General features: G+C 29.9%; 5 protein-coding genes and 3 non-coding genes across 9 annotated transcripts in view; 3 read left to right on the plus strand and 5 right to left on the minus strand.

Moving 5' to 3' along the window:
• The first annotated feature begins 5450 nt into the window (after positions 1–5450).
• Positions 5451–14319, plus strand: LOC119669406 (probable chitinase 10). The gene is made up of 9 exons (XM_038079288.1): positions 5451–5533; positions 9423–9934; positions 10007–10508; positions 10571–10779; positions 11157–11402; positions 11478–11589; positions 11648–12618; positions 12718–12919; positions 13417–14319. The coding sequence occupies exons 1-9, from the start codon at positions 5467–5469 to the stop codon at positions 13620–13622; spliced, it is 3027 nt and encodes a 1008-aa protein (XP_037935216.1). The 5' UTR covers positions 5451–5466; the 3' UTR covers positions 13623–14319.
• On the minus strand, positions 5576–5647 carry Trnac-gca. The gene has a single exon. It is a non-coding gene; the product is annotated as a tRNA-Cys (tRNA).
• Positions 14320–18441: 4122 nt separating the features above from the next.
• LOC119673576 lies at positions 18442–18562 on the minus strand. The gene has a single exon (XR_005252094.1). It is a non-coding gene; the product is annotated as a U5 spliceosomal RNA (small nuclear RNA).
• Positions 18563–21370: 2808 nt separating this feature from the next.
• Positions 21371–21567, plus strand: LOC119673644. The gene has a single exon (XR_005252158.1). It is a non-coding gene; the product is annotated as a U2 spliceosomal RNA (small nuclear RNA).
• A 2515-nt stretch (positions 21568–24082) lies between these two features.
• LOC119670080 lies at positions 24083–25626 on the minus strand. Its single transcript, XM_038080193.1, has one exon. It carries the CDS (start codon positions 25361–25363, stop codon positions 24251–24253), a length of 1113 nt encoding a protein of 370 aa, XP_037936121.1. The 5' UTR covers positions 25364–25626; the 3' UTR covers positions 24083–24250.
• Positions 25627–27010: 1384 nt separating this feature from the next.
• LOC119669329 (signal recognition particle 19 kDa protein-like) lies at positions 27011–27761 on the minus strand. Its single transcript, XM_038079170.1, has 3 exons — positions 27621–27761; positions 27387–27564; positions 27011–27321 (listed from the first exon to the last, which is right to left on the minus strand). Exons 1-3 carry the CDS (start codon positions 27683–27685, stop codon positions 27091–27093), a joined length of 474 nt encoding a protein of 157 aa, XP_037935098.1. The 5' UTR covers positions 27686–27761; the 3' UTR covers positions 27011–27090.
• Positions 27762–29649: 1888 nt separating this feature from the next.
• LOC119672663 (geranylgeranyl pyrophosphate synthase) lies at positions 29650–43420 on the plus strand. 2 transcript variants are annotated; one of them, XM_038083770.1, is made up of 7 exons: positions 29650–30051; positions 30152–30306; positions 40150–40294; positions 40368–40628; positions 40695–40797; positions 41076–41203; positions 42970–43420. In XM_038083770.1, exons 1-7 carry the CDS (start codon positions 29986–29988, stop codon positions 43096–43098), a joined length of 987 nt encoding a protein of 328 aa, XP_037939698.1. In that variant the 5' UTR covers positions 29650–29985; the 3' UTR covers positions 43099–43420. The 2 variants fall into 2 exon arrangements, with proteins under 2 accessions (XP_037939698.1, XP_037939699.1); XM_038083771.1 differs by having other exon boundaries at positions 40186–40294.
• A 5615-nt stretch (positions 43421–49035) lies between these two features.
• Positions 49036–72089, minus strand: part of LOC119670944 (tensin-3-like) — a 34373-nt gene continuing 11319 nt past the window's right edge. Inside the window, exons 2-6 of the mRNA XM_038081401.1 lie at positions 56332–56510; positions 56123–56243; positions 49693–49978; positions 49342–49622; positions 49036–49270 (exon numbers count right to left, since the gene is read on the minus strand). Coding sequence (XP_037937329.1) covers positions 49055–49270; positions 49342–49622; positions 49693–49978; positions 56123–56243; positions 56332–56429 — 1002 coding nt within the window. The 5' untranslated portion in view covers positions 56430–56510 and the 3' untranslated portion in view covers positions 49036–49054. The remainder of the gene's footprint in view (positions 49271–49341; positions 49623–49692; positions 49979–56122; positions 56244–56331; positions 56511–72089) is intronic.

A 72089-nucleotide genomic window follows, 5' to 3' on the forward strand; every position in this document is an offset into this window, starting at 1 on the left:
CATTATATACAAAATGTATATTTGCCTCATGGATATAAGATAACAGATACATGTTTTAGATATACAAATATTTGTTGATAAAATCAACAAAAAAAAAACAACGATTTTTGTTTGTTTTCTTAAGAAAAACGTTTACAGTTTTAGCGACAAAATCTTAAAAAAAAAAAGTTAACAAACAAACGAGATTTTGTTGTCATTTAAACAGAAACGCCGGATTGTGTAAACCTTAAGTTGCCAATAATTCACGTTCTGCATGTTAAGTAATTTGTCTGCCTTGGATTGAACGATTCTGCGCAAAATCGTAAGCCTAGAATATTGCGGTATTTTATTACGGTCCAGGAAATTTTTATTTATGTCGAATTATTTAATTTGTAAGCAACTCACTTATGTAATTTTTCGTTAAATAGTTTTCGTGGTAACAAAAAATATTCCAAAAATTGCATATAACAGTAAATTTTGGTTAATTTTACTAATTTACATTCTAAACGGCTATTGCAAAGATCTAATGGTGTTCTAAATTACTTTTGTTTATTAGTCTGTTGAGTAGAATATTTAAATTATATATATAAATATTATATTTTGTGTCAGGGAGAGGAGTTTTGTTAGTCTCAGGGAGTGAGTATACAACATGTCTGATCACATTCAATAAAACTTGAAAGTATCATTAATAATATAAAGTGGGTGAGTTGGCCATATGTGGTTTAACGTCACACATTTTTAAAATTTTTAGGTGTAATTAGCATTTCTTAAGAGCCCACGTAAAATAGAATGTTTAGAAGCTAAGATTGCTAGTAGAAAAAAGCATTAAAATCTCGTAGATCTATTATAACGCTCTTACAAACTTATTACATGAGAAATATTATTCTCAAATATTTAAATTTTAAAGAAATATTATTTCTTTTCTGATTTCCGAATTGTAAAATGATTTTAATGGGAAGTGCAAAATTTAATTAATTTACTTAACTTTAATTAAATACTTATATCTAATTTTAAACTCATAAATATAGAAAGCAGTACATTCCTTTGTAGAAAGCATTACATAGCACACGCAAAAACAATTATAATAATATTATAATCGCCAGATAAACTACGATAAAGATATAGCTATAGGAATAAACGGGGTAACAGCTCCCAACAGAGCGGAGCACGACCATGGTTGATCTTTCGAAACTTAAAATTGCAAATATTAGATACATTAAAGCTTAAAGTGTTAGCATATCAGTAAAATCAAGATATTACCTGTTACAAAACAACAAATCTTGGCAAGATGGAACCAACAAATATAGAAATAGCAAGTCCGAGATAGTAAAGTTCTACAAATACTTAAGATTTATCATTAGTAAGAGCTATAACATAAAGAAATCATAAGAAAATTTTGTCTATTCATCATGCGAATTACAGCATAAACAAATAGTTATATAGAAAGTTCTGTTTATAAGATCTTTGTATAAGCAGTTGTCATTAAAGCACATATATATATGCAGAAATAATCTGAAATTGCAGAAACAAATTTAGTCTAACATACCAAAACACTGAGTGGTGTGAATGTAGCAATGACAACATTTTTTAGTTATACGATAAAGCATTACAGTAACACACATTAAAACCTCTTGATTGAAACAGGTAGGGCCTATACTCACAGCCGATTAAGACTATACATTTATTAAAATACGAAAAGCGTAACCCTTAGAAATCAGAAGTCTAGGAACACCACGACAATGTTCTACGAACAACAACTAATGATCAACAGGAAAGGAAAAAAGTATTTGGAGAAAATTATTTAAAGGATTCGACCCTTAGTAACCACTGTTGGTGATTCATTAAAAGCATAAAATGGTTACTGAATTAGGTGACCATTTTATTAGATATAGTTTTAAACGGCATATTTTATTACAAAGTGCCACATAGCCCATGTGTTTTTGTTTTCTAGAATTCAAATCTAATTTAGTTTATATCATATATGATGCTATATTATAACTTTTAAGACGAAAGCTGTGAACAAACAAGTCTTGTGAGATTAGGAATGTTAATAAATCTTAATGCTATAAAAAAAAAAACAAATAAATTGCATAATTTTAAAATGACCCCATAAGTTTATATAAGTAGATATTTTTGTAGTTCTAGTAACAATTAAAGGCTTCGTTGAACTTGACATTTGAGGTACACTTCACTTGAATGCATCTCAAGTAGTTATGACGCTCTGCTTTTGATGCAATTAAAAGCACTTAAACTCTAAACTTTAAAGCTGAGATTGTTTTGAAGTATTTCGCACTTATCTGCCCGCTTTCGGAGTTACTTTAATTAAACTTGTGAATTTTTATTTGTTTTAAGTTACAACGTAAAATTGAATGCCTCTTGCGTCTCAGCAATTTTAATTAGTTGAACCGTCAGACTACGACGTTAAACGTAAATTTGCTACCAACTAAATTTTGCTGAGACCGACAATAAAAGCAGCAGCAACAGGTTGGGTGATGGTCGTGAACTGGGTCAATGTCAAGTCGAAATAATGTATACAAATTAGTAAAAACACTAAAACAACTTACACAATACCAAAAGCAATAATATATCTAATTTGTTTTACTGATTTTTGTATCTTGTATCTTTGTACAATTTTATGCTACACAAAGAGTCCGAATCAAAGGGCTACGCCAAACACTCCACAATTATTATGAGTTATGTAGAGCTTTTATTGCTTTTCATAATTTAAATTTATTATTATTTATGTTTTCTTATTTTGTGATTTTATTAAATTATAAAGTTTCCATTATTCTGATATCATTGTTTTTGTTTTGATTAAGATCTTTGAGATATATCAATCGGATTTGTGTTTTGTTAAGCAAATAAAACTGACCTTTGTAACCAAGGCTGACGACGTCTTAAACAAAAGTGTGTCTCACAAAAGTCACACTTATTAAAAATATGAAAAGTTATAATAATTATAATGGAAGTGATAATTAAAAATTTAAAAGCAATAACGAAGTCAGCGGAAGGAAGTGCTCCATTTGAAGGCTTTTACACTTTATATGCAAATAAACAGATTTATAATTCTTTTGAGAAAAACGCTTGGGAAAAAAATTTTAGTTATTCACAAGTTTGCAAAATACATTCTATAAGAATACACATTATATGGTGTATTTTATATAATAAGTATAAGTTATATTAATAGCTGACAATTTTTTATATAAAATAATCTATAATAATTACGATTACAATTTTGATGCAATATATCAGAGAAACATAAATAGTTTAAAGTGCTCCATTGGATACACAACTTTATCATACGCAGCTTGATCACAATTTTTGCAGATTAGATCACTGCTGGCTGCAGTGCATAAAGGACTAACTCTAACCTATAATCTATTACCATTACTATCATCATAGCTTGCTATATATTAATAACCCTGTCCCCCTAACAATTCTGACAAGGCTACATCTCAAACTACAGTGCTGTCCCCTTTCCAAAAATAAGCACCGTGACGCCTTAGAGAAGAATACAAAATAAATTTCAGGAAGCAAAATGTTCCATGTCTAACACTCATTGACTTACGTTAATGATTATCACATAATTAGATGATTCTGCAGGTATTCCAATAAAGATTTTTATAATTATTATACCGAATTTCGGGTATTTATTTTCTGAGCAAATTTTTCCACTACGCTATATGTCGTTCTCGTTTTTTACCTTACCTTACTACCATATCTCGGGTGAATTAACTTTAATCTTTATAACATTTATTACTATTTTTGGTATCTCCAGAAATCTGTAATTGGCACAAACGGTTGGGTATACTAAGCTTTCTTATGGCTTGACTGCAGAATATTGTTTCTGTATAATCATACTTAGTTTTCAATTCTAGAGATATACTATATATATGTGAGCCTTGTATTCACTCATCTTTTCTAAATTCTGTCAAAAAAAAGTCCACTCTAATTATCGATTATAAAAGACACTAACGACAATTTTAAAGTCGTTATTGAGAAGATTTATAACACTCTAATTTTTTTTTAATCGTGTTCAAAACCAGGGTCAGTTTCATGTCAATTTCTTGAGGGAATCTTGTTTTAGATTATTGTTCTAACATTGAAAACCATGCCTTCGAGCCGAACAGATGTATTTGTATTATATATTTTTATTATATTATTATAATATTTTCAATTGAATAGGAATGAAGAAATGTCCTGTTCGAAGCATTATTAAAAATGGAAGGTTGCATAGATTGCAGCTATTAATTCTCTCATAAGTATACTCCTAGATATCCTATTTGCTTCTCAATATGCTAATTATTATTTTTCCTTTTTTAATCACTGATGCTGTTATTGTTGTGTTTATTGTATTTTAAATTAAATTTGATCTATTAATTACAAATAGGATCATACGCAAGTATTAATTTAATTGAGTTCAAATTAAGTATGGCTACGGGATTCTAAGAAAAACAGAAATAAGGACAAATCAATAGTTTAAGTCCTTAATAGAAGGCTTAAACTTAATAAGCCCTTAACAGAGGGCTTAAACAATTGGTTTGTCTTTATTTCTGTTTTTCCTAGAATCTCGTACCAAAACTTCATTTACTATAAAGATGCATAAATGTTTTCTAGCCTTCAGAAGTAAATTCCAGGACTGTTTCAATAATTTCTTCTAAGGTCTGCATAGAATGTGATCAATTTACTTAAATTTCTAAATCAATACTTATGTATATATATAGATATATATAGTATATTTATATATGTATATAGATATATATAGCATAGTTCAGAATATTAACATTAAAGTTTCATACATTCAAAAAATAATTAATAATTAATAAAAAATAATTGTTTTCAAATATAATTTCTATTTATTTAATAATGATAGTTCAGACCCGGTTTTTACTAACAAAATGAGAAGAAGATATGTACAACTTAGGATTAACTTTTACTTTATTATTTTATGAAAAAAATGCATTGTCGTATGTCCATTTACTTTTTGTTTTTATACTTTCCATCACACGAGTATAACGGCAAATCCTCTCAAAACTTTACAAATTGAGTTCATGGACCTCTCCGTATTGTAAAAATAAAAATATTGTTATAAAAATATTTACATAAGCAAATGTAAATAAATTATTATTTCGAAAATATATTAAAAATGTCATTTAATATAAAACAATGAAATATTAATATTAATTTATGGCTTTTATCACAATTCATTGTAAATAACTAATTAATTAATTAATTCAATTAATTAAAATGTTTCAATTGTCTATCATTAATAGAAATAAAAACACATAATTCATTGCTACGTCATTAATTAATATTAATAAGTGAAACCAGCATTTGATTGTTATATGCAATATATGTAATTCAATTTCATGTAATAATTTTTTTTTAATTATTTTAATATTATTTATATAAAATATATTATGCAAAAACAAAATTTTATAAAAAGCTTTTCTTCTTCTCTCTCTCTTGCAGTTGCCGCCACGGTTAATGAAAATAGCATTCATAGTTTGTCTGATTGTGGTACTCCTTTCACACACCAGCGACAGTGCACAGAGTAAGTAATATTTTCCCCTACTAAAAAACATACAAAAAACTTAGGGGGCACCCGGATTTGAACCAGGGACCCTTCGAACTGCAGTCGAATGCTCTACCCCTGAGCTATACCCCCTGCTTATAAGCTGTAGACAAAATATGATATATAAGTATAAGTTACGAAGATGCAAGATCAGCTTAAGGACTTATGGGGCTCCATTAATGAATAAAAAAGAATTTAAAAATTTAATTAAATCCATTAGATAATGTACATATAAAACATAGCCAATTCAGTTGAAACAAATTTTTTTTTTTGTATATTTTATGGAGAAAAAAGCATTAAAGCGTGGGTGTTGCAAGTTAGTAGCTTTTTTACAATTTGAAAAGGCCAAAGTTTATCACAAACCGAGCGATCATACGCAGAGTCGAGGCTTTAAAAATATTATTGTTAATCGCATTAAAAAATCAATATTCAAAAGAAATATTATTTTATTGCTTTAATGCAAAATGTTTTGCAATTTATGTGATTTACATTACTCATTTGTATTTTTAGCAATAAAAAAATAGAAATCATTGAAGACATGGGATTACTATTGGAAATGTACTTCCAACAATAACATTGCTAAAAGTATAAATACAACCAAGTATTAATTGTTTTTAAAATAAATTTATCAGTTAGATACAGTGAACATAGAACAAGTGTATAATATACAACATATACGTATGTATCTTTTTTCCATTGTGCCTATCAGTAAAACATTCAATGTACAAATGAGTTGAGATAAATTGATATTCATTCAGTGAAATTATTGTATATCAATATATATCAAAGATAAAAATTAAAAAAAAAAATAAGAAAACAAAACGTTTAGATCAGTGTTTCCCAACCATTTTTGTGGTACACGTATGCACCACCTATGAGCTTTTCCAGACGTCTTGTCTCTTACCGTATTTTAATATGATAACAGCTAACATGGCAACAGAAGTTATAGCTTCTATATTTTTTGTTGTATGCACTCATAAAGTTTTGCTATAACACAGTTCAAAGGTTCAAGTCTCACTGCGCCCTTAGCATATTTTGATGAAATATCGATTAACATGGCAACAGAAGCTCTGACTTTCTTTACTTGTAAAATATATTTCTTACAATCTTGTCAAAACTAAATCCGAACATCATAGAACCTTTATCCATCCGTGAATATTTTTCCCATAGATCATAGATGAAACAGTTGAAGGACACAAGAAATTAACATAGTTATATTATAGCAATTTCGGACTGTCCAATAAGGAACCTAATTAACTCCTTTCAAAAAAAGCTGATTAAGCCTGAAAATAAAAAATACTTGAAAATTGAAAAAATCTGATGGAAGTAATTATGAAGGATGTTTCTAATTTATTTTACTGGAAGGAAATTCTGTTATGACTGAGACAGTTCTTGGGCTGCTTCGGATATTGGATATCAAATATCCATCGACAGTGGGCTTAGAAAACATCTACTATTGATCCCTATTGAACCCACCGTTTACTTAATTTGCCATCAACAAAATTAAGACTTCTGTTGTTTATTTATATATAATCATAAACATTTGATATGTTATTAATTGTAATGAACCTATAAACGACAGCTAGAAACTCACTTCTTGAAGGCTATAAGAATCGTTTTCATCCTTAACGTTTTTATAGACTACTACTCGGTGTGGGTCAAATTAATATTTACAATAATTCTCCAATATGCACTGTGAATGCACTTGTTTAAGAAATTCGATAAATTCAGCATTCTTGAGTCCGCTTCTTCTGTGTGTGATCTATCGATTCTCCGGTTCTTTTTTCATTCTACCGTTTTGCGTAAGAAATCCCATTCATTAGGCGGGCTCCAAACAACTTAGTCAAGCTATACAGTACATTGTACTCTGATAAACAGATGTGAGTCCCATTGTGGAATAACTGCTAACTAAAGCAGCGCTATAGTAAACGAACTCTAAAATTGTCATGATCGAGTTTTAAGGGACCCATAAACTTTTCTAAGTATTTTTCATTCAAAACTGCATACCTGATAACAGTCTGGAAAATAGAACATTGATATATTGCATATCAACGTTTTATATATTTTAAATTTAATATCTCTTGTTAATAGATTTTTCTTTAAAAGCTTAAGATTTGTATAGTACGTTTATTAAGTTGAAGTAATCAAATCAAATTTATGCGGATGATTCATTGTGCAAGAGAATGAGACGTCTTAACACCTGTATTCTTGTAGTTATTAAGAAGTATATTTACTTTTCATACAAGTTTATGTTTATTCCACAAAACGTGACTTGAGGCAATACGTTGGATTGTTGTAGATTTGCCATCTTGGAAGCCACATCACATTTATTCAAAATCAATAAATAGATAAAATTATTGTATAGTGAAAATGAAAGTGTTCATCTAAAAATTTGATTGTAGTAAATTTATCGAATGTCTTGATAATTCACTAAATCATCTACGCCAAACTGTCGATTCATTCAAACACAATATTGGTGAAATGTTTATACACAATATATTAGTGGTTTATCATATTTTCCATATACGAGGGACCATCATCAGTACCTTTCAATCGAATCTACTGACTTCTGTCAGAATTTTATAATAAAGAATGCTTATTATAACAAAAAGTTATTTTTGTTAGCAAATGTAGATCATATAAATAGAACACAAGCAAGCCTATGAATAACCTGCTAAGCAAATATAAGCTCATTAGCTTGCTGAAGATCCCTGAACTTTACATAAAAAAATAATGTAGAATACTGACATTAAAACATAATTCCTAAAACAAAATCTCTAGAATAACATCCATTTTTTCCGTTCAGTTACTCTTTGATAGGTTAACGTAGAATTTTTTTAAAAATTCTATTCTATATCTAAAATGACTTTTAGATATATAAAATCATTAATCAAAGCAAAAGTTGCTTTTCAAATCTAATTGTTAATGTTTTAACAGTTGTTATGGTGATGATGCATTGAAGATAATCATTATGATATTGTAGGTGTCTGCGTCATGATGACCTAAATATTTTTACATTTGCATGATTAAAGTATCAATCACGTTTTTTATTTTTATTTTTTTCTACTTAAAATGTTAATTATATCTTCCAAAGAAGATCGAACAACAAAGAAACTTGAAGTGAGGCATCTGTGACAGCATTTAAATGCCAATTTTCAGGCAACAAAAAAGGAAAAATTAATTTCAATTTTACTTAAAAAATCATCTTCATTATGTTTTTTAAGAAATAATAAAAAATCGTGCAAGCAATTACTTGGTTAAAAGGCTTCTAGTCATTGCCGTTGCAGTTGCATTTCCATTCCGAACCACAATTACAGCTGCCAATTACTGGAGAGGCTTCAGAGAACACCACAGCAACGTGAAGCTCATAAATTGAGCATATCTAAGTATTTTAATCACAAATTGCGGCACGTTTCGGTTTGATAGCCTAATTTGTCAATACAATAAAAAATAATAAAATATATTCAAATAATAACAAAAAAACGTTTAAGCAAATTTATTATCTTAATCCCGCCAATCACTTACATTTCGACGGCTCAATATCGATTTGAGTCGGTTTATGTTGAAGTTTGATTAATGATGTTACCCAAAACTGCTGATGGCAGTGAAAAATTGCGGAAGTTGTTGATTTATCTTGTTATTTCCATAAAAAAAATTCGAACATTTTGATATCCATTAAAAATCTCAAATAATTTTGCAATTACAACCAGTAATAATGAAGGTTAAGTGGCAGCTGTTCGGTGTTAATGTTACTAGGGCGTTGGCATTACTTACTGCATTACTCTCTTCCTTAAATAAATAGAATATCAATATTTATTGGTTTTATTGTTCTTAATTATAGTAATGAAAATATTTTAATAAATTATAGCAAAAACGCGCAGAAGATTACGTCGTCCTACCACAGCGCCTGCGACTAGCGAATCAGGGTCGAGCACAAACTTAGTTGCAGCAAAAAGGGCCAAATCCACAGAGGCACCTGCCAATGATGTCGTAGATCAACAGCCACAATCTTCTACAAGAAGTGTCACACGTACGCGTTTGCGGTCTAAGTCAAAGTTACGTGGTAGTGCTGCAGCAGCAGCTGGCGGTACTGCTTTGATAGCCAGTGGTTCATCGTTGAAAGGCAAAAAAACTAAAATAGACGATGGTGGCAAAAAAATTGTCTGCTATTACACGAATTGGTCACAATATCGCCCGAAGATCGGCAAATTTATCCCTGAAGATATACCAGCTGATCTCTGTACACACATAATCTTTGCTTTCGGTTGGTTGAAGAAGGGTAAATTGAGCTCTTATGAATCGAACGATGAAACTAAAGACACTGTACCCGGTCTATATGAACGTATAATGACACTGAAAAAAGTCAATCCTAAATTGAAGGTAATTGCTTCTACATTTTATTTTAATAGGAAATATTCAATTTTATTTTCTCTTTCCACTAATTCCTGACAGATCTTACTTGCTTTGGGTGGCTGGTCATTTGGCACACAAAAGTTCAAGGAATTGTCTGCTACACGTTATACACGTCAGACCTTCATTTACTCCGCCATACCATTCTTGCGTAAACGTGGTTTTGATGGTCTTGATTTGGATTGGGAATATCCTAAGGGCTCTGATGACAAAAAGAACTTCGTACTTTTACTTAAAGAATTGCGTGAAGCATTTGAAGCTGAAGCTCAAGAATTGAAAACGACACGTTTGCTCTTGTCTGCTGCTGTCCCAGTAGGTCCGGACAATGTACGCGGTGGTTATGATGTACCAGCTGTAGCTAGTTATCTTGATTTCATTAATTTGATGGCATACGATTTTCATGGAAAATGGGAACGTGAAACAGGACACAATGCACCACTGTATGCACCATCAACTGATTCCGAATGGCGTAAACAATTGTCTGTAGATAATGCAGCTAGCATGTGGGTTAAAATGGGCGCACCAAAGGAGAAGTTGATTATTGGTATGTATGGTATATAGTTTCTGTCATATAACAAACCAAATAACCAATTATTTACTTTATAGGTATGCCAACATATGGACGTTCATTTACTTTGGCAAACACTGAAAAACATGGTCCCAACGCTCCTGCTACTGGTGGTGGTCGTGAAGGTATTTACACTAAAGAAGGCGGATTTTTGGCGTATTACGAAATTTGTGAAATGTTGTTGAATGGCGCTGTCTATGTATGGGATGATGAAATGAAAGTACCGTACATGGTTGATGGAGATCAGGTAACTTCAACTCAATATATTACATATGCATATTTTTGGAATATGATATATATATATATGTTCTTGAAATCATTTTATTTAATTATTCTACTCTGAGTGATTATTTCCACTTACTCAAACATCTCCCTGTATTCTTTAAATCATTTAAATTTTTAAAATGGTGTTTACTAATCCGTCCATAAAATTTCAATTTCTTCAACTATCTCCATATGTAGTTCCCTAACAACTTGACATAAAAGTGGGAGATAATTATTTGTTTAAATATTCAAAAAATAATCTGAGAATATTATTATATTAATCCAGCTACAGTATAATTTAAAAACCCTCTATTTTTCCTGAAATTATACATATGTAACTAATAATAATAATTCTTTTAGTGGGTCGGTTTCGATGATGAACGCGCCATACGTTACAAAATGAACTGGATTAAAACAAATGGCTTCGGTGGTGCCATGGTGTGGACCATTGATATGGACGATTTCAAAGGCGAGGTTTGCGGTGGAAAAGTTAAATATCCCTTAATTGGTGCTATGCGCGAAGAATTATTAGGTATTTCTCGAGGCAAGGAAGCTAAGGATGTGAACTGGACCGCAGTAGCTGCTACATTTGAAGATTTGGAAGAAGTATGTTTCTTCTCAATGAAAATATAAATTCAATTTTCTAATTGTTCACATATTACTTTATATTCTTTTTAATAGGTTGAGAAACCGGAACCAATCAAAATTTCTGTTGAAGAAATCCTTAACAAAGTACGCAAACCATCGAAAAAACAGAAAATCAAACATGGCTTGCTTGCTACAGAACAAAATTGTAAGTTATTGGCAACTGTAACTCATTACATACATTACTAATGAAAAATTCTTTATAGCACGTCCTGCACAAGTTTTCTGCTACCTTACAAGCTGGTCAGCTAAACGGCCCGGTGCTGGTAAATTTGATGCTTCAAACATCAATCCAAAACTATGCACACATTTAGTCTATGCCTTTGCAACGTTAAAGGATCACAAGTTAACGGAAGCTTCTGATGACGATCCAGAGAACTATGAAGCCCTCATAGCGTTACGTGAAGAAAACCCAGACTTGCAAATCTTATTGGCTATTGGTGGTTGGGCATTTGGCTCAACACCGTTCAAAGAGTTGACATCAAATGTCTTCCGCATGAATCAGTTTGTTTATGAGGCAATTGACTTTTTGCGTGATTATAAATTCAATGGATTAGATGTTGACTGGGAGTATCCAAGAGGTGCAGACGATCGTGCTGCATATGTTAATTTATTACGTGAATTGCGTGTAGCTTTTGAGGGTGAGGCAAAATCATCAGGACAACCACGTTTATTATTAACAGCCGCTGTACCAGCATCATTTGAAGCAATCGCTGCTGGCTATGATGTACCTGAAATATCGAAATACCTTGATTTTATTAATGTTATGACCTATGACTTCCATGGTCAATGGGAACGTACAGTTGGACACAATTCTCCGCTTTTCTCTTTAGAAACCACAACAAGTTATCAAAAGAAATTGACAGTGGATTACAGCGCACGTGAATGGGTTAAACAAGGTGCACCAAAAGAGAAGCTTCTCATTGGTATGCCCACTTATGGACGAACATTCGAATTGGTTAATGAAACACAGTTTGATATTGGGGCGCCAGCATCAGATGGTGGTAGACCAGGCAAATTTACAAATGAATCAGGTTTCTTAAGTTATTATGAAGTGTGTACTTTCCTTGCTGCTGAGAATACTACTCTGGTATGGGATTCCGAACAACAAGTACCATTCGCTTATAGAGCAAATCAATGGGTTGGTTTTGATGATGAACGTTCACTGAAAACAAAGGTTAGATATAAATTCATAAAAATCATATATTTATATATTAACTAATGAAACTATATATTTTGAATAATTTTTTGAATAACAATTTTATATTTCGCTTAGATGGAATGGCTTAAAGAACAAGGATTTGGTGGAATTATGGTTTGGTCCATTGATATGGATGATTTTTCAGGACGTTGTGGTGGTGGCAAATATCCACTGTTGAATTCGCTAAACGATGAGTTGAAAGGATATAAAGTGGAATTAGAATTTGATGGACCTTATGAAACGCGTGGACCACGTGGTGCTTATACTACTAAAAATCGTAAGTAAAATACATATACATAGATCTTATATATGGAAAATGTATTAACGTTCTTAATACGACATATTCCATTAATTAATTATAGCGTAGGATAAAGTCGTATTAGTAGGAAAGAATCGACAAGTACTCTTTGACCTTTTGTAGCTATCCTATAAGTTGTCAAAATTTTAGTTTTTTGATTAAAAAATGTTGAAAAGTAAAAATTGTGTAAACATTGCTTCATCTATCCAAACAGTAAATATTGTACGATCCCAATTCCTAGATATTGGGTCTAGATATTAGGTTAGTTTCTGTTAACCTGGCTGATTATTAACCACAAATCAGCCTACTGATGATACCAGATGGAGCAAGACCTCTATATAGATTTGTAGTAGTCAATATGTGGGATATCTTGCATATTTTAAGTACTTTAGTTGGTACTTCAATCTAGCTTTCCTAGTATTTTTTACAGCATCCATATATACTACTTTTATTAATGATAAAATTTTTAATTTTAGCTCACGAGGTTACTTGCGAAGAGGAAGACGGTCATATAAGCTATCACAAGGATTGGAATGACTGCACACATTACTTCATGTGCGAAGGAGAACGTAAACACCACATGCCATGTCCCGCCAACTTAGTGTTCAATCCAAAGGAAAATGTGTGCGATTGGCCCGAAAACGTAGAGGGTTGCCACGAACCAACAGAAGCTCCAGCCTAAGCTTAAACTTATCTTACAAATTTAATTTAAAAATTGTTAAATTTTTTCTTTTCGTAGTTTTTAAAATTCCCTAACTCTTAAGTTTCAGAACTATTGACAAAACGAAACTGCCAATTAACTAATTTTAAATTCGCATAGGCACTTCAAAAGTGTTTTTGAAAAATACTCACAATCGTACGTTAAAAGGATTTTTGTCTTCTTTTTATGCAGAAAAATATCTTTTTAAGTTCTTAGCTTGTTAAGTAGTTTTACGTTTACAGTTAAACCTAACAAGGCGTTGTTACTGAAATATTTTTTTACGTTTACTGCCAATTTGATGCCTTAACGAAATATTTTGAAAAATTTTACTACTCATCCTTCGACTCTAAAATTCAAAAAGGCTATTTTTTCCGAGCTATTTTGCTATTTTCCTTAAAATTTCTTGCTCAAACAAAAAATATATGAAATCAATTTATTGTACTTTTATATATGAAACTGTGATAATCATTAAAGAATAACAAAATTACTTTGTTCAACTTTGAAAATTAAAATTCCTCCTGCATTTCGCTCCTCTCATGCACTGCCTCCTTCCTCTTTCAAAGTTTATAAACTTTCTTACTTTGTAATTTTTCAAAAACAATTTTATATCGAATTATCTTTTTTAATATTAAAAATTGTATTGTATTATAGAATTATGTATAGTTAATAAATAAATAAATAAAAACTAATTAAAATTTACTGTGCGTCTTCATTTCGATATGGGAATCAGGGAATTAACGGAAGACTACATAGATAAAGTTGGGTATAATAGGGTTACTTTTTATATTTTGAACCTTGGCAACACTGATTGTTGTCAGAGTAAAACTAAATAAAATGGTCAATTCCGAATGATATACAAACATTTTTTTACCCGAAGTCTTTAGTGAAATACGGAAAAAAACAAGCGCCGTCAGATCATTCTCTATCTCCAACAAGGCAATGCGAGTGTTTACATATCTCATCTAACGGTCTAACAACTGACTATCTGACTATTTGAACAATCATATAGTTATTCATGAATAATGAATCTGCATCGAATTCTACACAGACCACCAACAGACACAGTCGTATTTCTCTAAGGCTTTTGTTTTTATATGTACCTTTCATAATCATTTATAAATTTACATAGTAAGGGTTGCTTTCACACTTGCATTCCTGATTCAAAATTAATCCACATCACTTTAATCATTTGTTTTTCTTACACTCTTTTATGAACCTTTCAATATCAGTTCTGATAGATTTACAGGGTCTATCCACTTAGTAATAATTGCTTTCATATATGCATTCCTGATTCGAGATTAATTCACATCACTTTAATCAATTTTTTTATTCTCTTCTATGAACTTTCCAATATCAGTTGAACTATAATATATGAACTATATGAATATATGAACTATGAATGTAGATTTTTTATACTATTAAAAATAAAGAGAAATTATTATTTGATTAGTTCATGTTCACGTTGAGTCCTTTTCGAGTTAGTGCATCTGGGCACTTTTACTCATTGATAGTTGGGGAATTTCTGCAGACTCCCAACCTTCTCACTGACTAATTTATGTATGCTTCAAAAGCTTCGTGATTATTCTATGACTGATCTGCGTACTCTTTTGATTATTTATTTAGACAATTTATTATAATATTTATAGCTTTAAGAACCGAAATTATCACGAAGTTACTTCCAACCAAGCGCAATGCCATTGTATATGCAAAAACTCCAAATATGAGGAAATCAATGAATATACAGTTGTATGTGTATGTATATCAATTACACTTCCCAGAGTAAGCAAAGCTTAAAGATTTTTTTTATTTATCGGGATAAAAGCTTTTAGTTTGAAATTGTTGGCAGTATTTTGATATTGCTCTGAGAATGATCAAAAGTAGGACAGACACAATTTACTGTTTATTGCAAAAGTGGTTGGTAATTTTATAAGTACATGCATGTGAAAAAAGCAAATATAATTCTCATGAACTTATAAGTCGCTCATATTTATAATGAAACATAAAACCGCATTTGTTATCGTTGATCTCTCCTCAGTCGTTGAGTTACACTTTTTTCTTTTACTAAAAGTTTCCGCAGGGAGGGTCAACGTGAAGTCTATATCCGAGGCTTATAATTTTTTGAGATGTCTGATCGTAAGATTGGGCTGAAATTAATACATCAATTTTATTTTTGATAAGTCATAGATGCAATAAATGTCTAATGTTACCGTTTATTTTTTAACAGTCAGAAATCTGTAGACGCATTATCGGAACCCATATGCATCCTTACTGCGTAATGCATTTTCGGGGTCATTCATTAATTATTTATTAAAAATTCTAAAAGGCTTTATCGAACTCCATAGTTCAAAAAGGGTCTCAAATACATTATTAATATAATTGTGCACACAAACTTATCAGAACATTTCTCTGAAACGTATCCCAAAAGCTCTATGGTATATCAGAAATGAAGACTTGAGAGTTTGGTTGAACTGGAATTTGTTGATTCTTTGAATGGTCTCACTAATTCAGAATTACATCAAGGAAATATGTATGCTCAGTTTTGAACTATACTACTGTAAATTATCCTGAATAACTTTTTATTAGAATTCAACGGAGCTCTTGTTGCAATGGATCAGCCAAGTGGCTACAGACACTATTGTGTAAAAGTGATGTAGACAATAACTCGCGTTACATCGAAGACGAGAAGCACACATACTTATGTGTAAATATTTAATTAATATTTTAAATATATAAAGAAGTAGTGATATGTTGTTAAAAAACAACATATTAAAATCTTAATCAACTCTAAAGTTAACTGTGCTTTGACCACAATAGATCTTTTGTACATATGCCTTTGCAATATTGATATACTATATGTTAGCAAAGTCTGATGCTTGAAATTCCAGAGCTTATATGCAGACATAACTATGGCACCTAAGTAGTAAAGATAGTTATAAAGATATTATATCTAACTTTAAACTATCGACTACATGTGTATGACATTGAAAATTTCTGGACACCTTTTAAATGTCTGCAATACGTCCAAAAAGATATATAAGCGGTGTTTTCTCTTCTGAACTACAAATGGATTTTTTCAATCCATATTTATCGAATGGTTATTTCTAAATTTAAAGTAGTGATATGATATCATATAATGATGACGTGTTTATATATAATGATGTCTTTAACACAAAGATCATTCACTCTTAAAGAAGAAAAAAATTATATACCACATTAACGATTAGTTAGCTAGAAATATTACCATATTACTTCAAAGAGTGATCAAGCAATCCGACTTTAGAGCAGATCGAATAAAATAGTAGAAATATTTAGTTTAAGTATGCAAGCATTCTTGACAACATTATCACAATGATCAAAAATAGAATAAACACATTTAATACTACTACTTGGTACAAAATTGGTTGGAAGTTCTTCACAAGCATACATAACTGATTATATATAATATCGAATATATTTCCAATGAACTTATAAACTGCTTATGTTCATAATAAAACAGAGAACTAGATAACATTGCTTTGATTCCTCTTCAGACGTTGAATAAGTCTTTTAACTTTTAGCAAAAGTTTCCGCGGAGAGGACCAAAGTCTCCGAGGCTAAGTTTTTGAACTGCCTAGTCGCAAGACTGGGCTATAGTTAATACATCTACTACATCAATGGCAGAAGTTACAGATCATTGTCATAATTCTTCAGTATTAGATTGTAAGAATTACGCTAAGGATATGTATGTGATGTTTTATTATTCAAGTTGTTAATTAAAATTGCTGAAAATCTATTTTTTTGTTGAATAAATTAAAGCTATAGAACATTGGAGATCAGTGTCATGACGTTTTGACTTTTAAATTTCCAGAATTATGATCACGATTATTGGAATATACCTGTAGATCACACTTGCGAAATGCATTTCTTAGGTGTCAAGATGTCAATAACCAGTTTTTGGATACCCAACATTATTATTATTATTACAGACAGTTATTAATTGAAAATTTTCTAAATCTTTTTCGTTCTCCGATTTAATTGAGAAAATACGTCGAACATAGTATTGAAATTAATTTAACTGTGAAGTAAATATAATATAATCTATAGTAAATATCGAATAAATAGAATCCAATATAAAATGAAATGAGAATTGAAATGTTATTTAATAATGCAATATGCAGTAACTATAAGTCTGCAAAATAAACCATTTGAATTCAATTAGACTTTGAGAATTTGAAGTCCAAAAATATAATATATTCAATAAATTATTACTATGTATTTCATATGTTTTATTTAATATGGATTTATTTATAATTTCCAATATCAAAATAAGTAGTGATAAATTATATTAATACATACATATATCTTTAAATATTTTTTTTATAAAATAGCACATTATTTCCTATCTAAAACTAGGAGAAGAACAATTATAGGAAGATGTGATTAAACCTGCTATATAAAACGAAATTAAAATACAGAAACCTCCATATCGTATGCTTGAACAGGTACAAATCGAATCTAACTCTTGATTTATCAATATGTTCTATATTGGCAGAGACAGCGTAAAAACCACCACTACATTTCGAATACATTTCCTCTATCTGCAAAAATCCAAGCATTATTTGTTCAACAATTTCTCCCTATATCACGACAGCAAAACTGCATATAAGCACCCATTATGTTCCCACCAATGAAGTTTTCATTAAGAAAAGATATTATCTTGTTCCCACTACCGACTCAACAGCAACAACTCCCCTCTTACGAGTGATAGATAGAGCGCTTACTAATTACTTATTTACTACTCAGTGAATGTATTCATTTTGGCCCAACCTTTCGGTTAGGCGCAACAAAAAATTCATTTTAGACTCATTAAATTGCTCCTCTCCACGGAAATCTTTAGTAAAAGGCGAAAGATTTATTCGACAACTGAAGAGAAGCCAGAGTAACTACAAACACTTTTCACGTGAATTTTAAACAAACCCAATTAACAAGTCGATGAGAATTATATTTGTGTCTCACTATATATGCTATCTTCAACCACCACATCGTACAAACAACATAATACGTGTACCCTACTTTTAGCAATAACGACATTACTGTAGCATTTAACATAACATATACTTATTTGTACATGGAATGATTATTTATTAATAATAATTATTTACTAATAATGAATACTATTGTTAAATGTATTATATGGAAAATATTTTAAAAATAGAGTAAAACACGAAAAAAATTTGAAATGTTTTTTACGAATTATGATCAATAATGTGTATAAAATATGATGTATTCAGCACATAGTAAGTACTACGTACCAACTTAGATATGCAGTAAATTTGTCAACTGTCATATAAAAACAGTTTAAGTGCAAAAGCCTTAAGCAATAATTGTTTGTCTTTGAGAACCAACGAGGGAGGGGTGGATTATGTGTTTTGTGTTGTTATTTTTTCCGGTGCTGTGATTAGGTTTATCGTATTTTTACAATACTAAAACTAAATTATTTAAGAATTGCGAACTATTTCACATACGAGTATATTGTCTCTGAAGTGTAACATTAACATACATACATATATGTATACAGCAAATAGCTTTATTGTGCAGATAAAGGAAATATATATTTTTAAATTAATCGATCTAATATACACACTTTCATACATCCATATGTATGTGTTGTCAAATATGTATTTATATATTACTTACATTTTAAATCATACATTATACATACATACAGTCAATCTTCCATAATTCGAAGTACCATTTCGCAAAGAAAAGGTTCGATTTATAAAGACTTCAAGTTAAAGAATTTTTTTGTTATTGTGATTTGCTTTCTAAAATCTGTTGCACTCTATTAAGTTCCGAGTTATAGAAGTTTAAGTTATGAAAGCTTGACAGTGTATACATTTTTTTAGTATTCGTATTAAAATTTTATTATTAATGAATGCAATGTTTTGTTTTTAAGAAAATAATAGCATAATCCAATACAAATACATTTTACATTGTTATTGTCAATAATATCAATATATGTAATCTACATAGTACTATTATATACTGCAATTAAGAAAGTAAAACAGTGTAGACTCTATTAAAGTATTTGGAGACAACACCCTTCGCCAAAGACGTTGTGGGATATACTTCATGTGTGAATTGAATATTTACATATGCCAATGTAACTCGTTAGTAGACATTGTTACAACCATTTGACCCAAGAATGAAATTTTTGATATTTTTCAATTTGACCAGTTGTCTGAAAAACATGAAATAGCAGCAGTGCAGTGCTATTCAAAGCTTTGAATACACATACACGTCTATTAAAACACATAAATGTTTGAACTCATATACCGCATCTTTCAGATAGCGCATGAAAAAAGAAGTAATAAGTTCAGAGTTGCCATGGCACTAAAATAATAATTTAAATAACACTTGAAATTCATTAAACTTGCTAGAGTGTACAGTTTATAGTTATTTTTGCAGATATTTTAATAATGTGTATATTATATGTGTACATAAATATCTAAAATTTATGTAGTAAATTTTTTTTTAATTTGAAATTAAATGTATTTCATCATTTTTTTAAATATGTATGTATATTAATTTAGATTTTGTAAATATGACTGATATATAATTAGTTAATACTCGTAGAAATTAATTGATAATTGTTGGCTTATAACGCGTTATAAAAATACTCTAACAGCATATATTATATTATATATATATATTATTACATATATTATTACATATATATATTATTAGAGCACACATACATATCGTGGATATTTTTGTACAGATATGATATGTATAAATAAACACATAGAGATATATAAAATGTAAAATAAAAGTGCTTTTTATTATTGAAGCTTGTAGCATTAATTTAGGTTATTAATATAATAAACAGAATCAGTCTTTTTTCAAATATACCGGAAGATGGCAATCATACAATTTTGACAGAACTCATGGCATGAATTAATATAAAGCATGAGCAAATATTAAATAAATTATTAAACAATTTATATAAACATATGTATGTGCATGTTAATATATAAAATACAAGTTGTTCAAAATGTATAGTAAAAGAAATATGCATAATAATATATTAATAGTTAATAGAATATTAATATGTATTAAATAAATAAACCTCTCTCATTTGTATGCAAAACTATATGAATTTATTATCAAATATTGCAAAACTACCAATATTTATGTTATTAATATTATAAGAGAATTTAATTATAATTATTCTAATATATACATATGTACACATATGTAATTATATAAATATATAAATATTTATACTATTAATAATAAATTGAGTTTCATCAAATTATCAAAAAAATCAATTAAATTAAAACTTTAATACTATTAAATAATAAATAAATTGTGATATTAAACATAACAATTATCACTACTAATTTTTATATATGAAAACTAAATGTTACTAATTAATTTATTTATACATTTGATTAAATGTCAGAACCAACCACAAACAACAACAACAACCATAATATTATAAACAATGAAAATATTTTCTGATTATAAGCATGCATACCTCATCAAACATTCCCGTTTGTACTGTGAAATAAATTTAAAGAGCACACAACATACATAACAACACACATATGAGGAATTGCGGTGGTTGTTTTACTACAGATGTTTGTGTTCTATATGATAGATATTATTTTTGACACAATTTATATTTATAATTCTCAGCGGGTATGAAATATTTTTGAATGACATGTTGTAAATTTGAGTGAATAGTTATCGCTTCTCGGCCTTATGGCTAAGATCAAAGTGTAGTATCTGTTCTTATCAGCTTAACATCTGATAGATCCTCCATCGGAGGACAACAAATGTTAAACTGATTTTTGGAAACAGGCGGAGTGTTTAGGAGCTTGCTCCACCTCTGCCGCGGGTTGGCCCGGTATTGCAGTACCGCCGGGATTTCGGCCCAATTATTAATACATTCAAATTTTAACTTAAGTAGAATAAAAGTGAGATGTGGGGGGGACATCAAAGTGTTAGTGATTTGTGTGTTATCTTTGCATAGTCACGGAAGTATAAGAAAATTAATTTGTATGTGTCTAAAGTTTATGTAAAATTGAGTATTTTTGTTGTAGCAGAATAGGCAGGTTGACAATTTATTTGACACAAATTCGAAGAATGCATTTAATATGTACCCTTAGCATATTTGTTGAACATAAATTATATATAACCCTAAACAAATTTATGCTATATTTCAGCTAAATAAATTTATGAAAGAATACTAAAATTTTCTTATACAGACCGTTGATTATGTGAATATATGCTTTTATTTTATTATCATTTAATTTGCATTTGCGATTAAGCATATTTAGAAGTTAAAAACTATATTCCTTTTTATATTATATTTGATTGTTGGTATGGGAATAATAACTCAAAATGGTTAATAATTTAACCTATTTTCTGTAATCGTAATTAACTCTTATTAAGTTTTATTAATTTCTTCATCTAATTTTAAAATATATGAACTATTAGATTTAACATAATTCAAGTCCTTGTCAGTACCTGGGAAAATATTAGTATATTCTTCCTCAAAACTTGATGGTTCTAAAAGCCCAATGTCATCTTTCAGTAACATGTTTTGGTTTGATCTGCTCTATCAAAAGAAAAAGAGGCTATATATTAAGATAATCCGAGGAATTGATTATTGTTCTGTCAGGCGCCTATAATATTTGTTGCGTACTTTTTAAGACAACCTGATTGGTTCTCTTGAGGGCTCGACCAAAAAAACTTGGGACCTGTCAGGGCTAAAAAAAAATTAAGACTCTGATCTGGCATCGCAATGGACCTTAATGATCTACGCGTGGCCTTTTTGATGTACTAGCATAACCTAATCTTAAAACAACCTATTAGCAGCACTGACGAAGCTTTTATTTGGAAATCGTATCTCGATTCTTTATATAATTGCTGATATGAGTTACTTAGGATATTAAAACACGTACGAGTAGACAGTTTTCTTACAACTGGTGGAATTTAGGAGTAATTCTACAGGAGTATGAAAGCTTTCTAAAGTACGTAAATAAAATCCTGAGTTTTACAAATAGCTTAACGTTTAAATATAGTCTCTAGCGGTGTTCTCATTATTGGTATTTCCGCTCCTATTTGGTATATCTGTTTGATCCACATGTAGACCCATTTACGAATCATAAAATAAATTTTTTACTTCATTCACAAAAGTTTGTAAAAATTTTAGAGTACAAATGTCATAGCCTCATTTCAGGGTTAGAGTTATCGGTTCCTACGACCCAAAAAACGAAAAACTTGTTATATTTGATTCGTCTTATCTTTTTCATAAGAAAGGCCACTGAAATACAAAAACATATATCCCAATATTTGTTGTCTTTATTGAAATTCTGCACAATATCTAAACCACGAACGTGATATTTTGAAGCTACCAACTTAATTCAATATATAGAATAATTTAGTATAAACATATTAACCTTCATATATAATTTATATGTTTAATCACATTCTTAGTAAAGTTTTAACATTGAGATTAAATAAAAATAAACAAAAAAATTTTGTTTTGGCTATACCGAATCTGTATTACCCTTCATACATATATTAGTATTTACTAACTTAATTTTGTCAGTTATGTATTAAAATTAAAATTTTTAATATAAGTACAAAGAAAATTATTATAAACACAACGTACTTTCAGATAATTATTTTTATGGATGTTAAATAATAGAATCAGCCATATTTCGTATCGGTATTGGTACCGACTTGTTGGTCTATGCATGGCATCTTTTTAGCAAGCAGTTTAATCTATCCTATTTTACATGATAGGCTCCATTAATTTTATTTATAATCAAGTTTCGATTAGTTAAAGAGTGAAGTACCGACATCCAGAAAGTCGACTATAACTAAAACGTTTCATCTTGTAATGTAGATAAAAAATCTGTGTGGTTTATACAGTCTCGATATCTTCTTCTATGCTTTAAAAATATTTTGACAAAGTTTATATATAATAATGATAATTCCAAACATTATCGAATCGGGTTGTCTTTCCATACTGATCGAAAATCTATACGGCTTGTATGATCTTCGACGTCTTCTTTGTTGGTCACCAAATATCATAACAAAACTTATATACAATAAAGACAGATAAACATCATTAATCGGCACGTCTAAATTATTTCAAATTAGCATGAAGATTTAAAATCTATATGGTTTATAAGATCGTCTATATCTTCTGATATCGATTGATCTTAACAAATGCTTTATGCTAATTTTAACTACTTAACAAATGTCTTAACAAAACAATACATCGTTAAGTGATTTGTCTTATCATATTGATTAAAAACATATTCAGTCCATCTATGAAGTCTGCTTTATTTACTAGACTGTTAGTGGTATAAAAAAATCTGGAGAAAAATATGTTTTAGTATTGCATCATTTTATTTAAATTTAAAAAGAAATAGAAGTGTGCAACAAAAAATACAATTCTACCTATCCACTATCTAAAGTATAGTTTACAAATATACATATATAGAAAATATATCAATCAATGCATACCTCACAAAACATGAACTAAATTAACTTAAAATGCTACTGTATGAATGTTTAAATACTCGTATTTAATATAAATTACTTAAATCTTATTTGATGGCCTGTTGTACACGATGCAGAAAACGCATAGGACGGAACCAAGGTATGATGTACTTTACCGGTGGCTCGGTAGGTGTTGGAATAGTTGGTTTGGTTTGTCCATCAATGACATTACGAAAGATATTCGAACGCACATTCGAGATAGTATCGACAATATTCTCACCCAAATTGTTTGGTAAAATATTCAAATTATTTCGCTGTAACTGATCCTGAAATATGTCAACCCCTTCTTTGATTCTAGAACGCACAGCTTCAGCAAATTGTTCACTGCGTGCTGTTTCATGTATTGACCGCAACGTATCCTGCAGCATTTTGGGTATCTTCTCACCAGGACTCTCAAAAGATTCATCATCATCATCACTGTTTCGATTTTTAAAAAGCGGCGCTGGTTTCAATAAATTTTTTGTATTTTCTGCAAACCAGGAGGAGTCTAACTTTTCTGTTGAACGTTTTAGCATTGTTTGATCTTCACTCGGTTCCGGTTCTGCTGTTTTCTTCTGTATACCAATAGGCGCAGGTCTTACCAAAGTGTTTGCAAAATCCTGAAACCAATCCAGTCTACCTACACTGCGTTTTTCTCGCATATTCTTCAACTTCTTCTTGACTATTGACTTCTGTGCGCTGTTGTCGTCTAAACTGTTCTGCAACGTTGGCTTGTAAATAACAACGGTGGAACGTTTATTGCGTATACTGTCACGATTTTTGGCGCTGCGTTCTGCATTCTGTTCGTACTGTAAGGCGGTACGTACAAACTTATTTGCTGTAGGTCCTTGTATCAGCAGCTCAAATGGTATATTCAACTTGCGCGCATTCTTCTGCATCGTTACTAAACATTCGGTATCGGAATTGTCTTTGTTGCACTCGCAGATACATTCCTCGCCACAGTAGAAGCCAATACAGCCACAATGTCCGCAGAGTGCTTTGCAATTGCGTGTATTCTTCTGTTCTTTCTCCTTATCGACTATTGCCATGGCTGATTTTGCAGTCTGCGGCTGTGACTCTGCACTTGTGATGACAACAGTCCATAACGCAAGCAGTCCTACTGTTAATATCCAAAAACGTAAGCTGGTCATTGGTGCTGTGTTGGGCGATGATAAAGACATCTCAAATATATTTCTCAGATAGATTGACTTGATCGTTTCATGAGCTTTAATCTGATTACTGGCTTTGCGGTTAGTGGGTTGATTTTTATATAGAAAAAACTGCTGGTTGTTAAATAATTTTCAGTAATGAATTTTTATATGACAGTTATTCTTTTACTTGTTTTTTGTGGTTTAAAACCGTAGTAAGCTTAGATCTTTTTGTGAATATAATAAAGTCAGCAAAATTCTTCAGAAAGTGCTGAACCAGCAACTTTGCCTGCTATCTGGCAGTGGTTGGTGCTCTTGAAAATTATAATGTGTGTTGTAGGTGCTTTTGTAAACAATAAAGATTTACACGTTCTCATTACGAATTTGGTTGCAAAGGTTGAAAATTTGCATAGAGGGACGTGCAAATGCTTAACTAAGTTTATATGGTAAAAGAATTTGCCGGAGTGTTAGCCAGACACTGACAGTCACTAGTCAGAAACACTAGTGTTTCTATAAAATTATATATGAAACATAATGTTTCTTACTATATAAAAACAGAACTATAATCGTTTTCCTTCTTCATAATATTTTATGTGACACTCTCGATTTCTACTGTCCAGTTTCAAGGTGGTTTGTGTTGTACTTATAGCATCTTAAGAATAACTTTTGGAAGTTCTTAATATGGTTTGACTTTTATAAAGCAGTAGTTTAGTAACATCTACGTTTTCACATTTATTACTACAAGCGTTGGTAATAACATGGGCTTTAACTGCCGGAAACGTTAAAACGTTGGACAACTGGTTATTGAAGAACATAAATAAACAAGATCTGGTTTTACAAAGGAAAATTTTATCATAATACTAGCTTAAGTGAAGTCAGCAGCGTTGCACACAACATTCATACTTAAGTCACTTTTAAGATGTGACAGTAAAATTGATCTTAAATTGATCTGCATATACTTGGGTATTATTCATTCACGTTTATAGGAATTGTTTTCAGTTACCATATCACAAGAATGACTAATTTAGAAATCGATGGTGCTAGACGTATACTTGCGGAGAAGGAAGTTATAACTATAAATAATAAACTTTATGATTGATTATACAATTTGAAGTAATTTGGAGAACTCACAAGTAATGATACGTAGTTGCTAGATAGCAGATATAATGTTTTGGATACATTATCTTCCAAGTTACTCTTAACACAATTCAAAGCTTTCTTTAAACAAATCGAAAGTGTATGTCTTTCTATTATACATAAATTTTTTCATAATTTTATCGTATTTTGAAATAATATATGTACCTCTTAATTAGACAAAATACAATCTTAGTGACTTCACTATATTTGAAATGATGAATATCTTTGAGGATATAAACAAATTTTTGGGGAATTTGATAACCCTTTCATAGTGATTGGAATTCAACTACAGTAGATGTCCTGTTATTTTTGAATAATTGTATTTCAAATCTTGTAACATATCATAATCAATTTATAGAGAAGGGAATAATATGCTTCTTATTAGACAATTGCTTCAACTATTTTATATTTATATATTGTGCCTCCTGTCCTTTATAAATTTATGTACTTCTAATTATTGCTATTTATCTGTATTGACTGCCAAAGTATTGACCAATGTACTGACTTCCATATTCTCCTTTACATAATTCAATTTTTATTCAAAATTTTACATTTTCAGCACATCGAAGTATAAAAAGCAATTATAACAAAATCCATTTAACAAAATAAAATTTTCGATAAAATCAACGTTTCTTATTTTTGCCTTTCTTGCCACCACCACCACCACCGCCTCCAGTCTGCTGTGCCTGTGGTTGATGAAAACTATCGGCAGTTTTATTTTGACGCGACTTCAATTGTGGTATCTTGTCAGTAACATAACGCATTATAGCTTCGCGTGATTCGAATTCGGGGTTGCACAAACTTCCATCATCGTTGCGCATTTGAACACGTATGCGACCGCGAAATTGAACTTCCTAAATGGAATATATTGGAGTAGTCATTAATTTTTAATAATAATCTTTATGTATATATGATGTACCCTGCTCTTTTCTCTTGAATATTGTTTATTTTCAACACCAACACGTAAATTAGTTACAGATAGCACATCACGTATTTCAACATACGTTGGATTCTCAACACAATTCTCCTTTGATAAACGTCGACCTTCTTGTCTGGTTTTTTTGCTATTTATATAGGCTGGGTATATGCATATCCAGCTGAAAATGAAAGTTCTTGAATTTGTTGTTGTTATAATTACTGTTAATTTATTTACCGTTCAACGTCGCTATGCTTTTTGTTCGGATGCCAATTCGTGTGCACAGGTAATGATGCTGCCATAATTATTTTAATAAAATATTATTTTAGTTATTATTTAAACTAATACTTATTAAATTTTAACCACGGAATGCACTATTTTGACAAATGTCATCTAGTTTTGACACGTCGTTGAGCTGTGTTTCATAAAACAAAGCATAAACCAATATCATTGCAACTGTTCTAGTGACTGTCAAATTTTGAAATGTGCATGAAAATTGTTATGGAATTTGTACAATACGAAAATAATATAAAATATTTATTAAAAATATAATACAAATTATCTTTAAAATACGTAAACTAAGCTAATTGAATAAAATTTGTTTTTTATATATCATAAAGTTTCTATAATTTTATTTATTTTCGTTGTTGGTTACTTGAGATTAAACAAATCTTGCATTAGTGTTTTGATATACATATTTATAAATTATTTCATAGAAGTATGAAATAAAACTAAATAAAAGTTTTTTTTTTATAAAAATATGTAAAAAAAAGTTATAATAACATATTTGATATACATATTACTATTTTTATGTATACCAGAGTTTATGTATGTATTATGTTTAAAATATTGAACCTTGTAATAAATCACAATTAAATATAAGCGAGAAATTTACTAACATATAATAAAACTATAATCAAAATTGATTATAATAATTATTTATTTTATTTAAAGCATCAATAGTTTTTGTTTCGTACAGTAGCGTCTCCGCTATATATATTTTCCTTTTTTCAATCAATATTTATATATCAGTTCCATCATTAGTGCAAAATAGGACTTAAAAATTTACAGTCTCTTTTCTGAAAGCTTACACACATTGTTCCGGTAGGGTAAAGACACCACAAGGCTATTCACGCTGATAAGACACGGTACGCTGCGGTACACTCAGAAATGTATCCATTTTTCCATCGCTTCCATTTGTATAAACTTTAAGAAAGTCACGAAAAGATCGGAAGAAGCTCAAAACCTGTTCTTATATAGAAATATTCATTCAGATAACCCCTCATTGTTTAACATTCCTATTCATCACAATTTTACACATACTATTGAGATAAAGTTAATTTATTTAACATTTGTTAAAATAATATAATCCTTTTTTGGCAGTAAGTTAGGTAGTTATACAATAACTCAGTTATCTCTGATTACAAAAGTATTGTATTGTAGATATTTTCATCTTTCAATAACATCTAATTTAAGAAAAACCATTCTAATATATAGTTTTTGCACTAAACTTAATAAAAGAATTTGACAGCAAAATTAAAAGAAGACTTATGGCAGAGTTTATGAAGGGTTAAGCGCTAAAGTTTAAGTGCCATTCGAGTTCAACGTCAACTCTCGTGCAGTTTTTAGTAAAAACTTGTTACATTGATGTTTTTTATACATATGTATATAGTTTTTTAAGTATGTAACGCAATTGAGCAGCAAAAAAAAATATAACATATTCGCAATGACAGCAAAAGATTGCTGATTTCGCATTTATTTATATGTATTTATAATTTCTTATATATATTCATATATGCATATTTTTTAATAATTTAATACTGCCACAATAGCTTTTCTTTGTACTATAATATTAGAATCTATCTTATGCCTGAAATAAAGCTTGAAGATCCATATGGGCACACTAACTGCTCGAAAAAGGGCACCAAATGATCCTCAAAGTTAATATTTTGTTGAATTATTTTTTGTGACGGTGTTCCATTATTTTGCTCACATTGCATCTGAATGTTCAGTACAAATAATACAAAGAATTAGCGCCTTCAGTAAATTATTATTTATAAGTGAATATTATTTAGTTTTAAATATTTCTATGTACGTATATTCACATGCATGCATATTTACTGAAAATTTTCCAATCAGCAAAAATCATATGCAATTAGCTTTTAGAGCGAAATGTGTGTTATTGTACGGAATTATAAAGAAATGAGCCGCTGTACTAAGTCAAACCAGCTGTTCTTGACATTGTTTACAATATTGGCCTTACACAGTCAGCATTGTAATTATGGTAGTTGGAGTATTACTTCAGCGACAGTGTATCAGTTTAGTATAGAAGACTGGAACGATAACAGTAAATTGTAGAAAGATCAAGTGCAATACGAAGCTAGTAAATTTTTGTATCAAATTTTGTAAAATTGCTGAACTGCAAGTAAACCGCTGACAATTGTTGCACACATTGCAAATTGCATATGTTTGCCTTAATTAAGCCAAAGGAATTTTAAAGACTGAAAGGAAGAAATATATATATATATATATTAGCATAAAATTATAGTAATTGTGTTTAAAAGTTCTATATTCATAAATAAATAAACGAATTAGTAATATTATGGAGGAACTAAATAGTATACTTGAGAAAACAAAAGATCAATCCACACAGAAAGAACAGGATGAGGTAAACTTTGTCCTTTAATTAAAATATGTGGATTAACTAAATATTTGTATTTTTGTATTTTTTCTTATCAATATGACATTGTTTCAATGTCTATATTTAGATTTTACTGCAGCCGTTTACTTATATACAGCAAATTCCTGGCAAACAATTTCGGTCGCAATTGTCGTTGGCTTTTAACCACTGGCTGCACATACCCACAGAGAAGCTGCATCAGATTGGAGAGATTGTGCAAATGTTACACAACTCTAGTTTATTGTAAGTTAAATAATAAATTAATAGTAATCATCGCTTTTAGCATTAATGTTCATTTTTAATTAATGTATAATATTTATTCATTATAATTTTGAAATACTCATTGACGCCTCACAAGTAACTGCGTCAAATTTTGTCTGTAGATTCTTGTGTAATTTTTTAAATCTCCACAATTAACTTGCCATTGTTTTACTCACTGCTTCCGCTCTGGTTCCTATCATTTCGCACCTAACATTTGCGTTGTAGTTTCTTTAAAAATAAATATTTACTTTATTCGGCACGTCCAGCGCGTTTGTTTACAAAATTCGACAGGGCAGAAAATTAAAAATTTTTTTACAAATTTTTAGTGTTCAAAATTTTTGAAATTTTTACCTTTCAAATCAATAAAATCTTTTGTTTTTATTTCGCAGATTTGTTAAGCATTTTTCTTATTTTTTTAATTTTTTAAATGTTTTGTTTTGTTTTATTTTATGACTCAATATCACTAAATGTAGATAAAATTCTCGCAAATCGTTTGCTAAACCACAAATATTGTTTCGATGTGAATATAATTTTAAACTATAAGCAATAAAAAAAAAAATTAAATATATTAAGAAGAAATTATATATATAAATAAATGAGTTGCTTACAAATTTTGTGTTAACATGTGACATAAATAAATAAGTTGTTCCCTAATTTTGATAGAAATATTTATTATATACACATATTTCCGATGGAAGTAAATATTGTTTATTATTTTTAACAATATGTTCAATAATAAACAATTTAAAAAGTTAAGCTCATAAAGTTCATAAAGTACTTTTAATTATTTTTATCATGTGCTACATTTGCCCATGTCTCTGTTAATTATGCTGCTCTATATCACTTTATTTAAAAGGACCTTTAAAAAATATAAATCTATAAAATTAATAAAAAATATAAGATTTCCTAAGTATCTATTACATTAGATATATTTATTATCCAAAATATAAAACTATAAATTTAATACAATATATAAGATTTTATTAGTTAGTAACTATAATATTTATTTATTTATGAGTTAATATTAAAATTAATTTAAAGTTAACTAAGAATAAGGAACTGGGCTGCTAGATCCTTTGTCCTGAGTATCTATGATATAAATAATGTTATTATTGGTACAACACTTTTCTTATAAGTCTTGGATCAGTGTTTTTTAAGTTGTGCTTGTGCTTAGTCCCACAACAATCGGTCAAAAGTTCCTATGTTTCCCTAAGTAACACATATATGACATACTGTGTTTTTATCTATGGCCCTCGTTTTGCATATAATCCTGCCGACGACATAATGAAACGGAAATCCCTTAAATCAGCATGTCTTTTAACTGTAGCTCCGTTATAAGCATCAATTTTAAGTGTACGCCCAATATAAATTTGTCTCATCGGATATCAGATTACTATCTCTCAGCATAATCTTCAAGCTTACGGGTTCGTTTCATAGAAAAGATCAATCTCAAATTATTTTCCTTTATTCCCTTAAAAACCCTTAATTGGTTCAACAGTTCATTGTTTTCTTAAGACATGCAAATAAATTTAAATATTATATTATAAATATTATAAATCTTCTATTTATTCATTATTATAAATAATATTTATTTGAGAATTGTTTCTATTGTATTGCATAAAAAACTATTGATTCTCTCCGTTTTATTTAGCCATAAGAGCAAAGATTGAATGAATCATCTTTTTCCACTTTAATTATTTAATTTTTTTTGCCGTTACAAATCAGCTTAATTGAATTGTTGATACTATAAATTAAATAAGACTGCTACAAATATATCAAATGATTTATTATAAATATAAACAATTATGTTAATACGGTCAAATAATATTTATTCATTTATTCATTTTTTATACTATTGCTCTATCCATATTGAGATGATTGTTTAGAGTATATAAACTCATTATTTGATTATTATTAATTAATTTCAATTTAATTCATTAGTATTTTTAATTACAATACACATATAGGAAAAATAATTATTATTTTAATTTAAGAATGATTGTAGGATTATGAAAATTTATTATAAAATTTTATTCCGTTTCAAATAAAAATTATAAATTAAATTTAAATTAAATTATAAAATTATAATTATAATTAATTGTATATGCTGATAAATGAGACTAAAAAATTAATTGCGTTTATTGCTATTCTTAGTAGATATTTCCTTGTATGACTATTATTTATAATACTCTTTTATAAAAAAAACTTTATTCAACATAATTTAAATATAATTATATAAATTTTAATTAAATTATAATTATATATGGTAATTAAATTATAATTTGCTGTAATTATATTTATATAATTACAATTATAATAATTGCTGTAATTATATTTATATAATTACAATTATAATTATAATTTAATTATATAATTATAATTTAATTATAATTTATATAATTATATTTAAATTATGTTGAATTATGTTTTTTAAAACAGTATTATAAATAATAGTCATAATAGGAAATATCTACTAAGAATAGCAATAAACGCAATTAATTTTTTAGTCTCATTTATCAGCATATACAATTACTTATGATTATAATTTTATAATTTTTTTAATTTATAATTTTTATTTGAAACGGAATAAAATTTTATAATAAATTTTCATAATCCTACAATCATTCTTAAATTAAAATAATAATTATATTTCCTATATGTATATTGTAATTAAAAATACTAATGAATTAAATTGAAATTAATTAATAATAATCAAATAATGAGTTTATATACTCTAAACAATCATCTCAATACGGACAGATCAATAGTATAAAAAATGAATAAATGAATAAATATTATAGATTAATTTTTTAATTGATATGAATTACAAAGTAAATAATTCATGCCACTTACGGAGACAATTAGTGCTTCAATAATACATTAAAAACAAATCAGTGACAAGTAATAGCTAACAGAATCAAAAAAGTGAAAAAAAGTGCTAGTTGGCTGCACTAAATATGCGGAAATAACTAAAAAAACTAAAACAACATGAAAGAATAATTTCGCAAAAAATGTCTATTGGAATCTTCTTTATATGTTAAAACTTATTCAATAGTAAAAAATTTAATACAAATCTCGTTGAACCCTGTATATAATGTATACATCTATGGATAGATCTATAAAATTCAAAACGCACAGCTAGTCATACAACTATTTATATTATACAAAGATATTAATTTAAAATGTTAAGATTATAACTTAAATATATGTATTACGTATTTCTACTATAATACAACTATTTACTCTATCGTTTAGCTTAACAAGTCTTTACATTTTTTTTACAAATCAAAAATTTTGGTTTTTTAAGTTATTTGTAAAAAATTACTTCGCTGCTGTTATAGTTAAGTTCATAATTAATAGATATAGTTTTAATTGGTTTGGTTTTGAAGTGAGCTAGATATCTGAACATTTCCACAATTGTTACTATACAGCCTGAAAAGTTTACTAACGTTATTTTACGGTCGAGGTATTATTACGACTTGAAGTTGTTAGTAAAATTTTAAGTTAAATGAAACATAAATTAAATCTGAGCTGAAAACTTTAATTACGTTTATCAGTTCGAAACTACTATATAAGATTCAATGAAGTGTCTAGATTTCTTTGTCTTGATTCAGATAAGCATCAATTAAAATCCATTAATTTTTAATTCCTCCTAATCTACTCTTATTCCACTCTTGTTCTCAAACAATCCTTTCTCCTTTCGCACTCCTTTTACACATGTATTTCATGTAATCCATGTCTTCGTATTTATAATCCCTTTCATGTTATCTATCATATACATGTTTAGAGGTTATCTATTGCTGCTGTTGTAGCAATTGAAATAAATTGATCTTAGTGTGATAGATACATGAAGCACTTCTTACTTCTTAAGCGAGGAATAACTAGACGTACGTAGTACAAGCACACTCATGAATTCTGAACATCCGAACGAGGAAATCAAGACTTTCAACTGTATATATAAGAGGTAATTTGTGAAAGAATTAACGATCCTTAAGTAATCAAGTGTTTAAATGTTTATATAGGACAAACAATTACCGGTCAGACACTATTTGTTGAACTGCTGTACAAAAGTCTCTGACCAACACCGGGTTCTAGTAGCTAAGAATTATAAATGGTTAGTCGCTTCTATTAATTGATTTCATGCAAAAATTTCTTCAGGCATTATTTTTATGTTATTTAAGTCATGGGAATGAAGCCTTTTTTCTGCTGGTTCTACACTGCTTTTAAAGAAGGTTCCCACTGGTCATTATGTGGTCATTAAATTCTAATTCCTTTTTATTGTCAACCAAATTTTTTGGTTTTATTTGTAATTTCTTATGTTTAACTTGTCGTATTGTTTAATTGCTTCCATGCATCTGTGGTTGTACTTTCCTATTCACTCCGGTATGCGGGCGCTGCATCAAGTCCAAGCAAAGCAATTCGTTCTTTGTCGCAAGATAGTTACGATGTGGGGCTGGCATGCTTAATTACTTTGCGGAGAAGTCGTAAAATTTATTTAATTGAACGGACGAACTGCTTAATATGCCGCTCGCTCACTGCATTGCTCAATGAAAAAATACTTACATATTGTTTTCTTTTCATAATCACAAAGAAGGGCTTCCAATTTGGGTGTCTTCTGTTTATTAATTATTGTATCTGCTGTGTTGCAATGTGGAGTTATTCTATTGTAATGAGCTGCATGACTTGCATATCAAAAATTATTTTTATTTATTTACTTAAAACTGCTTTGAAGTTCAAAATACAATCGTAAATAAATTTAACACTCATTCAAATTTCCTATAAAGACTACTTCATTTCTGTTTATAAAAAAACATTTTTCAATTGATTTGTAGAATTTTGTTTATATTTCTAAATTGAGAATAAAATTATCTTGTTTGTTTTTTCTAAATTATCGTGCATCTATATTTTTTCATATAAAAATTTAATTGAAAAAAATATGTATTAGAAAATTGAAAAATTATTTAAAGTTAACGCAACATGGTTCCCTCGTTATTTTTATTCAATTTACTGCATATTTTTTTTTTTTGTTAATATTTGCCTTATAGATGCTTTAACTGAAATTCATAGCAATCTTTTGTATCCTGCCAAATAAAATGATAATCTCAATTTAAATGCAAATGGAAAATGTCCTTAATTCTGCTGAAATGCATTTTCTTATTGTGTTGGGTTTCATTACGTTTGCTTGTCTGGCCAACTGCCTACTGCAGATTGCAACTAAGCAAAATGCTTTCATCAAATGCAACATGAAAAGCAAAGGATTTACTTCAAAGCAATGAATAAAAATTGTGCTCTTTACAAAAAAGGAAAAAAATTTAATTCGCTGAGTAAATGCATGCATTAAAAATATAAGAAATCCTTCAGAAATATAAGCCAAGCCACATGAATGCATTACAATTCATTAGTTCTAAGTGATTTTTAGGAAAAGAAAAATTTGGCTTAAGAAAACACAGCACCTCTACTTTTATTTCTTTATACCTGCCTAATAATAATAGCTCGTCCTTTATTGAGTTATCTATAGACTTATGTATATATTCATATAACAAATTGTTGGTGTGCTTTATCAGGTATATATTCTTCGTTATATGCAAAGTCAAACCAAACTCATAACATTTGGTTAGAGGGTTTTGGACCGGTACAGAACTTGTGTTCAACCATATCTGTTTCCTACGTACCATCGCCAGGGTTCCGTACGAAATGGGGTAAATATTCTCTCAATTCCACCAAAGTCACGACTTTTGCGTCTTATATCTTCTACCACCATTAAGAAAACCTATTTTGCCATCGATACCGCTTCAAGTAAATGTCAATATAGTGGTTGTCATGTACACGTACAAATCTGCAGATCTTGCGAATAACTTCTTTTTTTTCAAAAAACTTTACAGTCTATGGTATTAAGGTCTACTTTTATTAAAACGTGCTTGTTTTTGCGTCTAATATAAATATAGAATAAGTACCCTATAGAGTGAACATTTTTCAATCAAGCGAAAAGTATGGTGTCTCATTTTTTTCCTAAACCTATAAAGTTTTTTAAACTGATCTATACGTTAGTTATCATCCATATGTATAGGTCTATGTATCTTCCGAGAAATTTTTCTTCATAACACTTTAGGGTTTTTTTATTCTGTGTTTACGTTCACTTTTCTGCTTCACATTGAAGCACAGGTTAAACAAGTGACCTATGGAGTGTAAGTTTTGTTAGTCCAGAATGAGAGCTCTGTATATTATTTTCGTAGTTATTTGCAACAGTTATTTTTTGCTGATCTTTTAAATAAATCAATGCCATCAATTCAAGATAAAAGAATTTATCTGTCTTTATTCTCATTCACCACTATTTATTTATTGATTACGCATCGCTTCCTATGTCTAATAATGTCGGAGTTGATATATATATTATGTGAATGATTTATAGATAGATAGAACTGAATTTTTTTATTTACTTAATTCGCCTTTGCAAAAGTACATATATCTGTCTCTCCTAATCACTTCGACTGTTTCGACTGTATCGCGAGTTATATAGTACCTCTGATCTTTCTAGCTTAAGGGAGTACTCGTATTTTCATTATTCATGAATTTATATATTATTCCAATTTATATGGATACTATATGGACATAGTTATTAACAATTCTCACAGTATGTCTGAATCAGCGTGACTAATGGATTTTTATTAGATTAACTATGTAAATGTCGTAGTGCAGTTCATACAGCTGGTTGTTTCATCTAGAATTATAGTTCCTTTTAATAAAGGTGGGACTTAAGATTTTGTGGAGATTTTTTCTATTGAGAATTATTAATAAGAAGCCATTTTATTAATAAGCGTGATTGTTCGTTTGCTTTCCAGAATGAAGGTATTGGTGGTGTCAATACCAGTTTCTAGGTAAATATAGTTCTTAACAGCATCCATTGTGTGGTTATAGACAGGAACGTATGGTGTAAAATGCAAGAACGCAGTGTTTAATGCCGTGTGATAAAAGGTACTTTGTTTTGTCCTTAAAAACCCACTCATTTAGTTTGAAGAACGCGGTACATATGGATTGATTGTTATACCTGTCGACATATGGTATGATAAAAGTACTTTAGGTGTTTCTAAATCTATCAGTTAGTTTTCTTTGAAGACTTTTTAGTAAAAAGTAGTTATATTTAATAAAAACACTTTTTGGTTCGAGAAAATCAAAGTTGCGCAAGTTTTAGCTTTGGGGTCACTATAGCGAATAGTGAATAACTGGTCAGATAATTGAAGTCGTAATTCTTATACTAATTTTACTGTGATGTTATGTGAAGTTATATTATGATAATGTTAATTATATGGAAAATGTTTTGCTGTGCAAATATCAAGACTAAGTTCTTATGTGATTAACGCATAAGGATAATGCTAAATGAATTTGTTTTTCAGCCTTCCATACTAAAAAAAAAACATTAATGTTTTAGTGTTCATCACTTTCATTTCGCTGGATTCATTGTCATCCATTGTTGCGTCAGCCGCTTTGTGTGTTATTTGCACCATTCATGCGCAAACATTTTTAATTACAAAAATGTAGATAGTTTCCAAAGTGTTCATTTTTCCGCCTTTCACATCATCTCATAGAGAGAGAAATGTGTACCGCACCGCTTTAAAGGCATTGCGAGTATGTATTAATATTTATAACAGCAGTAGAACATCATCCCATTTGTTGCTATCATCACAATAACATCACACCAACAGTGACTGCAAAGGCGCTGATAAAATTGAACTACTTTTGAATGAAATATTTCGTTGACAGAATTTAATCGAAACATTTGTGTAATTTATAGTCATTGTAGAAAAACTGTATTCAAAACTTTAACATTGTAACTATACGAGTATCACAATGAGATCTGACATTGATAAGTTGTTTCGAAATTCAATTTTGCAAAGCTCTTAAAAACACCAGGAATGAGAAATACAAAACCACTCACAGATATATTTTTCTTAATTTAGTATACGCTGTTTAATATATGTAGATGTTTGTATATCCCTGACTTAATATATAACATATTATTGTGCTTCCCAGGCATAAATTAAACTATTCCGCCATAGTAAAATATTATATAGAAACAGGAGTATGTATGTTGTGACCCTAGGTGTTGTTACCACTATATCTATACTTGACCTGGAATGTCGTGCATTTTTGAGTAAAATATCGGTAAATTTGAAATGAATATCGGTTCATAGGGGATATTTCTGGTATCTGTATAACCGAAAAATAAGTTAAAATTGACCACTAAATACTATAAATCTTAAAAAGCGTACAATCGATGTACGGATATGGTACTTAATGAGTACGCTATTATATAAAACTATAGCTATAGCTACTTAAGAAGTAAAACCAAGGCATTTAGACAGTAGATCATAGTACCCAAACGTAAACGAAGAATATAAAATCTAAAAGATTTGCGTTTACCACGAAATGTATATATTCTCTAAGGATCTTCTTCCAAACTTGTGATCACCTAAATTTAGAAAGAAATTTAGTGTTCGGTTCAATGAAACTAAGTACCCAGGCAGTTGACCATTGTATCCGAACCTAAAAGAACAATTAAATAGCTACTCTAACTCGAATTTCGTAATTGTCTAAGTCCAAGAAGAGGAACTAGAGAAAGAGGGAGAGAGAGAGAGGGAGAGCGCGTGAACGTCATTTATGCTTAAGGTGTTATAACCCAATAATGTCAATTTAGTTTTTGTGAATGCTCTAAAATAACAGTTGAAATGCTTTATATTATCCACATCCTCATGACATGATTTACATGTTGGATGTGTGATCATGCTTTAAGTGGAGACGTGATGTCCACCTATGTTGTGACTTATGATGACTTTGATCAGAACTTTGAGATCCTTTATCTTTAATTGCAAAAAAAGATGTCGCCACTTCTCTATCATGTTGTTTTCAAAAGTGTTTTTTTATTATTATTTTACAAGTTTCTATTTCGGACTAACTTCTTTTGACGGAAGGAAAAATTCTACAGAAATAACTTCGTAAATTTGTTCTAAACGAATAGGTGCCATAGCAGAGGTTTTATTGGCTAATTTAATAGTCAAATTGAAATTAAACTGATTACTCTTGCTCGTTCTTCTTTATCGAATATAGTTGTAGTAACTATAAGACACTATTTATCGAGAGATAAGGATTATATTTAACGGTTTCACGATTATTGTCAGTTTGGATCAGAGCAGGAGAGGGAAGAGGGGGATATTACTCATTTGCGGAAGACGTTTTGTTAGTAGGCGTTTATGCACTCTGTGAATATTCTTTCAAACGCCTCGTCAAGATCACTCGTGTAGGCTTTAAAAACCTTTCCCGTTTCAGTGTCCAATGTTACTTAGCACAGCTAGCGTGCCTTAAAACTGTGGTAACCAGCGCTTCTCTGGAAACTTCTCGTCTTAGAGGAGTTTCTGTTGGTATCTACTATCAAGGTTATGAAAGAAATGATTATATTGAGATATTGTAATGATATACAGAATGTTTATCAAAACTCTTATTTGCAGATATTAGTTAGTAACATAGTAGTAGAAGTTAATGGATAAGGTTTTGTTGAAATTACTCTTATGCGGTGTAGGCGGTTAGTTTTATGAATAGTAACTAGACTTGACAAGCTATACTAACATAGCCACATCCGTGTCTACTTTCTGCATGTTGAGCATCATGAAATTGCAATTCGCTCTCAACAGGCCCTAACAATTACAAATTATTTTATATATTGTATTTTCACACGTAGTAAATTACTAAACATTATTTTGCACACCTCAATGTTGTATATAATAGTAGCATAGTTTTTATCATCTCTTCTCGGGTGCTAACATTATTTTACAGAATTGATGATATTGAAGACAATTCAATACTTCGCAGAGGCGTTCCTGTAGCACATTCGATATATGGAGTTGCCAGCACAATAAACGCAGCAAATTATGTACTATTTCTAACATTGGAAAAAATACAGCAACTAGGACATCCTGAAGTAAGTTATTATGACTTTTTAAGTTATTATATTTTGATTTATCTAATATATTAATATTTAATTTTATTTACAGGCAAATCAAGTTTACACTGAACAGTTGTTAGAGTTACATCGTGGTCAGGGCATGGAAATATATTGGCGGGATAGCTTTATTTGTCCATCGGAATCTGACTATAAGTTGATGACTGTACGTAAGACGGGCGGTTTATTTATGTTGGCAATTCGTTTAATGCAATTGTTCAGTGATAATAAAGAGGATTTTACAAAGTTAACAGCAATATTGGGTTTATACTTCCAAATACGTGATGATTATTGTAATCTAATCTCCAAAGAAGTAAGCAATTATTAAATTCATATTATGTGTTAAAGAATATATCCATTAATTTAAAATGTTTTATAGTACAGTGAAAACAAAAGTTTTGCTGAAGATTTAACAGAGGGTAAATTTGGTTTTCCTGTAATACATGCCGTGAGATCGCAAAAACGTGACAAACAAGTTCTGCGTAAGCTTTTAAATATCTTTTGTTCAATACAATGACATGATGGGTCAAAATTTGTACTTCTTGAATTTTTTATGGAAATGCATCTGTCTGTAGTTTTCTCTTAAAAGTCAGAATGCAATATTTTTAATTTGACTGAATTTCTACTGCAATAAATTGAAATCAAGACAAGACCATGCAATTTTCCGAAAAATTAGGAACATTGAGTTACGATGTTATTGTATTAAATAATCGATACTTTTTTTTTATATTACCTATTTTAATAAACATTTTATTTACAGATATACTACGGCAGCGGACACATGATGTTGAGGTTAAAAAGTATTGCATTAGTTTGCTTGAAAAACTTGGAAGCTTTAAATATACACGTGAGGTACTGGCATCTTTAGATAAAGAAGCCAAAGCGGAAGTAAGTTTAAATAAGATTAAGATTAAGACGCTTTTAATTAAGAGGTATTTTGAACAGATTTAATGTTATTAAATTAATGTTATTATATATTTTTCTCATTGTGCCTACACTGAATTTTTTAACATTGGAAATGTTTTAGTTGTCGTTGCCCACATACATTTTTAGTGGAGTTATTTTTTTGAATTTTTGGTCCAATCAACTGACAATTTGCTCTTTGCTTATTTCAATGTATAAGCACTAATTTCATATGAATTCAATTTATTAAGACAGATACAGATCAGATACATAATTTAACAGATTTTGGCTATAAAAATAACAAAGGATTCAAAGTTTTTATTTAAGTACAGTTTTATGAATAATGATAGATAGCTAAATATCATCAAATATTAATACCTCGTGACTCTCTGGTAATCATGAAGTTTGAAATATTTTTATTAGTATATACTCTGAAAGTAAGTGTAATTCCAATTTTGATTAAGAGTTACAGTTTTATCATACTAGTTTAAGATTGAATATTGAATATATAAGTATCCCCATTACATTTATATTATATTAGTTTATAGGTTAATATTATATCAGTATATTAGAAAAATTTATCTAGTTTCGGTTTAGGTTTAGACTACATTGAGAATAATATTTTTTTTTGATAAGTGATAGCTAATAATCGTCAAATAATAATAACTAGTGGCCAGTTGCTAGTTGGTGACCATGAATATGAAGTTTCTTGTTCTTTTCATTTCCATCTAGTTTCGAACGAATCCCATGCATTTTTTTTATCTTGTTGCAAATTTCAATTTCTTATGATCATTCTCGTTTCTTTACAGCACTTCATATGATCTTTAATATATTTCATCTATTTTACAGCACTGTTTCTTTATATGATTTATCTTACTTACACTTTCTATTTTGTTTTGTCATGTTGAATTTAGTCTAGATTTAGCCACATCTAGCATATTATTCTTGCATCAACTGGAATAATGTATTCCTTTGCATTATAGTAGTTAAGTCTGAAATGGCGTAGTTCATAAAACTCTAAAAAGATTTTTTTCAAGTATTTCGAATCGTGTGGTCTTAAATTAAAAAGGTAAAATTAAGCCCATAGTATTTGATTTATAAATAGTCTAGAATTGTTTTAGTTGGGCATTTAGATACACAATAGATCACAATAGATAGAGGGTAGATTATATATTACTCATCAAGTCTAAAAATATTTTATCGACATTGCATAGAGTATTTTGTGTTTCAATTGAGGGCTTCAGGTGGTAAACTTTTAGTATTTCTTACATATATACTCTGAAGCGGGTAGTCTGATTTTTAATGGTTATAAGTAGCGATTCAAAATATTTCAGAGTTGACTTGCACAAGCAGTTGGAGAATACTCGCATTCGAACATTTAAAATGTTCGAAATCTGTAAGTTGCTTGAAGATATTCGATCTACTATTAATATTTTCGTTTAGTTTTCTAGAAGTACTTATGACTGTATATGCTCGACGATAATATTTTTATATATGAGTTCGAATGAGTTCGAACATCTAGATTCTCGAAGGTTTAAATAGTTAAAGTAGTATTTCAGGCGACAGACTTAAATAATTTTTATGGTTTTTAAAAAAGTGGTTTATTAGCGATGCAATCCTTTCACCTCTTGGTTCTTCTACACTACTTCAGTGTTGACATCTTGTAATTTCTGTAATATATGCATTATAAAAACGTACAATATTATTTTATTTAAAATTGATACAATAATTGGGTTTTTTTAATATTTCAGGTTGCTCGTTTGGGTGAAAATCCTTATATGGAGGTCTTATTGGATAAGTTAAATTCATGGAGAACAATTGATAATCATGTTGACAACATAAACGATGATCTGCAGCAAAATAATCATAACTGCAATTAACAACCAAAGAGGCAAAAGAGGGAATTTTGAATAAATGTAGATTCAACCTCTTTTGCTGTTAAAAATGAGACAAATTTTAAAAATATTTTCCAAAAACTTAAAATATTTTAATTATACTTAATAATATGAGAATATAATTTTCAATATTTTTGGTAGAAATAATATGCAATGCGCTAACACATTAACACTTAAACTTTGCTCTTAGTTCAACCGGTGTGGACAGTTAAATTTACACTTTAAAAAGCCAAGCTTTAGTAAATAATTTTTTAATATCTATGAATTTATTAATATATTATGTTAAAAGGGTTTTTTTTTTGTTATATTCAAAAAGGATAATGATTAAGAATTATGTGTCAATTCGAAAATCGGATTCGGACTGAATTGTAATCAACTTTGATATATGTGTATTAAATATTATTGTATTGAGTATCTTTTCAAATGTGGATTTATTTAATAAATTTCTTATAAGCTCATATTTAAATGTACTTAAAATATTTAAAATTAAATTTAAATCATTTTTTTATAATATTTACTTAAATATTAAATTATAATTAATAGCCAATTTTGAAAAAACGGCATATATTATATTGTTCACTTAGAACCTTCTCAAAATAAAATGTAAACTATAAATAAAACATTCGATAAACATTAACGTTAAATACATATTGTTCCTTTAATGCACATTTTAATCATAATAAATAAAAAATGTTTTTATAATTAATGTATAATTTATGCGATAAAACCAAACCTTCTATTATATTTAAACTTCTTTGATATTAAAATGTTAAATCTCGTACTTCTTGGGAATATATTTACTTTGTATAGAATGTGTCTCGAAATTTGAAACGTTTGTCATTTAATTAATTAAATTTCGATGTATTTAAAAATTGTTATTCTTATTGATGTGTTTTAACATTGTTACATTTGATTGTTACTAACAAAATATTATAAATATATATTTAAGAAAATATAATGATATATATTTATATACATATATATATATATATAAATTGTAAGGGGAAGTATTGAAAAGGAAAATGTTAACTTTTATACAAATGCACTGCAGTTTTTTGCACTTTGCACCACCTAAAGTATATAAATATATTTAAACTCTTTATTAATTAAACTATTACAATATGCATGAAAATAGTTATATTTTATGTATTCATATATTTTTATTATATAGACAACTATTTAATAAAGTTACTATAAGCATTTCGGGTATGTATATAAATAAAATGAATGAAAACAATCAGAAAATATTGTATTATTATTATATATATCATAGAAAATAGAAAACTATTTTGAAATATCATAGAAATAGAAATAAACAGGTTACTGACTCCCAAAGGGGAAAGAGAATGTTACAGCCGCAGTAGATGTTTTGTACTAATGGAAAATATAATACTTTATATATATAAATTTATAAGTCATTACAGTTTTTAAAAATAATAGGTTTTTTCATGATTTTTATTTAAGATGCTAATTTTGTGCTAAATTATTAAAATACCAATGTGTTGAGTGCTCAATAGAAACATCGTCAGTGAACGCTTTGTATGCAAGCTATACTGCAGACTTCGAAGTAAGTCTATATGTATACTGCAGACTTACTTCGAAGTATATAAGGGCGCACTGTGATATGTTAAATTCAAAACATTTTATATAAAATATTTAGTGCAATTTTAACACTCAAAATAAAATTAGCTAATTTGCGTTTGAAATGTTCAACAAAAAACGTGAACATGCCTTCTATGTTTGTTTTTATATTATAATTAAATTTAAAATATAAGAAAATTTTTAAAAATAAAGAATTAATAATTATTTTAAATTTATTTCTCGGGCTCGGGTTCGACTTGCCCGTCGAGTAGCCCGAGTAATGAAGAAGAAAGTAAAAGATGAAGAAGGTAAAAGAGGTGTGAATAAATAAATTCCAGTTATTAAAAGTGCGTCGGAATATTGATACTATTTGCGAATTTACCTAAACTTCGACGTTTAAGCTCATATGAATAACAATAAACTAGTTAATGAGTCCATAAATACTTAGATAAAGAAACAAACTGACCACAAGTTCTGCTATAAGCTATTTTTCTTTGTTTTTTGTCATGTCACAATCTGTCTAAAATATTTAAGTAGATTATCGAAAATTCCGGAAAAACCGATATGTCATTCTGGCGGAAATGAAGAGATAATTTAAAGTGACAGAAATAAGATCCATGCAGAAAGCAGACCCAAAATTGAATAAGACTACGAAAAAGAAGATGTTATTTTTAGTGGAGTATAAAGTTTATGAAAAAAATGTAATATCTTTTTTGGAATATATAGAATATTATATATTATTTCAAATATTAAAATTTTAATTGATATTACATTCATTATATTTTTCTACTATATAGTTTGTGGCTGTATTCACCGACTTAAAAACATTAAGAATATAGAGAAGAGTGAGAAGAGTGACGAAATACGATGTCGAAAAGCGGTTAAGGAGCAGCACTGGTCAACGATGGACTGTCATGTTAAGAGAGATGAATAAAAAAATATTATAAATTATTATTGTTATAAATACTGTTATTGTTAATGTGACTCGAAATGTTTCAAGAGCAGCCGGAGCTTATTAATATTGGCAATTGGGTGTCGTTCATGACTTTCTCCGAATACTCCACAAGCATGAGTTGCCTAATATTTGTGGTCCTAATATATTTTACGAAAATATATATTCTATTAGTTGATTGTTGAAAATAAAAAAAAGCTTTATAAATGTTTATCATTTTATGTATTTAGTTTTAATAATTAAATAAAGACATTTGCAAACATTAAACATTTAATTAAAATTATTAATATATAATTGCAATATAAATTTATTTTAACTAGACATACATAAACATTTCTCTGTATTTAATTTTCTTAATTATTAAAAATAATTTAATTACCAATATTTGAATAATTTTTTAATTTTATCACTTTTACTTAAAATATATATAAAAATGCAAAAACTAAATATATAACGTATATATAAAAACAAATACAACAAATATGTTAAAAATATACTAATACAGTTGACATTTTAAATATATTTAATATTGTTTACATTAATACACAGTATACACATATATATTATTTAATATTATATTTTATAAATATATAAATTCAATATAATTATAATAATTGAGCTGATTTCATACCCACTTTGGATAGAAAATCTTTTTGCTATATAACATAAAACTAATTAATATTTTTTATATTTTTTTTTTGATTTAAAGCTATAAAGTATAAACACATTTATTATTATTTTAATGCATATACCTATTAATTTATTATTTCACTAACATACAATATAAAAAGCTTACAGTAATTACGATATCATTTGCATACGATTAAAGTGAAGCATTTGACATGTATTGTATATTATCAGTATCAGTATTTTTTTATATTCTTTAAGTACCTAACTAATTATGCAAATTTAGCTAAATATAAGTAATATACTTTGTTGTTTGTTATACCACAATTTTATATTAAATATTTTTCATATAATTTTTTTTTTTGTGTAAATTTTTATATATATTGTAAAGAGTTCCTGTATTACGTATACATATTTCACGCAGACTTCTATTTTCTCTAAATTTTTACTAATAAATTATATATGATCCACGAAGTCAAGTGGATTTGCTTGAAATAGAATATATATATTAATATGTTCATATTTATTATATAAATAATTAATATAGAAATTACTTCGTCTTCACTTCAAAGCATTTGATAGATAATGTTTTTAAAAAAATATAAGTAATATATTTTTTATTTAAAATATATAAAATACATTTTTTGAAACATTGTTTTTTTATATTTTAAAATATTTTTTAATATTAAAGTAGGAAGCAACAATTCGGATCATTTAATGAGTGCTCTCTGATGTGAGTTCTTTTTATTTGTGATAATAAGAATATCGTTCAGTATTGAATACGTTAGCTCCACTTATATAATTTAATTTGTCTTGATTATTATTATCAAATCTAGACCATTTTAAATATTCTTCGAATTTCAGATATTATAGCAAGCCATAATTGAAGTCTAAAAACTAAATTTAAGATGCTCGCTGTTTCTCTGTTAAAGTTGGATAAAAAATAGATTTCTTCAAAACAAAATAAATGTTTAGATGAATTCAAATGCTTTGCAAAGGTTTTAAGTAGTCCTTTAAATATTATTTGAACTGTTCGAATTTTCGAGTAATTTTATATTCGAGTATTCTTGTGATCGAGCAATCCGGTCGCTCAAAAGCGACACAGCTAGCCTTTCGATTATGGTTGAACACTTCGAGCAATTTAATGTTTGGGATGGAACACTTAGATCCAGCAAAGTGAGTCAATCGAACAGGGTCAAACGCTATATTGTGTTCGAACATTTAATGTTATTTGTCTTTTTATAAAAGAAAATTAGTATAAAATGTCGCAAAATAGGTTTGCTATTCGAGTAGCTCGAACAATTCGAAAAAAGTCTAGCATTTTCGAACATCTGAAGTGTTCGATTTAATTTATTAAAACTTTAACTTGTGAATTAAGTGAATTTGAATTATCCGAACACCGTAAAGCACTAAACACTATGAAATACTATTATTATATTCTAAAGATGATAGGTCAAAATAAAAAAAATAGGCCTTAGTTAGGAATATGTCTCTAGTATAAGTGTTCTAAAAGGATGCTAGCTTTAATTCTCCAAATATCGCTTGTGAAGCTAGTAAGGTCACTAATAAAAGCAACAAATTTTGATTTAAAGTTGCTCCTCATAGTTCTCGTTCTATGAGAAGCTAACTAACGTTCTATAAAGAGCATATTAAACACAATGCTAAAGTAAATAAAGGGTGTGTTCTTTAGTAAAACCTCCTTTTGGTTATAATCACTATAATCGGTTTTCTAGGCAAAATTTGTTGCTATTGTTATAAAGCGAGGAAGATACAGCTTCATCATATCTACCAACTATATTGATTTGGTAAGTCCACTAGATCAAGTGCACGGGTCAAATCAGTATAAACGTTTAATAAGCCATAGAAAAAAATACAAAAAAAGTGGAGTTTTGCAAGTAGATATATATAGTTTCTTCAAACTATATTAATATAATCAAAATTTAACTTTTCTTGAAATTTATAGCTTTTATTGATTTGAGAATAATGAGTTAAAGGATATGCAGACGGTAAGGTTTAAAGGGTAAATGTCATTTTGCTAAGAAATGCAACGTTTTTTGAGGTCCTGAATAATGTCCAAAATATATCATTAAAGATATTTGTAATCTTATTTGCATTTATTATTTAATTTTCTACTATTGTTTTGTTAATGGTCGTCATGCAGTTCGACATCAGTTTTTCCTTTTATAAAAATATATTGTATGTGTGGGTATATATTTTTAAAGCTTTCAATTTTTTATTTCTATGAGTAAAGTATGGTTCCTACATAACAGTCCTCAAATTATAGTACAGTGGAAGGCATGCTTATCTACATATCCTACCAATATCCTTGTTTGTTTTATGTATTATTTTTGTTGCTGTACTTTTGTATGTTCGTTGCTTTACAATTTATCTTAATTTAAATAAAATTAAAATGTGAGCAAATGCTGAAGTCACGTGTTTGTTAACAATGTCAATGTTAATTAATTAAGCATTTGAACCAATCCGCGTTGGTGTCAACACCTTCATGGATGAAACGTTAGTAGCCATACTTGCACTTGATCCTGTAGTAATTGCAGTTATAGTTGAAGTTGTTGGGAAGTTTGTTGACATTGTTGTTGGAACTGAAAGTGTTGTGTTGCTCACGACATCGGCTATGACAGTTGTTAATAATGTTGTTGTTGTCGTTCTGTTGCTCATGACATCAGTTCCGTCAGTTGTTATTAATGTTGTCACTGCAGCTGAACTTAACGTGTCTGACGTATTCAATACATTGAGTTGTTCAGCTTTTTCATCAAGTAAAAGTCATACATTTAAATCAGACATCATTTTTCGAAAATCATTAAGTGAACCATATGTATCAAAATCATCACCATCCAAACCACTGCCACGTGAGCCGTTTCGACTACTTGCAGCAGGGTTCGTTGGACGTGGTAAAGTCAATGGTACTGGCAGCAGTTCAGGCATAACAGAATGATGTGTTATTAGCGCACGCAATGAAGTAAATTCTTTCGTGAAGCCCTAAAAACAAAATTTTCATATGTCATATGTCATAAGTCATATGTTAAGTAAATCCTATAAGCAACATTTACCTTAATTTTATATCCTCTAGGCGTTTTTAGTATTAAGTAATGCGCAACTTTTGGCGCTGGTGGCGGTACTCTTAGCGATAATGCAAAACAACCGGGTTTTGTGCTACTTTGTCGCACCAAAAATGCACCAGGACTCTGTCGTGATAATACTTCTAATGAGATCTCACGTGGTATGCCCGCTTGAAACCAAGCCGCACCTTTCAGTTCATTCTGTTCAGCTAAGCTAAGACTATCTAAACGTAATGGCGCGCTTGGTGCAAACATCTTTGGACTTGAATTCGCTAAATAATTATATAAATATAATAACTTTTAATATATATTAGTTTATTTTTGAATATTAGATTGACTTACCACTGCAAGTTTCTCGCAGATATTTTTTCTTGTAACTAAATTCGTTATGTTCTTGTAGGCGGTGAGCTGCTTCCATAGAGGGTAACGCGGTTAACGACTGTCGACACGAATCACCAAATTTACTAGATATTATTTTATCAGGTTCACATATCGCCTCGTTCACATAACCATCGGATATTGTCTGTGAGGAGCCAGAGTTGAGAGAGGATGAAGTTGTATGTACGAGCGGTCGACTTTCTAGTTCTGTTGAGCGCAGCAAGCCCATACCCATGGTTAGTCTTTTTACCTAAAAATCACAAACATTATATAAAAAAATTTTAATTAAGAAAATTAATAAAATTAAAAAAATTTCAATAATATACGAATACAATAAATTAAATTGTTATATGTGTACGACAATCAATTATTCACACTCTTAAATTTTTAAAACATGTATCTTTAACCTTTTCTGAGTACAGAATGATGTCAACGGTTGCAAAGACTTCGTGCAGGTTAAAAAGTTTAAATGCAAATCAATTGAAAACGTTGTTCAACAAAAGTTTATCGCAGTTTGGTAAAAAGTATTAACAACTGCAAAACGACGGAGTGCACGTATGCCTTGATTTAGCGAATTGAAGGTGCAAAGTTTGTATCTTTTGCTCTCTGATGGTATATGAAGTTGCTTCCATATATTCGTAGTTTAACAACTCAGACATGTTGAGGTATCATATAACAAAATCCAATATAAAGCAACAAGAGCATTATGAGTGATTCATGTAACTTTATGTTGACCTCATAGGAGTGTACATATAACTGAGTAGGGAAGAAATGAAAGACCACCTTTAAGAATACGTAAACTCTAAGTTTGTTTTGCCCGCTTATCAAACTAGGGTGCATGAATGATAAGATATGTCATAGAATTCATACTCGATAGAAGTAAAAATTCTATTGTAGATTATTGCTGATATAATAAGGGACCAGAAAAGCTAAGTAATAATGCCTGTGTTTGATTTGAGATAGCTTTGTTACTTGTAAAATGGTATTAAGTATAAATTCAGCATAAGCTTTATTAAATATTATTTGTAGATATATAGGTACGTCAAGTGGAAGGAGGTCCTAACTTTTCAGTTAGCTTGGTGAGCTGATTGGTATTTCATAGTCAACCACATGCAATGGTGTACGTAAGAATTGGATATCAAGTGAGTTGTAGAATAAAATACTGGAGGTACCAGTATTTTGTTATTACGGGTAGGCAAATGGTGGCATTATTTTCCCTTTCATTATTTTTTGTAATAATTTGTTTTTTTTTAATAATGAAACTTTAAACATTAATGAATTTCAATGTTTTTTGTGGGCTTGAGAAATATTTAATTTTTTTTCAAAACAAAACACTTTGATTCTCTTTAATTATAAATTTTATTTTTCAATTTATTCAATGCTAGAGACTAATTCTAAAGGGAATTAGGAAGCTGAAATCTTACAATCCAACCAATCTTTTTAATGGGATCTTATTGGGTGATCCCTGAGCATAAATAACACAAATTAGGATAAGGTTATATTGCTGCAAGAATAAGAAACTTAGAGATAATAACGAGGGAATGGAAAGATTGAACCTAATCTGTTTAAAAGTTTAGGAACATTGCCATATATGTGAAAATGATCAAATTATCATATGATGCAATTAGAGAGTTAGACGATCTCAAGAGGTGTGGAATGGCAGTTTAGTAATAGGTGAAGTAATTCGTGTTCTTTGTTGTTATTTGTCTACAGTCAAATGAAAATTCACCAATTCATTTGGTCACAGTCAGATTAGATGTAAAAAAATAAATGTTCTTTCGGAATATAAATATATTGTTGTTAATAACATAATATAACTAATGAAACTGAATTTTTTAAAACTGGAATAATTGAGTTTCTGGTTGGGTTATTACCACTTTCGCAATTTGTAACCTCCACTCTCCAACAATGTACGTATTTTATTATATTGCATGATTAAACAGAACTCGATAACAGTTTATATTTTTTGTAAAGATTCAACGACAAAAAGTTGAGAAGTTTCTCAATCTAAATTCAGATTAATTGTTGTATTCTTAACAGGACAGGCACCTGGTAACTATCATCTTTTAAAAATGACATTATAGGTCACTGGCACATACATTTTCTATAAAGTACTTTAAATCTGCTCGTGTCTTTCGATTATTAAGAAATCAAATGAAGATTTCTATTTCTCATAGAAAGTGTCATCTGTAGTTTTGAACTTAAACATCTTGTTAGATTGATCAATAGTTTCAATTTAGCGTTAACACCATAGATCTCAAATAAGGCTTTGCATAATTGTCCTTTTTAATACAAAATAAATGCCTTTTGTATATTGTACCTTATCTATTTCTCCTGTGGTGAAGGGGTTAGAATAATCCCGCGGTAGGCATGCCTGTCGTAAGACGTGACTAAAACACCTTGCCAATCCGACACTTGTGTAAGAAGTGTGCATGGTAGCCTGCGACATTTGACCAGAGATTACAATATCTGATACTATGGGGGTCAGTGGCTCGCATTTTTGACTGTGCTGACCAGTTAATGTTGGACTCGTAGTGACTGTGATTAATATCAAAATTTACGCGTGGAGAATGTTCATTCATTCGGCGTGGAGTTGCGTATTCACTACCGGGTGCTGAGACCCAAAGATCAGCAGAGGCTTAGATGAGCCTCATATCAAACCAAAGTAGAAGTTATGTCTTACACACATTTCTTCATTGGCACCGGCGGAGTTCTCTGGAGTTCCAATGGGCGCATATACTGATGTATGTGTTAAAAACACTGTGATTTTAAGCCTTCATAGCAGGAAATCACGTTAAATAACTCTGGACTTCTGTACATTATATATGTCCCTTTACATATGGTGCTCTGAACTGATAAAGTATCTAACTTTCCATTTAGTAAAGAGATAATTTTTCTTAGTTTGTAATTTAAATTTTCTGCTTTTAGTTTTTGATGTCGTTTTTGTCTTTCGCTTTATCTTGCAATAGACACGTTCCATAGTTCTCCAGTTAAATGCATTGTTTGCAGTACCTAACAATCTTAAAGTTTTTCATTGCCACATCCATTATCAATGCTACCGAAAAAGGGCGTCTATTGTGTGGCATGCAACACAAAATATAAGCCAAGATTTTATGGAAGTTAACAAAACTATTTCCCATTTTCTGGTTAGTGGCATTTGCAGTGTCTTCCCCCTCTTCCAGCCAGACGTGAAAATTGTGTGCAGTTTGTCATTTGCAGGCGTAACATTTCCATTGTATTTTTCCATTTATCGCCAGGATTTGTGTGTCATAAAGTCAGTAAGTTTGGATTTTCTTCACATTTTTGCATTTTTGTATTTTTGTAATTTTGTATTTTTGTAATATTGTATTTCTCTATTTTTGTTTTTGTATAAGTATACTGTAGCCCGTGTGCATCTGCAGCTGCCGAGTGAAGCTTTACGCTTTGAAAAACTGTGCCTGTTCAGAACGGGGAAGCACAGAAGTACTTAACCAAAAGTGTTGTTAATGCAATTTGAACGCGTTCAGAACGTTGCACATTTTTTGCTTAAATAATTTCTTCAGATTGCAATTGTTGGCGTAGGTTCGAGTTGTTTTGGGGCGTGTTAAAGTGCTCATGTAGAAAATTTGTGGAAAATTAATTTAGTAAAACTACAAACAGCACTTGTCAGAGTTGTCAGAATCAAAATTGCACAAATTAATTTGGGGGACAATTATGTGGCCAAAAGGTGCGGTAGTGTGGCAAGATAATAATAATGGTAAGATAATTTATAAGAGGATAAATTAATTTTATAATTGCAGTTTAAGAACTGCAACCATTTGTCATACCATTTTCTCATTTCTTAATCCATACCTATTTAACATAATATATGGAAATCTTTAAATAGTAAGAAGAGGTTGTCTTAAAAGCTTATATTGTTGGGAATGATTCTGTTTGCAATTCAAAAAGTACTTAAAATTATAAATTGAATTCCTGAAACTGCAGTCAATTCATTCTATCTATATGTCTCTTTGATTGAATTGAAACCCATATATGTTAACATGATTTGTTAGAAGCTTACTGTGATTATTGACAACTGACAGTGTTTGCCGATTGACTTTTAAAACTTCTATAAAAAGGGGACAAGATATTTATTAGGTACTTTCCTTGTAAATTCAATATATTAAGTAGGTGATGATTTAATTATGCGAACATTTTGTCATGGAAAAATTTTTCTTGAGAGAAACAAATTTAATTTTAGTATATCAAAAGATCTTTCAATTATTAATTCCATTATATATTATTTAAATAGGTTATAATGATAATCTCTTTCCGGTTTTCGTTCCTGCAAAAATATCGATTTTTTCGGTTTTTGGTTCGGTTCCATTTCGAAGCCCTGTGTAGAAATACCTTAATCTTTTCATATACATTTACTGTAGAATTAGAGTGTTTATAACTAAATCTGTGATCACACGTTGCATACAAAATGACGAATTTACAACTGGTACTGCAGTACAGATAAATGCCAGGGTAAAATATAGTTCATTGATTTGACTACATAGTAGCTTGCTGGTGATTTACATGTTGAAATACCTTAACCTTTTCATGTAGCATAGCTATGTATTTCCTTATTTCCTGAATTTTCTTTTCTTCCTTTTCTACGAACTTAATAGAGTTCCGGCAATTATCAATGAATCAGCCTATCCTTGAAATAGGCATTTGTAATAGAAACACCACATTAGGTGAATAATATAAAAACATCATAGTCATTTATATATTATATATTGCCCAAAAACGGTTAAGACATTGTTATGACAGTTTGGGCTTTATGTGGAAGAGGTAGTCTGCAGATCATTAATTGAGAAATGCTGATATAAAACATACCAACGAAACAAAACAGAATTGGTGATCAAATTGGCGTGCATTTTATATAATATTTCTCTTTTTTTTTATCTTTTGGAAGTAGTCATAAAAACTTACATTCTATCTGCCTGAAGTTTTTGAACACAATTTCACAATAGCGTAACGAGTTTTTGCCACCAGAAATAGAATAGAATATAATATATATGGGGCATTGGCTGATTTCTTTTACTACTATCCGACCCTAACTGTACAGAACACACTGCAATTCTCATATATATGCCAGTTGTTGATGCCATGCTAGCAATTGACCAGGTAGATATAGAAACTTTTGACTTAGTAAACTCTCTGGCTTGGGATCAAAGTCGAACAAATTTAGCTTTCGAATATTGGTTTATATGTCAGTCGTTGAGAACATCCCAACAATTGACCAAACAGATATAGGAACTTTTGGCTCAGTAATCTCTCTAGTTCAGATCGAAGCCGGACAATCAGACAAAATCAGTCGACATATTTTTCCTTTAGATAACTGAATTTGTTTAGATGATAAAGTAGATCATGATAACCCATCAAATAAACAATGTCAAGTTTATATTACTGAGTGAAGATGCTCTAACGTAATTGTAAGGATGAACTACCTCTTTAGTATGGCAACTATATGAAGTGTTCTGCTAGTAACAATTTCTTTTAGTTACAAACCAGTCAACTTATTTCACATTGAGTATTTAGTCCACAGATTATATAGCTGATAGAATTCTTGCAAGTTTATATGCTGACTCATTATCAGACACTCAACGAAAGCTTCACTCTCTCATTTTCGCTACTTGCGAAAAGCAGATCTTTAATTTCTATTTAAATGCTTATAAATTAATCAATTATTTGCTTTACATTCAATATTATTTTTGCATCTATTAATAAAAAAAGAAATTTAAAAAAATATATATATATCTGTGAGGTAGCTATTCTAGTATTTAAACTGTAAATCCAGTACTTTGATGTAATTCAGGTCGATTGATATTTTAAAAATTTGGGCACAAAACAGTATCATAAAACCCTTCTTGATATTGAACTTATGATGCATTCCAATTCCCCATTCAATAGATCTGCTCTAATTCATTTCATGAACGAAACGCATTAAAAAGCATATGCAACTTCTAATATTCAAAGCTGCTAAATGAAAGATTTGAAAAGTTAGCATCTCCATAGGGAACCAGTGCACATCACAACACATCAATATAACGACTTCATGGAAGAGGCTAAAAGATTTATGTGCTGCTCCAGTGATTGTGCAGTGTGGAGCCGTGCTGTGCTCCTGTATTTATCGTTACAAATGAAGCATCGCTCCGTACACGATTTTAAAATTTATTTGATTACAGTTCTTTTAGCTTTTCTTACAGCATTTGTACCGTTGCTAACTGCTAACTGCTAACTGCTAACTGACTTACAGCAATCTGAGTGAGCAATAAATTTTCAATGGTTAACATGTCGTATACGTAACATTTGCATTTTGCATTTGTTTGCTTTTCGCGTGCTGAAGGGGGAGTGAGGTTGAAAGTCTTTAGTTTCAGTTACTTACGAGTGGCGGTTTATCAACTAAACGTTTGCAATTGTTCATTTCCGTTGGTGAATTGTCTTCCTCTGAACTGGGCGAGCGTGGCACCTGATGTTGATGTTGTTCAATGTTTGTCTCATTGCAACTAAAAATTCAATTTAAATTGTGTTAGAAAATTATATTTAAATCTAATTTGAATATATTTGTATGTATGAGTATTTTAATTAAATTACCTTAAACTTATTTGCGGCAGCAGATGTAAAGGTCGGCTGCCTTGATTAGTGGGCACGTGAGTCATGGGCTGTTCGACACGTATGCGTATATCCTGCATATTTTCCGCTGCTTTACTATTATTTCAATACTTAAATGAACGATTGGAGTTCAACATTTGCTTGTGAGATAATATTTAGACCTAAAATGAAAAAATTTAAAATAAATAAATTTATTTAAATTAAAATTTTTTATTTGTTAATTTTTTGTTAAACAAGGATCATTTTTATTTTGGTATTTTGCGTAAAAAGAGTCCTTTTTGGTTTTCGTTTTTTACTTCTCAACTGAACAGTACTTAAAATTTTAAACTTTTCTATTTTTCAGCACTTAAGCAAACAAAAGTAAACTTCCACAAAACAAAATAAAACTTCTAAAGACTCTAAAGTACTTGAAATTTTCTTATAAACACCAAATTTTACAAAATTATACCCAAAATTTGTGTTGCCTGTCCTTCGTCTGTGCTCATCGTCATCAGTTCAAATTTAAGCAGGCAAAAATTCTGGTAGAGATTTTTGCGGTCTTCGGTGGCAAAGTTTGTGGTTTGTCAAAGTCTTTAAAGTGCCTCGAACGTGTTTTAAAGTTTAAAATTAAGCAAAAACCTACTTCGGCTTCGTCTCTCGCTCAAAATGATTAGAACTTTAGAAAATTTACAGGATATTTGATAGTTTCTTTAAGCTTTAATTAAATGCCATAAGCAATTTAAATACTGCCACAATTGGTATTGCTGCTGCCGCCACTACTAATAGTCAGTGTATACCCAATCCTTCCAATCCTGCCTGCTGATATGGTCTCATTATTTTGTTGGTTATCGGGTTTCTAATAATTTTTGCTGCACTGCCTTTTTTGTTTCTATTAGCACTTGGCCATCAATAGACCGCAAATATTTTGATAATGGCTAAAATTTAAATAACTGATATGTTAATAACTGTTCTTGGTCCTTTGGCTTATTGGCTCTTTTTGCTTTTGTTATTATGACTGCTTCTGCTGTGGTTAGTGTTGGTTGGTTCATGGTGGTTCGTGGTAGATACTCTGCCTTTGGTTTCGGTGCTGATAATAACTTAGCCTTTCTCATTGCGATTAACTCCGTTTCATTCGTTTCATCCGTTTCATCCGTTTCATGTCTGTTTATTTAGTGAAGCGTTATGAGCTTTTTGTTGTTGCTATTTCTACTGCTGCTGTCTGTGCTTAGTTTACGCTTCAATGATTTTTATGTTAGCACATTAGTTTATATATTGCAGATAGTTTGTTTTTCTTGGAATTAGATGCTGCAGATAGATTTATTTTAGCATAAATAAACGCAAAGCAATTTTTCGATTAACTATTAGTAGAGACATAAAAAAATTCCATATATGTACATATGTACACCATAATATTCACTTTATTAATATATTTGTTATTAGAATTTCGTTGAGAATAATAAATTTTTATGATTTCAATAAGCAGTTGATGATATTCAGTGATTTTAGTAAATCTCTGATATTAAAATTGTTGGGAACTTAATAATACTCTAATAATATGTGCAGTAAAAACAGTACTACTTTAAGAATTACACAATTCAGTTTTTTTCTAAGAAATGTAAAAATTTTTAAATTATTTTTTATCACAATACAATCATATAAACAATAATAATCAAGTTAGAAAATAATAAACATATAGCGAAGACATAAGAAATACTAGAATATGGTATCCTAGATTAAGTAAGGTAAGGTGAAGTCGACGGAAGACCAAAACCTCTTTAATTAGCTAAGAAAGCCATTTTGATTCTACAATTCTTCGTAATAGTGGGTAGCGGTCATGTTGGAACGAGCTGGAAGCATTGATAAATGCGGGTATCTAGCCAATGTCAAAGCTGGAGATATCGCCGAGTATGTTAAAGAAGGGGACACACAAAAGCATAAGTCTCAGCACCGGGAGACACTACCGGCTACTACCGTGGGTAGACCGAGCTTGGTTCCATGCCATCCTATATATTAGTACTCTGTTAAAACAGATATTAACATAGATACTTTTGATTTTCCTCTGTGTACCAAGTCAGAGTTTCTATATTTGGAGTAAATTAGCCATGTAACCCTAGCCCTGACTTGTAAGGAAGTATGAGTTAATTTCCTATTTGCCTGTCGCAAAATGTTGTCATAACTGCTAGGACAGGATGTCGTTTCATGAAACTAAAGAATATTCTTTGGGATCCTTTATTCTTCTAATACTATCTATGGAAGCTAAAAACAATTTTTTTTGAAAAGAAACTATCGAAGGATTATAAGTATGTATAAGCGGAAATTTAATCAAGAATAATTATTTAAAAATTTTGAAAACCTAAAATTTAACTATGTTGTCAGCAAAAAGGTTTCCAAAAAAATTATTTTCAATCACACCATATAAGTACAAGGAACTATTAACTATCATATTAAGGAATATTTAATGGACTAAAAAACAATAGATGATCTAAGTTGCTAGATACATGCAGGGTCCTAGTACCTCGTTAAATATATTAAATAGACTCGCAACTCTCGTGCGATTTTTTTTATTCCTTGCACCAAGGAATTAGCTCAGATATCCACTTGGGGAACCGTTGGTGCATAACATGATATTTATAGTCAACATGGGAACTTATTTTTCATAATGTATTGTAATTGTAAAATTTAGTTAGAATGGTAGTGTTTGTTATGTTGTGAATCCAACCTGTCGAAAGCGTGAATGTACTATCGAAAGTATCGATGCTGTTTTTTAAAGAGATGGATAAAATCGAGAACAATACACTTCAATTTCTAACATATGCGGTCCAAAACATATATAAAAAAAATTAAACCAACGAATTTTTCCAAAGATGATGTATGTATATGAGGATGTATACTTAGCGAAATCCGAATTAGCTTTATGGTCAGTGTAAGCCCATAAAGTCCATAAAGTCTATTATTATTTATTTTATTAAAAGAGTAGACGTGAAAATTGCCCAACAGCCGGTACTGCGGCCATAAGAGACCTATTGCGCCAGTTTCACTATTGATTAAACAAAGCCCCTTAAAGCTTTATGAATAAAGTCTAGAACTAAATCTAGAGAAGAGTTCTTTATCTGTTCTGGTGACAGAAATTCTTTATGAAACAGGTTTCTTCTGTGCGTTATTAAAGCTGGACAGTCACAAAGAATGTGCATGGTCGTTTCCTCATCTTCGAGGCATAATCTGCATTCCGAGTTCGCATATAATTGTAGTTTATGAAGGTGATATTACAGACCATAATGACCTGTAATGAAACCCGTTATCAACCTTAAATTATATTTTGAGAATTTAAGAATGTCTTTGTAGGATTACGGTGTTATCAGTGCTTTGCTTTGTCTGAGTCCTGGAAAGTTTACCCAGTACTCCAGCCGCATATGGTTTTCCATTTCCTTGATAATCTGTTTTGTACTGTCCCAGTTTATTTCACAAAAGGGTTGAGGGCCTATAAAAGCAGTTTTGATGCAGTTCTGGCTAGCTCATCAGCTTTTTCATTTCCCAAAACTCCTCTGTGGCTCGGAACCCAGTAAAGGCTTACCTTATTCTTAGCTGCAAGTGATTGCAGAAGCTCGTAACACTCTAGGGCCTGTTTTGATTTGAAAATTCATGAAGTCTAAAGTACAAGTCTCTTCCAAATAGATTGCTTGTCATAGAGCATAAAATTGATAATTTAAATTAAATTATTATTTCTTTAGTAAACAAACTTTCCAATATTCATTTAACATTGAAGTGGTTTACAATATTTTGTTTACCATTTCTAGTTTTTAATGAAAAATATCTAAAATTTAATTAGCTTCCAAAATCCATTTAATCACTTCGAAAGAGCATACCGTTCTGTGGTGCAGAGAAGCTATCGTTGTAGTAGAATTAGAATTGGAATGCTAAGCATATGAAATTGTTTACATGCAGGTAACTTTTATGAATAACAGCAACAGCAACAACAGTAACAGTAACAGCAACATCAACAACAACAACAACATTTGCAACATGTAACAGGCAAACTTTCATGTGATAAACCAAAAAGTTGTGCTTTTCTGGAGGGAAAAACTTTGTATTATTGCAACAAACAATATTCGCTGGCGGCGAAGATACTTAGGTAGCTTCTTACTTGAAATTAGTTTATTTCCAATAAAAAGATTATCGAGGTCTTTGGCTATATTTTTTACCCGTTTCCTCATTTTTCACCCGTTGTTATTCTCATTTTATGGCATATTAATGGGTTATTTGCCAAGGAAAACTTTGTACTGCTGCGCTAAACAAATCGCAGTAAAATGCAATTTTGTTTGGTTGCAGCCAATGTTGCCGGCAAACTTTGCAGTTTCGGTTTTCTTGGTTTTATTGCACAAAACTGAGAATTTATTTATTTAAGCAGCAGACAAAGTTTAAAAGTAGTTACAACTTTTCGTTTTTAAGTGGGCGCCTGACGAATGTCGGAGGAGGATGGGTGCATCGTTAGTGGTTCCCCTCATCCTCAGTTGGTTGGGTGTGCTTTTTGGTGTTGCATTGTTAGTTGCAACTACGAATAAATGCAAATGAATTGGAAATTAGTGATTGTTTCTTGTTATGTGAATAATCGAAAAACTGCAAAATAGCAAGAAATAAATTTCAAATTTACACATTTGTGTTAAGTTTTACGAAAATTGAAGTCATTTCAAGCAAATTTACTGTAACTCTGTAACTTTATAACTCTGTAACTTGGAATTTTGTGTGAATTTCCGCATTATGAGTTGCTGTTATAATATCAACTCATGCTCATACATTTTAATGACTTTTGTTTAACATTCACTCTGCAACACATTTATGAAGTTTCTCAGTGTTGCTGTCAACATTTCATTTCTGCATTACAGAAGATGTCCTTTTTGTGCGGGCAAGTGAAAGCTACTCCGGTATGAAGACATATGCTGCAACAGAATTTATATCTTATTTTGTATTTTTTTTTGTTTATGTCTCTAACAGCAATTACAACTACAATAAGTACAGCTACACAGCTACTACGACGACATCATCAACAGCAACAAGAGCAACAAGAGCAACAAATCCCAACAACACCGACAAGTAACAAGTAATTTAAAATAATCAACAAAATCAGTTTTTGTTGTCGCTTCATTATCATGTTGCATCACATGTGATTACAGGCATACACGGCAAAGATTCTTGCTGTGACACATTATCATTGTTGTCAAACTGTAACAAAAACAAGTAGCACAACAAGGAACACAACAACTGGAACAACATGGCATAAATGGGAGAAAACATGAAGTATACTAGCGTAGTAAGTGGAACAATTGTTACAATTGAAACAGACAACAACTACAACAACCAACAACATCAGCAGCTACAGAAGGAACTGCATCAGCAATAGTTACCAGCAACAAAAATAAAAGCAGTGAAAAGATTTACAAAATGTTAGCTAAATTCTGTTGAATTTTGCGACATGCCAGAGGGGAGAAGGTCATCGATCTTGTAAAGCACAGCTTACATCTAAGATTGTAATAAAACATTTATACAAAATAATAAAATACAATTGTAAATGTTTACAAAACATAAAATTTCATATATATTACTTCAATAATAATAAAGATTTTCCACGAAATAATGATAGTAAGAATATGTGCTTACTATGTCATATTAATATCACATAATATACTCGTATAATGAGTCAACGTCTTTTTATCTTCCTTACTCACATATGTTTTACTTTTCAAGCAATTTCATACTATATCCATAGATAGTTTCTTTTATGACCCAACAAATTTATTTGATGCGCTTTACATGATACGTAGGTGAAGCGCATAGCTCTCCTTTGTCAATCTGCTTCCTTGTAGCGCTTTCGTGGTCTAATTCCTAAAAATACTAACTGCTCAGAGTATAGCGAGAGCAAAGCGCTTACTTACACTAACACATAGTAATGTAAAAAGATGCGTTATCTGTAAGGAAAGTGTTGCGTTTTAGTACTTCTTCGAAATGCATTAATAGCGCCATTAAAGCGCATGATCGACTGCTGGGAATAGATAAAAATAACAAAGATGATTATGAAATACAGGTTCCTGAAATAGTTTCAAACTGATACATTGAGTTATACATTGTTGTGTTGGATCATTATCATTAAATTAAAATGAGTTGTATAATTCTGAGTTTTAGACAGATTTTATTAAGTTGGATGCGATCAGATACTTTGCTTTGTGAAGTTCTAATTAGAGCTTAGGCATATTAACTATGCAATGATAAAATTGTTTACGAGCGGTGAACGAGAGTAATGAGTAATACTCTGAGCTTAAAGTACCAAAGAAGAACTTCAGTAACCACAGTCAACTGGTTACTAATGAGTACATATTGGAATTATCGGGAAACTCTTGGCATTTCCATTAATAACAGCAACAATACTAGCCAGTAGTTGCTCTGGAAACTAAAAATATCCAGCTGCATAATAGCTTGTTTTCTGATATTTACATTATCGAACTATCAATAAACTGTAATGAACAACAACAACGATACAAACTTGTATAGAACATTAGAGTAACCGCAGCCAGTATTCGCTCAGAAGCTAATATTTCTAGTTGTACAAGTATAATAAAACGTTAATTAAGGATTATATTATTAAAATATCGAAAAATTATATCAATATTAACAACAATGATATCAACTTTAAGATCCGATAAAGTATATCTAGCTAATAGTCTCTCCGGGAGTTAACAATATTTAGTTGTACAATTATCTGATTTCTTATGACTACGTTTTCGCACTATTAAAAAAATCTTAGTACAATGATATCAGCTTGAAAAACCGATAAAGAATATAGTAAAACCTATAGGTCAATAGGTGTTACTAACATATAATGTCAGCAGACAGTTAACTTGCAGAGATCCTTATGCTACTCTTTGCATATAGGGTTCAGAATTATAAACGTCATCACTCTTTGTCCTATATTCAGAATAATGGAGGTCATAATTTAATATAACATAAATATGGAGCAATTCTTAAAGTTTTATTCAGAAAAATTTCTCTCCAGATCAACTTTGTGTGGACTGTAAGAACATTATGTGAATGAATTATGTACCGTGTTTGAGTGCCGTTCTTAAAAACATGAACTATTCTTATGATATGATGATGATGAGCTTTACCCCTATGTTCACGTAGTTCGTTGTTATCCAAAGTATATTTGACTATGAATTGACTATGAAGGGAGACTTAAAAACGATGTCTCAATTAAAAACATGTGTAGAGAAGCAGTTCAAAAAAAAAAAGAGAGTAAGTATTTACCGTCGATGAAATTATCAAGTAGAGGGATCATATAGTGAGTAAGAGTATATGTTTTTAAAAGGTGAGTATGTGAATCAAAGGTCCAGGCCGATATACGAAATAAATTGATAGGACTACCAACGCAAGTAAGGTTTTGTCAAAATGATTTTTTTCTATAAATTTGTATGTCTTCTTTTTCTTCTTATTTGGCACTACAGTCCAGTGTGTGTTATTGCAGTAGCTCACGGATACATCCTCTCAGCTTCAATGCATTCCACCACTAAATGCACTACAATTTTAGTCTTAGTATATGGACAATACTACGCGACAATAAAGTAGAAATCTCTTGCTGGCAGCACTGTATGAATAATTGGAGGAAGTAATAGAAGCGATAGTAGATATAGTTTTCGTACTCAGTATATATATCTGAAGAAATTTGTATTTGCACGTACATAATTACAATTTATAATAACAATTATAACAATAATATTATTAATAATAAAATAATAACAATTTTCTATACAATTGACAGAATATTTCTGTCTATATCTCTTCTCTTCTAAATATACCAAGGTGGTGATTAAACATTTCATCTGTGAATTATTTACGTGATGCGATTATTGTAAATAAATCAAATATAAATATTATTTTGAGTAAAACTTGAGACTTCAATTTGTAATGTGAAGCTGCTAATTTAATATATATTTCTTGAAGAATATCGGTTGAATAACTTAAAAGGGCTTTTCATTGACCGGTAGCAAATACTTCATTGTTGGTATTTCACTTGGAAACCTTCATCTATTTCTGTAGAAATCTACATCGACTTTCCTTTGCTAACAATAAAATTATTTATCAGTGAAGCATGGACCTCACTGATTCGATTCGTTGTATGATAAGATATAATATATAAATATTCATTTAATAACAAAAATAATAACTTTACTACTTTATATTTTTATTTTCTGCAGCAACTTGAGTGCAATGAAAATTGTGCTGTACTCGTATTTAAAAAGTCTTAATAAATGTCTAAGCGATATTTTGAGCATTTGCTGCATTCCAGCAGTTCCTTGGTTCATTTGCAGTCGGATCATGTTGCCTTGTGCTACTGCAACATGGCTTTCTAATGCGGCACGTACCGCTCATTTCAGAGCTAACGTCAAAGTTGAAGCTACTGTGTCAGCATATTTCATGCACGAATGGTCAAAAATTATTTGCAACTGTGATTCCAAGAAATAATCAAAAATAATACAAAGCAATACGGCAAAGCAGAAAATTAAAATTATTTAACCTGAAAGCAAAATCGAACTCCAGCAAGAAATTCATTTCCAAATTTAATTATTTTAAAACGAGCAACTTCAAGAATTTTCCGCCGAGCCGCACAAACAAGCGAGCGGAATGCAGTGAAGTTCGGATGCAGATACAGATTAAAATTGCATTCAATTGCACATCGAATAAACATCTAAAGTGCACATGTGAAAATGAGAATTTGTAAAATTCAGTTCCTATGCATGTAAGCAGATTTTAATTTTTTATTGTGCAATATTCTAGTTTTATTGTCGTCTGGAACTACATTTCCATTACTTTTGTTTCTTTTGTTAGAGTTCCGTTCCTTCAGTTGCATTCCTCAGATTTCTTAGTTCTTTTGAATTTTTCTGAATGAAAGTGCTGCAAGTACTTAAAAGTTGAAGTGCATTGATGTTAAAGGCACATACATGTAAGTATGTACTCGTGAGTAAGTACGTATATAAATTTAGTACAGGTTAAATGATGCATCTCTATCTATGACAGTCCATATAAGTTTTTTTGCTCCTAAACGTTTCAAAGAAAGAAGGAAAATATCTTGAAAGTGTTCTATTAGTTAGTGAAATTTCTAAACTGCAGACGAGTACGTATAGAGAATGAGGTCAAAAAGTTATTAAAGTCATCAAAATATAAAGAGGAATTAGTGTTGTTTATACGTTCTTTTATGTAAAGCTTTATGCTTTAGTGTTATTAAATGTCCTCACAGGAGTTTAAATAATCGATGGAAAAACATCGATTAACGATTTTTAATATAAATGGAGATAGAAACATATAAATATATTATATAAAATACAAATAATAAAGTAATTTTCGAAAAAAAAACTTAAATAAGCCCTCTATGATGTAAGACATGTAAAGGGGCATATGAATCGTAGCTCAACATTGTAGGTCTGTGGGAAACCCCTTGAAAGCTACATTTGTTTAATTTACCAAGAAACCTTCCATAACGCAAAAACATTGATAATATTTTTGTGATACCCTCTTTAAGACTTGTACTTTAAGAAGGAAGTAAGTAAAATATTTGGCTATGGTTATTAGATAGTTAAAACTTATAAGAAATACAGCTGTAAGACCAAACTTACGGTAATGATACGTAGAAAATAGGCGATGAAAATCTTACACGAATATAGGATATAGTGGCTATACACAATAATGGCATGGTCAATTGTAGCCAAAGATGCATTTGCTTGATTAAAGACAAGTCAAGTAGTGTTAAAAAAAAATACAAAGACAGACATGTTCTATAGGATCCGTATAAGACATATCGCAATACGTGTTAGCACAAAAAATTGTTATAGTATTTGTAAAAAGAATTGATTGGAATAAATAACGAGCCGGTACTTCTAAATATATTGTTGAGCTCAGAAAACCTGCTAGACTGTCCACGAAACAAAACTAGTAAGTTTACTAAATAACGAATTGGAATAGACAATGATTTAGATCATGCTTACATTTTTAAAGAAAATATAAGGTTCAATGAAGCGAAAGTTATGAAGGCAATAACCAAACATACAGAACTAGAAATTCAGATTAGTAAAATTTTTACGAAGCTTAATCTATACTATACTATATCTAACTTATTTTGAGGTAAATATGCCATCAGTTAGGCAGCAGTGTTCCAGTAAAGTTTTAATGTCGATTAGCTAGCCAGAGAAGAAACCTACAAAGCAATGGTAAAGCCTAAACCTCATTGTAGTATGGTTAGAACGGTATGAAATGAAGAGCTAAGTAATTAAAAATACATAAGAAGTTAGAACTTTTTAAAATCCTCATAGATTTTAGACAATCTAAATTGCTATAAGGTAACTAAAGTACAGAAATTAAATTAGTTAGACAAAGAGAACTCAGCCAGTTTTTGTTCGGTCGTTGCACCTAAACGGCTTCAAGAGAATGATAAAAGCAGAGAGAGACCAGAGAATAATCGACAGAGCAATGGTAAGGACTGAACCTTATCGGTGTATGGGTAAATGAGTATGAGAGGAAGCACTAGGGGTCAAGAAAGGCCGAAACTTTTAGCCAAGTATGTATGTTTAGCTTAATTTAAATAGTTATTTGACAACTTAAATAGTATAAGATTTGTTTGCAGTATTGAATTATTCAAAAACACCTGTCAAGTAAAAATATTTAAATCTTTAACTCTTTAAATAAAGCTTTTAACTTTGATAGGGAGTATATAATTTCTAGTTTTATCTATTTATAATGCAGTACTACTAGTATAAATAAAATCTACTAGTACTACTAGTATAATTGCTTATAATTGTTCAAGTTTAGAATAAGAATAACAAACAAAACTAAAATCTAATTCGAATATGAGCTTTAAGAAAGCAATGGGTCGCAAATTCGAAGTAGTTTAGGTAGATTAACCAATCATTTGAACTCTATGGGTCTACTATGATAAACATTTGAAGTAAATGATAAAAATTTTGAATAGAAATCTACTAAATTTTTGGCTTAACTTAAATCCAATTATCACATTTTTAGTGAAAATATCTCTCTAGTCAATTAGCTTTTAAATTTAATATGTACCTAATAAAAAATGATTAATAATAATAAAAAATTATTGCTCCCAAACTACACATTTCACTGTATCAATTTAATAATAATAAATGTATAAATTTATACCAAGCAGCAATGACTTAAGACATATCAAATTTGCTATAAAAATAACATTTTCCACACACAATTTGTCATAGTCGTTAACCTTAAATGTCACATCATAAAAGCACGACAATAAGGACGAAAACGCTATGGCAATCAAAAATCGCATGTCTGCAGATACCATATATAAAATAAGAAGAGACCGAAAGCTGAAAAAATGGAAGAAAATGAAATAACAACTTCCAAAACAATAGTTTCCAAACGATTTAACAATGAATTTAGAACGAGAATCTCATAACCCAAACAAAACAGAAACTGTGAAATCCACGAAACTGGCGAAATCCTTTGCAAACACGATATCAATTTCAATGGATTTTAGTGAGCTTGAGCTCTGTAACACATGTTTGCACAGAGGATTTCTGGTTTTGTTATAAAAGTTTTTATTAGAATTTTATTTAATTCTTTTTATTTTTTTATTTTTTGATGTTAAGTTTAAGTTGTCATTGTGCGAAAATCGAAATTTAAGTACAGCTAATATACGAAAACAAAGGACAGGTTAGTTGAGTATTCCACTAAGGCAGTATTATGATAATAAACTCGATTTCTGTTATATGTTATATGTGGAGATGAGAGACAACATCGCGAAACTTTCAACTTTCAACTTATGTATGTCATAGTTTTGAAATAAGAACAATAGAAATACATATCACAAGGACTAACAGTTAAGAATCAAACAAAAGAGTTGAGGCACTGCAGTGGCTTAGTAAGAAAGTTTTTATGAAAATTTTAAAAATAATGAGTACTTTGATCTTATATTATTTTTCTATATAAATCATGCGAGTTGGGTTCTATTTTTACAACAATGAGCGTATTTCTATAAACCAAAGGAATATCCTAACAATTGCTGGTGTTAATCTATTTTATAAATATAATTAAGTAGCTATAATACCGTCTTTGATGTTATACTTCTATTAATTGATCTAAAATCTGTAAGTTCTTCAACCTCTCTGTAGACTGGCGACTGCGTACAAGATTTGTGGTTAGCCTATTAAGATCTTTAAATAGGCTAGGTGTTTATTATGTTGAAGCTGTTTTGAGCTAGTGCACTTAAGCACTTATATTGAAGAAACTCGAGGTTTCTTTAAAACCCCCCTCTACACCTTGACTAGATTATTGTTTATCACTTTATCAGACTATAATTGACCTCAGATCTGCATACCTCCCCGAGGAGCCTGTAACCATTCTGAAATTTGATAACGCGGTGTTGGTGTTTAGTTTTACTAAATTCATAAAGTTTCTAACTACCAATAAGTACCTCCAAGTAAGATCAAGTAATTTAAATATATTTTATTGCCCTCAAAGAGTAGAGTGCAATACACATATAGTAAAGCTAGACCAAAGGATTATATATCACTGATTTTTCATTTGTTGAATATAGTATGATCCTTAACTGTTTGAGCTAATTTTTTTAAAGGTGAATTCCTTCCTTTATGAAAGCTTAATTTTGCATTAAAAATAACCGAAATTATTGAATAATATAATAAAGTATATATAAAGTACAGCATATATAAAGTTTATATCGTTGCTTTAAAAATTAAGTCCAATATCATTATGTCAGCCTGTACACTTTCGTAGGCTGATTGAGATATAATTTTTTAAAGATATTTCTTTAATAATCACAAGTGTTCTTCGTAAGATCTTTGGTCTTCTACGAATTGTCGACGACTACCGCATTCGAGCTGTACGAACTTTATTATTGATATAACTCAGCGAATTAACATCCAGCGGTTTCGCTGGATTGGTCATGTTGTGAGAATGGATTTAAAGCGGTAGTTGGAAGAAGATGGCGTAGAGGTAACCCGTGTCTAAGATTGAGTGATTATAGTTCAAGTAACACTAATCGAAACTGATATTCGATACTGAAAATGGTGCGCATACAGCAGAGGCACCTGCGGACATGTATTATGGCAAAGCTAAATCCTGTAACGGGTTGTTATGACCAAACAAGAAAGTAGATAAGTAACCACAATTGTCCTGAAACGCATTTCTTGTAGTGGTAGCGTATATCAAAACGATTAACTTTCAAAGTGAATTTCAATTTGGGAAATACTCAAAAGTAAGAATTATTCCTTATTCGGATAAGGATCAATGCACCACGATGTCTTTCAACGATGGTGTAGTCGATGCGTGGCTGTCGATATTTTGATCGCACTTATCCAATTCTCACTTAATGTTAACGTAAAGGTACACATATTAACTGATCTGCTGATATGATTTCAATTCTCTCTGATTTGAATGAAACAGTTAGCGTTGTCTTGATTTATCTATTTTATAAGCTTAATTTTTTTTTAACTGTTTCGATGACTTTCATTTCGCACTCTGACATATTGTTTTCAGGGCAAACTGAGTACACGACGTTTTCTCACCAAATATAATAAGAGACATGCTTGATTTTTTCGGTAAATCTTTAACAAATATCTAGTCTTTTTGGTCGTCCGTCAGAGTCTGTGGTACAAAACGGGCACAGAACTTTCATTTGCTCAAATCTTCAGTCAAAATTCAAAATTCAGTCGACAATCAGTACTATTTGGTATTTCGGTTTCCTTTTCGATGAGTGCTGAAGACATACAGCGTTCATTTCGGGGAATTTGATTTATTATATGGTATAATTATTTGGTTAAGTTAAGTTAATTGTCTTCTACTGAATTTATATGGATGTCTGTTTTTATATATAAGAAAAATATCTGTACATTTATTTATATTTTTATAGAAATATGTTTCTAAGTGAAAAAATGTTCCCATTATCATTTGTTTTAAAACTACGTCCCTGAGCCAGGCATCTCAAGATAAATACGGGTACGTCGTAAATGTACTCTTGGTAACAAGACGTTGCTGGTATTTGGTTCTACTTGCAGTTGAAATCTAAGCTACTTTTTCTAAGCAATTTTTATTTATTTATATAAAAATTTATTTTTGCCGTGCTTGAACACGAGTATAAGGTCGTTTCCGGTGAGTTTATTTGTATAGTTCTATTTGCTTTTTGGTTGTTATTTTTTTAATTTTTGTTTCTGTTTTTGCTTCTTGCTAAATTGCAGATGAAGAATTGTACTTTTGTACTCTGGATTTCATTGTTTTTTTTACAACTTTGAACTGAAGCAGGAAGCACTGTTCTTGCTAAGTTGGACATACTTTTGTTTTCATTTTTCTAATAAAAAAATATATTTTTTGGAGTATTTATTTTTGACTTAGACGTTTTTAGGTTTTCAGTTCGTCTGTTTACTTTTACTTGTGTTTTATTGTTTTATACTTGTTTTAAATTCAACTGCCTTAAAATATTAAGTGAATACTTCAGAAAATTAGGTTAGGGCACAAATAAAGGACAGTAGAACAATGTTTTAACATTCCTACATATATATACGAGTGTACCTATAAATATATATATAAAGCAATGGATTTTTCTCTTGTTATAAACTTGATTTCAACATATGTATCCGCATGTATTATGTCTAACCGACAAAATTCAACCTAAATAAGATTTATTTTAGAAAATAAAAAATTCCAGAAATTAAAAAACTAAAATTTATAAAGTTTTAAGTGATATTTTATGGTACTTGGCTGACGGAAACTTGGTTTTCAAATATTTGAGGTACTAATATGTTATTTTAATACTGAATTTTTTAAATTGAAATATATTTCAATCTTAACGCAATAAAAGTTTCGTCTTAATAAGAATACTTATAACTTGCTAAGAGACCTTAAAATGGATCCGGTCAAAAAATACTTAAGGGACAGAGACCTGAAACTATATACGAAAGCCGGCAGGCTGCCCTACTTAGCACTGTCTAATATCAGAGTAAACACTAACCGGATGGGGCGGTACACGGATCTTTGATCAACCATTAAATAATCACGAAGCTTATGAGGAATACACAAATAAGTCAGTGAGATAGGTGGGACTCTGGAGAAACCCCCCAGCTATCAAAGAGTAAAAGTGTCCTGATGCACCAACTTGGAAAATGCTCAACATTAGTTTAGCTTGCTTTTATTAGAAATATGTAAAAGTATTCATAATAGTTAAATTTAATGAAAATGAATTAATTGTTAATCCATTTATAAACTATTTGCGATTTGAGAAAAAATAGTAAGCATTGTTATGTTTTTAAGGCATTTTCATCAGTACATTTTTCAAAATTCTATCGAAATCATTCTAATAATGCACTATCTCTTCATCGAAAATATCAAAATAGTCATTACGGTCATGAATCATTTTTCCCGAAGTAGTTTGAGAACACTAAGTAGTAATTAAGCATCCGATCTGTAGAATATGTTGCTAGATGCTCTAGATCAATAAGATTAATACAGCTCATATATAGTTAAGTACAGACTTTTATAAGTTTTTTAGCTAAAGTGTGTCTTTAGCTGATGAAATGAATGAAATGTCTTGATAAAGTGTGGTGTAGACACGTTGTTCCATTAATTTTATATTTTATATTACGGATTGTTGTGACTTGTTAATATGATATAACTTTTTTTATTGAAAAGAATTTTAAAGAGACTAAGCGTGGTGGCAGCCCAGTAATGACCTGGAA

This window comes from Teleopsis dalmanni, chromosome 1 (assembly GCF_002237135.1).
Source record: "Teleopsis dalmanni isolate 2A chromosome 1, ASM223713v2, whole genome shotgun sequence".
In the NCBI taxonomy this organism is placed as follows: domain Eukaryota; kingdom Metazoa; phylum Arthropoda; class Insecta; order Diptera; family Diopsidae; genus Teleopsis; species Teleopsis dalmanni.

Excerpts from the sequence above, each read along its gene's own strand:
- LOC119672663 (XM_038083770.1), top strand. The coding sequence starts at position 29,986 with ATGGAGGAACTAAATAGTATACTTGAGAAAACAAAAGATCAATCCACA. Across the intron at positions 30,307-40,149 it reads TTACACAACTCTAGTTTATT|AATTGATGATATTGAAGACA; the intron begins GTAAGTTAAATA and ends ATTATTTTACAG. Across the intron at positions 40,295-40,367 it reads AGCAACTAGGACATCCTGAA|GCAAATCAAGTTTACACTGA; the intron begins GTAAGTTATTAT and ends TTTTATTTACAG.
- LOC119669329 (XM_038079170.1), bottom strand. The coding sequence starts at position 27,685 with ATGGCAGCATCATTACCTGTGCACACGAATTGGCATCCGAACAAAAAG. Across the intron at positions 27,565-27,620 it reads AAGCATAGCGACGTTGAACG|CTGGATATGCATATACCCAG; the intron begins GTAAATAAATTA and ends TTTCATTTTCAG. Across the intron at positions 27,322-27,386 it reads ATTCAAGAGAAAAGAGCAGG|GAAGTTCAATTTCGCGGTCG; the intron begins GTACATCATATA and ends TATTCCATTTAG.
- LOC119670080 (XM_038080193.1), bottom strand. The coding sequence starts at position 25,363 with ATGTCTTTATCATCGCCCAACACAGCACCAATGACCAGCTTACGTTTT.
- LOC119669406 (XM_038079288.1), top strand. The coding sequence starts at position 5,467 with ATGAAAATAGCATTCATAGTTTGTCTGATTGTGGTACTCCTTTCACAC. Across the intron at positions 10,509-10,570 it reads AAAGGAGAAGTTGATTATTG|GTATGCCAACATATGGACGT; the intron begins GTATGTATGGTA and ends TTTACTTTATAG. Across the intron at positions 11,403-11,477 it reads CATTTGAAGATTTGGAAGAA|GTTGAGAAACCGGAACCAAT; the intron begins GTATGTTTCTTC and ends TCTTTTTAATAG.